Source organism: Bombina bombina, chromosome 5 (assembly GCF_027579735.1).
Source record: "Bombina bombina isolate aBomBom1 chromosome 5, aBomBom1.pri, whole genome shotgun sequence".
Classification (NCBI taxonomy): Eukaryota; Metazoa; Chordata; class Amphibia; order Anura; family Bombinatoridae; genus Bombina; species Bombina bombina.
In genome coordinates this window covers 525,964,348-526,036,436 of record NC_069503.1, presented here as the reverse complement: position 1 = coordinate 526,036,436, position 72,089 = coordinate 525,964,348, and positions in this window count along the sequence as shown.

Here is a 72,089-nt window from a genome sequence, read left to right as displayed (position 1 = left end):
AACTGCTCGTTAGCACCGCACAGCTCCTAATGCAAAACTCGTAATCTCGCCGTAAATTAATAATAATGATTGTTCTCTTGTTATAAGATTATCAAGAATGTCAAAAATGGTTTTAGAATAATAAACATGCATATATTGTGATCTTAATAGTGTAACCAATTTGCAGCTAGTTAGGCTGACTGTAGAGAAGACACTGAAAAAGTCCCAGAACATCAAAAACACACAACAGTTCTCAAAGATTTCAAATGTAAATACTTTGAGTCCAATTTAGTTGTTAGTTGGTGTGCCCAAACACCCATGATAGATAGGTGAACTTCCTTCTTACTATAAAATACCTCAATCAAAATGAGGTAAGTGCCGCACAGGTTAGGTAGAAAGCTCTCTAATTGGTCTGTGATCCGCTTTTCAGATGACTCTTGGCTCCAATTCCTTTCTCCTCTCCCCTTTCACGCTTGTTGTGATCTTTTGCTTGATGTTGCTCTTTAGTTAATTACTTCTTTCTGATAATATGAACAGAGCTTCAGCACGGGTGTCTGTGGAGTCTCGTGACGTCTGCTTAGCCCACTCACCGCTTCTCCAATGTGGATTGATTTCAGTTATTTTTTTCCAAGGGGTGTGCTTCCAAATTTTAAATTGCGCGTGCCAATAATTTTGTCCAGTCCATTTTGGGAGTTTTGTGTGGAATGTCTTAGATTTGGCTTTTTTTCCCTCCACTTTTTCGTATCATACCAATACAAACAAAAGAAATAGACATGAGAATGCCTAAACAATTGCAAATGCAACAATTTTCTGGGTGAAGTGCTGCATTATCCGACAGAAATGCAGGGATGCCAATATTTTTGGCCATGACTGTATATATATATACATACACATATTTAGACATATCTATGTATATATATATATATATATATATAGTATCTAGGGGGTACCAGACTATAGCGCTTGTAGAAAGGGAGTAACATAAAGGGGAGCACAGTTTTAAGGTGTAACAGAAATGTACTGATTTACAGCAGGGTATAAAAATACTTTGTTGTGGCTCACCTTTTTGTCTTTTAGTCTGAGAAGTCTGTGCAGTGTCTTTGCTTCTCCTCTGTAGAGTATGGTAGTATTTAGAAATCAAAGATGATTGGCTTCTGTGTGGTGCCAGTTGAGGTATTTCTTTTCAAGAAATAAAATCTCCTTGTTAGAAAGGGGTTGAGTAACAGGCTTCCCCTCTCAGGGGTGTGGTAGATGCCTTTTAATGAAATAAATAAATGAAGCAAATGCCAGTGATAAGTGCAAATAAAATCTCCTTTATTTTAGCACAAAAACAAACCGGTGTTTGTGCTGGTGAATTAAAAGTCTCTTGGTGTTGTTAGGTAAAAACTTTGTGCAGAAATTTGGGGGATTTAACTTCCCAAACAGGCTGTGATGGTTGTTGCCTTGATTATGCACAAACAGTGCAGAGGATTCCTTGAAGATTTTTGTCTCCAGATGGTGTAAAGATTAAGGTTTATGCAAGATTTGGGGGTATTTTCCTTCCCAAACAGGCTGTGATGGTTGCTGTACTGAATTTACATAAACAGTATAGAGGATTCCTTGAAAGACCTGTGGAGGTTACAAAACACCTCACTTCTTCTACAACCCTCACAGGAACCTTCAGGAATCGTTATTTTTCCTCAAAGTAAAAAACGGAACTTTTTACTTTTTGCAAGAAAAAAAAGAGAAACCAACAGGGATCATCAAGGAATCCTCTATACTGTTTATGTAAGTTCAGGACAACAACCATCACAGCCTGTTTGGGGAGGAAAATACCCCAAAATCTTGCATAAACCTTAATCTTTACACCATCTGGAGACAAAAATCTTCAAGGAATCCTCTGCACTGTTTGTGCATAATCAAGGCGACAACCATCACAGCCTGTTTGGGAAGTTAAATACCCCAAATTTCTGCACAAAGTTTTGTTTGCTGGAGATTTGGATGCATACCCATTGAGAAAGGTGCCAGAGGCGCACCGAAACGTTTGGGGGTAATTGTGTTATGGATATCGTCATTTGTGTGTAATAAATGAACTTTTTACTACAAGACCAGTGAGTGCAGCATTATTTTACTCTTGTGGAGTGAGAATTGGAATTTGTATTTACTTTGATTGCAGCACCACGGCAATTGGATTACGTTTGATGGAGTGCACCTTATTTTGAATCTGTATATATATATATATATATATATATATATATATATATATATATATATATATGTGTATACAAGAGTAGATACAGCGCCTATATATCCATTTAAAATATGGGTGGTATATGGGAATATGAATGAGAACTAGAGCTAATTATTAGAAAAATAATAGCAATTAAAAGAATATTAAAAAAAAGATAGATTTTTAGAATCAATTATACTTGAAGAATGATGAATAGATTATGAAACAGTGTTCATATGAGTCTTTAGACAATATATAGTCCGTAGTAAATCTTCATAAGCAGTTGATATCAGTAAATAGATGGTATGTAATACCCTTACCAGATATTACCTCAATCTGATGAGGTAAGTATGCCGCACTGGGGGTATATACAGATGGTAGAATCTTCTCCTTGTATTTAGATGTGGTGCCTCTTGGGTTTTCGTAAGCCTCCTGGAGTATGCAGGGATATGTTTCTGGTTGTAGATAAATCCCTTGTACTTCCTTTGTGTTGGTAGTTAGCCTCTTGGAGTACCTTTTCTGTCTTGGTATACAATTGCAAGTCTTTTATCACTGGATCATTCAAGTATATTTCACTCCAGTACTTTTCTTCACCACAAGATTTGTGTCATTGTGGTGAAGAAAAGTACTGGAGTGAAATATACTTGAATGATCCAGTGATAAAAGACTTGCAATTGTATACCAAGACAGAAAAGGTACTCCAAGAGGCTAACTACCAACACAAAGGAAGTACAAGGGATTTATCTACAACCAGAAACATATCCCTGCATACTCCAGGAGGCTTACGAAAACCCAAGAGGCACCACATCTAAATACAAGGAGAAGATTCTACCATCTGTATATACCCCCAGTGCGGCATACTTACCTCATCAGATTGAGGTAATATCTGGTAAGGGTATTACATACCATCTATTTACTGATATCAACTGCTTATGAAGATTTACTACGGACTATATATTGTCTAAAGACTCATATGAACACTGTTTCATAATCTATTCATCATTCTTCAAGTATAATTGATTCTAAAAATCTATCTTTTTTTTAATATTCTTTTAATTGCTATTATTTTTCTAATAATTAGCTCTAGTTCTCATTCATATTCCCATATACCACCCATATTTTAAATGGATATATAGGCGCTGTATCTACTCTTGTATACACATTTTTCACTTACTGACTGGGACTTCACATCTCAACCAGTACTTGTCTTATATAGCTGCCACTATACCATACACAATACAGACTAGCGCCAACTATAGAGTGCCACTTGTGTCTACCCAGTATACTGAGTGAACACATTTTACTTTCTTCTCTATATATATATATATATATATATATAAAACACATAGAAACACCCAGCACTCACCAGCTAGCTCACAGCTAAGATAAAATCACAACTGGAAAGGTTAGTCACCGCATCTGGCCAAATGGGAAAGCTCAGGCACCACGTCAAGGTCCTTTCCATCGCCTGAGTCCCTAACACAGGCACACCATCATGCGAGCTCACAGAGCCAAACAAACTGAGAACAAAGAAGGGGTGCACAGGTGGCTGTAATCACCCATAGAAAATACAAAACATGGAAGGGAACTGCACTCCAAGACCGGATCAGGTACACATCCTGTGACTCAGCAACATCCAGCCCTGGGTGCTAAATAGCACTCCAAAAAAGCTGTGATGTCACCAGAGCCACAGGCAGTTAATCCCAGTCCGGAATGGGTGCAAGAACCAAGGGAGATTACAAATAAAAAGTAATACAACACATAGAAACACCCAGCACTCACCAGCTAGCTCACAGCTAAGATAAAATCACAACTGGAAAGGTTAGTCACCGCATCTGGCCAAATGGGAAAGCTCAGGCACCACGTCAAGGTCCTTTCCATAGCCTGAGTCCCTAACACAGGCACACCATCATGGTAACATCACAGCTTTTTTGGAGTTCTATTTAGCACCCAGGGCTGGATGTTGCTGAGTCACAGGATGTGTACCTGATCTGGTCTTGGAGTGCAGTTCCCTTCCATGTTTTGTATTTTCTATGGGTGATTACAGCCACCTGTGCACCCCTTCTTTGTTCTCAGTTTGTTTGGCTCTGTGAGCTCGCATGATGGTGTGCCTGTGTTAGGGACTCAGACTATGGAAAGGACCTTGACGTGGTGCCTGAGCTTTCCCATTTGGCCAGATGCGGTGACTAACCTTCCCAGTTGTGATTTTATCTTAGCTGTGAGCTAGCTGGTGAGTGCTGGGTGTTTCTATGTGTTGTATTACTTTTTATTTGTAATCTCCCTTGGTTCTTGCACCCATTCCGGACTGGGATTAACTGCCTGTGGCTCTGGTGACATCACAGCTTTTTTGGAGTGCTATTTAGCACCCAGGGCTGGATGTTGCTGAGTCACAGGATGTGTACCTGATCCGGTCTTGGAGTGCAGTTCCCTTCCATGTTTTATATATATATATATATAATCAATGTGGATCCAGCACTCGCTTTAACAGGCAATCAACCTCTGGGGTGCACTCAAACCTAATTGGATACAGAATAACGAAACAAGGCACTCTCCGTTTTCAGCTTGACGTGAAGTTTACTAAGTGAAAGTTATCGGGTTTTCCCCTATCCACAGACTTACATAAAATCACAAACAGTCAAATATTTATGTGTTATCTGCACCATTGGAATCAGACTCAGTAGCGTCCCCATCGCGCAACTGCGCGTGAGACCGTACGGAAGCCCTGGTTGGACAAAACTAAATAAAAACAAAAGCAAAGTTAAAAAGGCTCGGCATTCTAACAGTGTACACACTGTCATCAAACAAACAAATTATGTTTCAACAAGGAGGCATGTTAAAAATGTCTAAAGCGATACATAATCTGTCTTACTATATGCTATGTTTGTTTAACTACCTTGCGCTAGGTGCCTAATTGATGTTACATATGTCTCCTGTCAAGTGGACATATAATCTTATATGATGACATCCTCATGATGCTCGATATAACCACTGAACACTACCAGAATAATATACTAACCATCTAGTTTCAGTGAGATTTATACTGCTACTTGTTGTAAAACTGATTGTATAGTGACAGTGTAACGTCATGGGGCATAGTCAGTTTAGTGAATGGGATGGTGTAACCTAGACCTTGCGTTGAAGGTTTATTAATCAATAGACCACCTGTTAGTTCGGTGTTAATGGGGAAAGGGGTCATCATGGAAATTGGTGAGGATGTTCCCATGGATTTATCTCGGATGTTATCCCAAACTTTAAAAAAGTGGGTGTATAAGGGTAAGAAGAGTTTTGCCATAGTTGGTCTATTTGAGTGTTTAATCCAGCACAGCGGGCCCATTGTTGGGGATTCTAGGAGATGTGAATTGATTGTTGTCCAAACTTTAATGCAAGGGTTTCTGTGCCAGTCCAACACTCTCTGAAGACCTATTGCTTTATAATATTTAGTGATGTGTGGTAGTCCTAATCTGCCTGAACCCAGAGGGGGATAAAGTGTGTTTCTATTGATGCTGGGTTTGATGCTGACCAAAATAAAAGAGTTTATCAAGGTTTGTAGGTGGTTCAGGCATGATGCCAGGAGGTGAATTGGTGCTGCTTGCATTATGTAAAGTATTTGGGGGAGGGTGGTCATCTTAATAGCTTGTATGCAGTCCTACCAGGACAATGGTTTGGTTTTCCATGTCGTGAGATCTCTAGATACCCTAAGTAAGAGGGGTGAGGAATTGTGTTTGAAGAGTTTCCTACTTGAAGGTGTTAAGAAGACCCCTAGGTATCTAATTTTATCTTGATTAAGTTTTTAAGAGCAATGTCTATTTAGGATGTCAAAGTCTTTTCTAGACATGGAAATATTGAGGATTTCATATTTCGTCTCTTTGATGGAGAAGTTAGAGTATGAGCCAAATCCTTCAAATTCCTCTAGTAGGAAAGGTAAAGAAGTGTGCGGAGAGGTAAGTGAGGCTCGTACGTCGTCTGCTTATACGGAGACTTTATACTTGTTTAATATCTTCTTTGTCTCTGAAACTGGTGAATTTAAGAATTAAGTCTCGGGGGAGGGGGGGCAGTATCTTTGGGCTTATGCCTCAGTGCAAAGTGGTATCTGTCTAGCAGGAAGTTAGTATCTTCTGTGTTGTCCAGTAGATAGTTGAATAGTTTCTGTAGGAAGGGGAGTAATTCAGTTGGATGGACAGATTCTGGTATACCCCTTATTCTGATATTTTGCCTCCTCCCTCTGTTGTCCAGGTCTTCTACCTGGTCCTGTAATTGTCTTCTTAGAGTAGAATTGTGGGAGGTTTGTCATTTTTGGAGGTTCATGAGCTTGTCTGTATGCTCTACATCCTCCTTAAGCTGAACAATTAAGTTCCCAATTTTGCTAATTTCTTTCCTGACTTCAGTAAGACTGGATTTTATCATAGTACTCACTTGAGTGATGAATGTGGAAAAGTCCTCTTTAGAGGGGAGGGTACGGAGGTCTGCTTTGGTGATAGGGGCCTCCTCCACCAGGTCTAGGTCTGGTTCATTGGTATCTGATTGAGGCCTGTCTGTAGTGTCCGTTTGGTCTGTTAAAGAGGGTCCCAGAGCTTAAAAAATGCGTGGAACTTTGGAGTTGGGGTGGCAGGGCCCTTGCAGGATTTTTCCCATCTTGGGTGTCTCCTTGATGTCATTTTGCACTGTTGTAAGAAGTGCACGTGGCGACATAGTCTGTCAGTGTGGCCTGTAAGGTTGTGTGATGGATGGAAGTTTCAAGCAGTGTGGTGAAGTTGCAGGGTATTCACGATATGGCTATAGTTCATTTATATGAGATCCCAGTATTTGAGAGATGCATTGTGTCCCTTTTAAGAGTGGTGTGTAGGTTATAAGTCATGTTGCTTTTTTCATATCAGACCCAGTGTTTATAAGGAAGTTATCTCATTTGAGTCCCATCTGTGGGTGCTTTGGTGGTGATAGCAGCCTTGTGAGGATTAAATAATATAATGTGCCTTTATGGGTGTAATAGTGCATTTCACTCACGTGTGTGCCTGCTCTTGTCCCTCACAGAGCTCTGATCATAGGATCTTTGTGGGTGATGTAGGTGACGGATCGCACTTTCTAGTGTGGCTCTGATGGTATCTGAACCATTGCCGTTTAATTGCTAGCTGTTGTGCCCCTTTATAGTATTGCAGCGATGCAGCCATGAGGTAGTCCTGAGTCATGTGGCGCAGTTGCGGTGCTGGTCCGTCACCGGTTGTTAACTTTGTGGGATCCCGGGTGGTATAGGAGTTGTGCGACGTAGGAGGTAAGTCACATTTCCCCTGTCCGGTGTGTAAAAAAGGCTTTTTAGCCAATCTCACTTCGAAGTCTTACAGACACGCGTCCATCTCGAGCACTGGCTAGCTCCGCCCTCCCCCCTTTCTGGGAGTGCTTTTGTAACGATGTATAGTTTTGCTAATTTTTAAATAACATTGTGCTTATTTTCAGACTCCTAACCAAGCCCAAATGTTTTAGATGTATACTGATGTATATAGATTTCAGATTGTTTCTGTTTGTATAATGGGTCTTTTCATATGCAGGGGAGGGTAGATGGTGTGTTCTCAGCCCCTTTCAGTTGGTTTCCCAGCCTAATCTCATCAACAGTGCTACATTTTTTGAAAAGTTTTATACTGGATTTTTATATCAATATACTGTATGTGCATATTATTCTTTATAGTAGTGTATATTACATGCAGTTAAATGAAAATTGGTGTATACTGTCCCTTTAAGCCTGCATGCATCTCATACCTTAGTTTTTCTCCCTCAGAAGGGTGGAAGGGAAAGAAAAATGGAGAGAGAGAAAAAATGGAGGGAGAGGAGAAAAGGGAGAGAGAAAGAAGGGAGAGAAAGAGAAAAGGGAGAGAGGGGAAAGAGAAAAGGGAGAGCCTCTATTAGACTCTCAGGGGCCAAATTATCAAGCTCAGAATGGAGCTTGATGCCCCTGTTTCTGGGAGAGCCTTTAGGCTTGGCGGAAACAGCAGTTATGAAGTAGGGGGTCTAAAGACCGCTCCTCCATAACATTTATGCCTGCTCTGAGGCTGCGGACATCAATCCACCCGAACCTATACAATCGGGCTGATTGACACCCCCTGCTAGCAGCCGATTGGCCCCGAATCTGCAGGGGGCGGCATTGCACAAGCAGTTCACAGCCGCCTTAGAGCGCACCAGGAGGGGGGCGCTGAGAGCGGTGCCGACTGCTGCCTATGATGATAAAAAAATGCATTTTTATTTTTTGGAAATTTGATCCACCATCATCTGTGCAGCGTGCCTGTTGCACCTAAACTGTTTAAGTGTTTAACACTGTTTATAATTTAGACCAATTCCATTTCCAACAGCCCAGTCCCGCTCCCTCCCATAGTGGGCTGGCCTAGCGTCCATGCACGCCGTGCGTGTGCTTGTGACCGACCATGTCTGTTAGATGAGATGTCAGAGCTCAGTGGAGTGGAAGACTGGTGACTAGGCGCGTGGAGGCGGAGCTCACTTCAATTGTGTCACTCACTCTGAGAGGGAGAAAGCAGCGGGATAACAGCCACGGCTGCCTGACGTCTCCACGTTACAGGCTCAGAGAGTCACACACTGTCTGGCTCCATGATCCATCTGAGCCACGTGAGGTGAGTGAGCCCGCTGCCTACCCTGCTGCCTGCTGCCCGCAGTCGCAGAGTCAGACCTCAGACGACCAGTCCAGGTGAAGTCGACCATCGACGAGGAGTGACTGTGAGGAGAGGACTGCAGGTAGGAAATTCTGGAATGGCTGTGGTCCTGGGGGTGGGCACTGTGGCACACTTGATTGATAGTGGGCCGTGGGGGTCTCTGAAGTGTGAGGGTCTGGCACTGTCTAATGTACTGATTTTAACTTTAACCAGAAAACCCATAATAAGCAGGAGCCAGGCCAGCCTCTAAATCTATGGATGGAATAATTGTATTTTAACATCCCTGCAGCTGGCCAGGCCTGTGTCCACACCATAGGGCAACATTTCTAATCCCATTTGGTATAAATTACTAGGCATATAGGACAGGTCAGTGTTCATATTCCAGGCACTTACAGGTAAGAAGACTCTAAAGTGGGGAATCAAACCAAAATGTGACAATTATTTTGAATAATCCATAATATAGAGCTTAAAGCCTGACAGCTCCTGAATTTGATTAAAACTAACGGGGGGGATAAAAACAGAAAAAAAAACCTAGACAAAAATACACAGATTCTTTTTCTACCAGTCTGCAATAGAAAAAAACTACCCCCTGGCTTGAATACACAATATATATATTATTCCCAGGTTGAGAAAGAAACATGTCCCTGGCTTTAAAGCCTAGTTTTTATCCCTTAGAGTGAAAATTATTCTTCCTGACATGGACATCCAGATCCAGTTTATATTCCCACCAGCTGGCAAGAAATAATAATTAAAAAAAAACACCCCCTTGGTTTGATTCCCCACTTTAGAGTCTTCTTACCTGTAAGAGCCTGGAATATGAACACTGACCTGTCCTATATGCCTAGTAATTTATACCAAATGGGATTAGAATCTTGCCCTATGGTGTGGACACAGGCCTGGCCAGCGGCAGGGACGTTAAAATACAATTATTCCATCCATAGATTTAGATAGGCTTACCATCATTTTTAGAGGTGAAACTGGGACCACCTGGTGCGGTGCCAGTGGGGGTGTGGTCAGGAGCGTGGTCAAGGGGGCGTGGCAATTACCGGTCCTTTTAAAGTAGTAGCTTTTATGTGTGTAATGTTTTGTGGATACTCTACCCATCCTCAGTCACACAAGTGAATCACACAGTTTAAATAGACCATAACACCGCCCCCTAGTGAAAAAGGCACCATTACATTGTCATGGCAAATAAATCCTTAATCTAAATCTCAGATGCTAAATAATGCCAAACATCAAGCATAATTATCACTTTCATAATTATCAATTTCACAATTTAATATCTGCAGTGTAATATGTGTTTTATGTGTCTAATTAAGGAACAGAGCAAAATACTGATAAGGCACAAATACAACATTGAATGAAAGTAAAAAAGAAACACGTACCTGCTAAAGCTGTTTAAGAGGCTACTCTATACCATAATGCAGGAAGATTACAGCCAAAATGCTATTCTGCATGAAGTAAAGCAAGATCCAGGCCAAATATCCTGCCTGCCTGTACTTCCTAGTAATACCCATATGATTCCCCTAAAGGTGTATCACCGGCTATGTCACCAGGGGTCGGGGGGGGGGGGGAGAAGGTGTTAAATTCTTAGAAAAATAAACCAAGTAGTACTACAAAATTAAAAAAACCCTATGCTGCTCACTCAGCCTGTATTACTAAATGTAAACTTTGAAGGACACAAATGTTAAGCTAAGCAGGGCTGTATGTAACAAAGTACCAGAATCCAACTATGCTGGAGAGCCGCAGTCCAGTCATTTTGAATGTGTCCGGGTTTCAGGTGGTCTGAAACCCGGACACATGATTTGAAACCTGGAGCTGGCAACCCTACTGGGACAGAATGAACAACTGGGTGGGACACTGGGACAGCGCCTCCAAACCGGGACAATCCCAGTAAAAGTGGGACTTCTGGTAAGCCTAGATTTAGAGGCTGGCCTGGCTCCTGCTTATTATGGGTTTTCTGGTTAAAGTTAAAATCAGTACATTAGACAGTGCCAGACCCTCACCCTTCAGATAATATACTTAAAAAATATACTTAATAAAATACCTGATTTCCTCTCTTATAACCCATAGAACAGCCATATCCCATAATAACTTATGCTTGCAGCTTGTTTGAGAGATTCACAATTTGTATTTAGGACGGAGAATAATCTATTGTTCATTTGCTTATGTATGTGTGTGTGTGTGTGGTATAGTATGTGTGTGTGTATGTATGTGTGCCTGTGTCATTGTGTGTGTATAAATATGTATGTGGTTGTGTGTGTATAAATGTGTGTGTCTGTCATTATGTATGTTTGTGTGTGTGTGTGCAAATATGTATGTGTATATGTGCGTATAAATGTATGTGTAAATATGTGTGTATGAATTTATAAATGTGTGTGCATGAGTGTGTAAATATGTATGTGTGTATAAATGTGTGTGCATGAGTATGTGTAAATATGTGTGTGTGTATGTATGTGCGTATGTATGTGTGTATATATATATATATATATATATTTATATATATATATATATATACTGTATATATATATATATATTGTATGAACATTTTGTTACCTGCTATGTCGTGCAGAGCCAACACTTTGGCACATTGATATGTAGAAATTAACTATTATATCCATTACACATTACTAGAACATTTTGTTAAGAATCAGTAATGGCAGGGTAAATCATATTTTTTTTTTTATTTTTTTTTTTTGATACGCTACATCATAAATCGGCCCCTCACACTCTCTCACACACATACACATTCTGACATACTCTCTCTTTCACAGACACTCCCTCTAACATACTGCCTTTCACACACACACACTCTCAGACACACACAGACTCTCTCACTCTGACACACAGTTTGTTTCACTCACAAACTCTTACACTCTCTCACAGACACACAAACAAGGCAAGTTATCAAGTTGAGAACCTTGTCTTCATCCAGTTAATACATGTGGCCCTAAGTGTCTTTTTTATAGTCCTTTGGACAAAAAAAAGGACCTTATAATCACAAAGTATGCATTACAGTAGGGAAAAGAGGAGGCCTCTTTTCAAAGGAGAGGTCACTTGCTGAGGTGGCTATATGCTGACCAAAGTGTTAACAGTGATCATGTGACAGAACTATAAGCAGAGTAATATCAGTATCTCCTATATTGCACCTCACACACATAAACCCCTGTGTCTGTTACCAGCTAAGTGTCATAAAAATCACAAAAACCTCCCAAAATTAATTCTATTTTGGGGCTATAGAGCTTTTTAAGAGACCTGTATTACCCTTTTACAATATTATTTAAATAAGGGGTTTAATGTCCTAATAGCTTATATAATTATCAATCTTCCCCCAAATTGAAAGCATATAACACTTTATACCAGGGGTCGCCAACCTTTCGGATCTCAGGGACCACTAAACTCACAATTTTGAATCCTGTGGACCACTAACATGATTTTTTTTTAAAAAGGTACAAACCTCTATAATGTATATAATATAATATATATATATATATATATATATATATATATATATATATATATATATATATATATATATATATATATACACACACACACATACACATACTGTACATAACTAGTATAACCATAGCCAAGCTTACATTATGTATATATTTACACATTTTTAAGAATTATTTTTTGGAATTAACTAACTGAATGAAAGAACTGAGAGAAAACTTCCAAATGACAGATAAAGGGTGAGTGCCAACTTTTGAGCTGGAAACAGAGAGGCAGAAAGTGGGAAAAAAAGAATTATGTTTAAAAGGACCACAAGACTTCCAAGTTACCTCCCTAGTAAGGTATTATTCAAAACTACTTATGATCATGGACAGACATTGCAGTCATAAACTAAGTTAATATCAGAAAGCTCTCAATATGGATGTGAGCTAACCACGACTGATGTTACTGGCAATTACTATAATACTGGTGGGATATGGCTGATCTGCTGGATGGCAATTACTGGAATTCAGGTGGAATGGCTTTGTGCGCGGGAAAATTATTAGAATGAAAAATAATTAATATTTAATTTTAAATAAAAGAAGATGGCGAGGAGGAAGACAGTGCTGTAAGTCCATCTGAAGGAATTAGGAAAAACTACTACGAAGAGACAGGTAAAGGGAAGAAAATAAATGAATTTTTTTTTTAAGATTTTCTTTTTTATATACTTTAATTCCACTATTTCAAGCCAAGACTATACCAACCACTGTTGGCTTTTAAAAAGGAAGCATCTTTCTCCGAGCAGTGCGTCGGGCAGGAGGAGTTAAAAAAACAACGTGCGTAGGGAGATTGTAATTTAACTTCTCCTCCATTGGTTGTAACTGATGTCCAGCCAGGCACTGTAGGGAGTTGCGGCGCGACGGGGTTGACACCATCACAGGATATTAATTCCTGCTTGATGGTGTCAAGGACCACCAACATCTTCTCCTGGACCACTGGTTGGCGACCGCTGCTTTATACTACAAACAGTTTTTCCTTAATTTTGGATCAAAATGACCTTTATTAAAGCTCATGTGTCTGCTATTTAAATTGCTTATTTAATTTTTTTATTTAATTTTCTTATTTTTTCAGACACAGAAGGCGAGATTACAAGTGGTGTGCTAACGTCAGTGCGCAATTTTAAATGATCACACCCACACTAACTTGTGGGCATATTACAAGTTGAAAGTAAACGCGACCACACGAGTGCAAACTACAGTATAAAGGTAAGCTGCATTAATTATACAGTGCAGCATATGTGTTACCAGTGTAAAGGTACTCTGCATTAATTATACAGTGCAGCATATGTGTTACCAGTGTATAGGTATTATACAGTGCACCATGTTTGAGCTTATTATCATATAGATGTCTGGTATACAGTGCATAGTTTTGTGTTTATTAGTGTATTAACATTTTACATTATAATACAGTGCAAAGTGTTGTGTTTATTAGTGTATAGACGCCTTGTATTATACTACTGTGTAGAGTGTTGTGTTTATTAGTGTGTAGATGCCTTACATTTTCATGCAGTGGGTGTTTTGTTTATTAGTGACTAGATACCTTCTATATCATACAGTACAGAGTGTTGTGTTTGTTAGTGAATTGGTGCCTTGTATTATCATACAGTGTAGACTAGTGCTGTGTTTATTAGTGTGTAGATGCCTTACATTATCATGCAGTGAGCGTTGTGTTTATTAGTGACTAGATACCTTCTATATCATACAGTACAGAGTGTTGTGTTTGTTAGTGAATTGGTGCCTTGTATTATCATACAGTGTAGACTAGTGTTGTGTTTATTAGTGTATAGATGCCTTGCATTATCATACAGTGTGTGTTGTGTTTATTAGTGTATAGATGCCTTGCATGATAATACAGTGCACAGTGTTGTGTTTATTACTGAATAGACACCTTGCATTATCATACAGTGCAGAGTGTTGTGTTTATTAGTGTATAGATGCCTTGTATTGTAATACAGGGCAGAGTTTGTGTTTATTAGTGAATGGATACCTTGCATTATAATACAGTGCAGTGTTGTGTTTATCATTATCACACAGTGCAGAGTGTTGTGTTTATTAGTGTATAAATGCCTTGCATTATCATATAGTGCAGAGTGTTATGTGTATTAATGAATAGATGTCTTGTATTATCATACAGTGCAGAGTGTTGTCTTTATTAGTGTATAGATGCCTTGCATTATCATACAGTACAGTGCTGTGTTTATTAGTGTATAGATGCCTTGCATTATCATACAGTGCAGAGTGTTGTGTTTATTAGTGTATAGATGCCTTGCATTATCATTTAGTGCAGTGTTGTGTTTATTAGTGTATAGATGCATATAGATAAATATGTGGGGGTGGATGTTTGAAAACAGGATGTAAGGGTGCGGAGACAGGAAGTGGAGTAGTAGTGAAAATGCTAGGAACAGTGTCAGAGGTTTAATGGCAATCCTCATAATAAATAATTTCATTACCAGTTCATAAAATGAATCCTAACTGCTTGCGAACATCTACAGGGTGTAAGGAGTGGTATCACTGACAAAACATGGCTCATAATTTACGGCGCATAGAACCATTTGTCTTCGATGATGACATCGCTAACAACTGGTTGAAATTCAAGAGGGAATGGGAAGTGTACAACAAAGCAGGACTATTGGACAAATAAAAAAAGGGCAAGCTTACACTATTTATCAATTTGCCCAGTTTAGATGCACTAGATAAATTTGAGTCATTTCACTTTCAAGTGGGCGAGGACAAAGAAGATTCTGTGTGTATGAAGACATTTGATGAAATATGCTTACATGAAAGGAACGTGATAATGGACAGACATGCATTTAGCACAATGGTTTAAAAACCTGACAAAAGAATTCAATCCTACATGGTCACATTGAGAATGCTGGCTAAAAGATATGATTTATGTGAGCTAACAGAGGAACTAATACGTGACAGAATTGTCTGTGACATCATCAATGATGCAGTTCGTGCTCAGTTATTCAGGGAAAAACACTTGACATTAGAATCAGCCATAAGAGTATACATGTTGTTTGAGCATTCTGAAAGGTGAACAAAGGGACTTAAAAGAGATGCAGAAGAGTTTGTGGCACAGCAGAAAAAAAGTCGATGCAGCAACTGTGATGGTGAGCACGCTACTGAGCTCAACAAATGCCCGGCTTTTAACAAGCATTCACCTAGATTAGTTTTGCGCTATATTGGGTGCGTAAAGAACGCAAAAAAATAGCGTTATCGCACTTTCCATAGCGCTGCCATTACAAGTTACTGAAAAACCTCCTTGTTCTGTGGGTTATGGTGCGATAAGCTCCATACTGCACAAAACCCAAAGCCTGACTTTACGTGCTCGTGCATGCATTCCCCCATAGAAATCAATGGGGAGAAAGTGTTAGATAAAAACTAACACCTGCGATCACGGAATGGCGATCCCTAGTCTCAATACCCCTAATCTGCCACCCCCTGACATCGAAGACACAAAAAAAGTTATTAACTCCAAAACCGCCACCTTCCGCATCGCTAACACCTAAATAAACCTTTTAACCCCTAAACCGCCGCCCCCACGTCACTAATACTATAATAAACCTATTAACCCCTAAACCTCCGGCCCCCCCATTGCAAATCTGTAAATTAAACTATTAACCCCTAAACCTAATTATCCCCTATACTTTAAATTAAATTTACAATATAACTATCTTAAAATAAATAAAAACTTACCTGTGAAATAAAAAATAAATAAGATTAAACTATAAATAAGCCTAACATAACCATTTTGAGAAAATAAAATAAACGAAAAATAAAAAACCCAAATTACAAAATTTAAAAAAACCTAACACTACGAAAAAATAAAAAAAATCTATTATTACAAAAAAACCCCCACTAAAATTACGAAAAATAAAAAAAACACTAAGATTACAAAAAATAATAACCGAAATTATCCAAAATAATAAAAATTAAACCTAATCTAATAGCCCTATAAAACAAAAAAGCCACCCCAAAATAAAAACACCCCTAACCTAACAATAAACTACCGATAGCCGTTAAAAGGGCCTTTTGTAGGGCATTGCCCTAAGTTAAACAGCTCTTTTACCTAAAACAATTGCAAAGTCACCCCTAAAAGTAAACCCCGCCCAAACAACCCCCAAAATAAAAAACCTAAGTCTAATAAAAACCTAAGCTACCTATTGCCCCTAAAGGGGCATTTGTATGGGCATTGCCCTTAAAAGGGCAATCAGCTCTTTTTCGCCCATAAAAATAAAAAATCCCTAATCTAAAAATAAACCCACCCAAAAAATAAAGTCTAACTTCGAAATTGGTACTCAGCCTTTTTGAAGTCCGGCGTTGAAGGTCTTCATTCATGCGGCTCCATCTTCATCCTTCGCAGGACCATCTTCTATCTTCTTCCCAGAGGTGTGGAGCGGTATTCCCTGATGTGCGGATCTGGAGCGGCGGTTCTCAACAGTCAATTTGAACAGTCAATAGGATTTAAGCAGCTCTCATCCTATTGGCTGATTTGAATATTTTAGCCAATAGGAATGCAACATTACCCAAATATAAAAGGGGTACCTTGCATTCAAGCTTCACTGTGCGGCGGACAATCGCATGAAGACGAGGCTCCGCGCTGGATGTAGTCGCTGTTGGTCCTGGTCAGCTCTGCGCTGCCACAGCTCCACGCCACCGGGATGAAGATAGAAGATGCCCCCGTGATGGATGAAGATGTTACCGCCTGGATGAAGATGGATGTCCGGACTTCAGGAACGGTGAATACATTTTCTGGGGTTAGTGTTAGGTTTTTTTTTTTTAGTTTTTTGGGTGTTTTTGTTTTTTAGATTAGGGCTTTTTTATTCTAATGGGCGCAAAAGAGCTGCTTGCCCTTTTAAGGGCAATGTCCATACAATTGCACCTTTAGGGGCAATGGGTAGCTTAGCTTTTATTTTTTATTTTTTTATTTTGGGGGGTTGGTTGGGTGGGGGGTTTACTTTTAGGGGGGACTTTGTAATTTTATTATGTAAAAGAGTTGTTTAACTTAGGGCAATGCCCTACAAATGGCCCTTTTAAGGGCTATTGGTAGTTTATTGATAGGTTAGGGGTGTTTTTATTTTTGGGTGGCTTTTTTGTTTTTATTGGGCTATTAGATTAGGTTTATTTTTTATTATTTTGGATAATTCCGTTTATTATATTTGTAATATTAGAATTTTTTTATTTTTAATAATGTGTTTTTTTTGTAATGTTATTTTTTAAAAAAAAAATTTTGTAGTTTTTTTTTAATTTTATAACTTAGTTTTTTTTAAATAGTAATGTTAGGTTAATTTATAGTTTAAGCTTAGGTTTATTTTATTTCACAGGTAAGTTTTTATTTATTTTAAGGTTGTTATATTGTAAATTAATTTAAAGTTAGGGGGTATTGGGTTTAGGGGTTAATAGTTTAATTTAGTATGTTGCAATGTGGGGGGCCGGTGGTTTAGGGGTTAATAGCTTTAGTTTAGTATTAGCGATGTGGGGGGCTGGCGGTTTAGGGGTTAATAGTTTTATTATAGTAGTAGCGATTTGGAGGGCCAGCGGTTTAGGGGTTAATAGGTTTATTTAGTTTTCGGCAATGTGGTGGGTCGCGGTTTAGGGGTTAATAGTTTTATTTAGTGTTGGCGATGTGGGTGGGTGGCGGATTAAGGATTAATAGGGTTATTATAGTATTTGCGATGCGGGGGGATGCCGGTTTAGGGGTTAATAGGTAGTCTATTAGTGTTAGTGTTTTGTTTTGCAAAATCCATAACTACTGGTCTCAGATCGCAGAATGGATCGTTGCGGTATAAGCTATAACGCTAGCATTTTAGCCGGACCGCACAACCTGTAATACAGCACTATGAAAATCACGCACTCAAAAATATTTTTTGAGTGCAGAATGGAGAGTTGCGTAAGGCTAAAATGCTAGCGGTATAGCTGTACTGATGCGACTTGTAATACGGGAGACTAATCTCACTGAATGTAACTTCTGCAACAAGTTGAATCATTTTGCAAAGAGCTGTAGATCCAAGCCTCAAAGTACAGGTGGGTGGATGATGCCATCTAGTGGAAATAGAACACAATACAAGCACAGAATAAATTAAATGAAAATTGAGGATCATCAAGATTTTTTCCATTGTGAAAGTATGGACCTAATTGCAAATAAAGAAGAAATATTCAAAACCCTTTCAACAACCTGTAATAAGCAGGTCAAGCTGAAAATAGACACTAAATGCAACATAATTTCCTTTTACACATTGCAGTGCATTGATCCCAATGCCCAAATAGACCAGTCAAATAATGTAACCACAAATACCTCCACACTAGAAAGCACATAGTAGCTGGTTCTTTGATATAGATAAAAATGTTAATTTATTGTATCAGTTGAAAATACAAAGATACAAACAAAAAAAGATACATAGATATTGAAATAGCTGCTAGCAGGAAACAAAGACTTCACTGCAGACGAGTTTCGTGCGACTGCACATTTGTTCACTGCCTACACTTCTACACTGACTCTTTTAGGCGGCAAGTTGTTATTCCACATAGTAGATAGAAATGTTAGAAGCCTGTTAGGTTTACCAGACAGTATGAAGTTAAATCTCACCCAACTCAGCCCAGAGGTACATTCAATGACAAGCTCCTGAAATAACTGATTATGAGGACCTGTTCTGCACTGACACTGTTGGTAAGCTTCTAGTCACATATCGTATGAATGATGGATGAATCGTTGCATCCTTCAGTGTGTGCCCCCAGAAGGATTCCGCTAGTCATGAAAAAAACAAAGTGGCTCAAGAGCTGGAAATGATGACCAGATTGGGCATCATTCTACCAGTGGAGGAGGCTACACCATGGTTGCTGCAATTAAGAAGTATGATATGGTACACACATGCATTGACCCTGTGCACCTTAATAAGCCTCTCCTGAGGCCTCATCAGCCATTAAAGACTTTGGAGCAAGTGATAGATGATATGCCACGGGTAAAGGTCTTTAGCATTTTAGATGCAAAATGTGGATTCTGGCAAATAACTCTGGATTAGAAATGATCAAAACTCACAACCTTCATGACCCCATTTGGAAGGTACAGGTTATTACGAATGCCATATGGGATTTTGACTGGAAGTGAAGTTTTCCAGAGATGCATGGAACAGCTCTTTGCTGAAAAGCCATGTGAAATAGTTGTGGAAAACATCCTGATTTGAGGCTCTTCTGTTGAGGAATAGGACAAATGGCTTAAATGCGTACTAGACCCGACTAAATGTTGCTTCAGGGTCTCCTAGGTGCCATATGTAGGCTATCTTCTCAAAGATAAAGGTGCCAAGCCTGACCCAGACAAAACTAGGACAAAGTGGACTACAAAGGTTTCTGGGCATGGCCAATTATCTCTCAAAGTTTATACACCGCTACAGTGAGATAACGACTCCCCTCTGTCAGCTCCTGCTCCAAGATGCTGATTGGTGTTGAACAACATGCTGCTGCTGTAGATACACTAAAAGCACATCTGACAAGTCCACCTGTCTTACAGTATTTTGGATGTACACAAACTGGTGATATTGTCTGTGATGCTTTACAGCATGGTCTTGGTGTAGTATTACTTCAAGATTGCAGGCCTGTGTCATTGTCATGCCTGTACCTTTAAGAATAATTTGCACATGTCTATCTCCTTAGCCTATTTAAACCTGCACCTCATTGAGTTAATTGCTTGGAAATACTGGTTACTAGTTCCTGAGCCTGTCTTTGTTTCAGCACATTGCCAAGGAATTAGTGGAGTATTCATCTAATAACTTCGTTATTTCAACTACTCCTCTTACTTGTTTTGCCTCAAACCTGATCCACCAACTGTTTCTGAAGTAACACTGAAGGTGGTTGTCTGTATGCTAATAGTCACTGTTCTCCCGACCGGATTCCGGTATCAGCTGTTCCCTGCACTGACTCTCGTAAGCAGCCTTGTTCTGGTCACAGCACTTACCCGCAAGCAGACGCTTGTATTCCAGACCGGATTCCGGTATCAGCTGTTCCCTGCATTGACTCACATAAGCAGCCTAATCTGGTGACAGCACTTAACCGCAAGCAGACGCTGGAGGATTTCCCTGCTAACACATCAAATTCCTTGAAGTGCAACAAATTCACAGCCTTATAGCGATGTAAGTACGGATCTTACTACTAATATTAACCGCTTGAGTTGCATATCTCATTGGGCGCATAAATTAACAACTGTTACATATTTTTGCAGCTCTTGTGTATATCGTTCGATCTATTACTCAAACCATTTACCTGCATTTTTTGCCAAAGTAAGTTTCAATATATATCTATATCCAATATATTGTAGCAATTGTTACTTTTAACAAATTGTGGCCTAGGTGGGTAATTAATTTGTCACACATATAAACAACCTGTCCATATTTGTTAATATATAAAAGCTGGCTGATAAATTCTGTTTATTCAAACAATAATAATCAGTATTTGTTTTCAGCAACACACTATAATTAAGATGATAAATATTCTAGAACTAATATCTCTTCCTTTTTCTGCAAAAATAGATCCACTATATATGAAGCCATTACAGATTTCCAAGCCTTAAAATGGATCCTGCAGATTTTGCCTCACATGTACACAATTTGTCTCAGAGGGTTGATCAGTTAGGTCAAGGGTTAAGAGAGTTGCAGATACAAAATGAAACCCTTAGAACAGTTATAAAAGGCTCTATCTCAGTAAAACTACTAGCGCTGAATCACATAATGAACCATTTGTCAGTCCACCTGAAAAGTTTTTTGGGGATAGATCCCAATTCCGTAGTTTTACTAACTCATGTTACCTGTTGTTTGATTTAAAACCTAAATCCTATACCACAGAGAAACAGAAGGTTCTCACAGTCATTTCGTATTTAAGAACTGAACCTAGAGCTTGGGCAAATTCTTTCTATGAGACAAACGATCCCATTCTCAATTCTTTAGACTCATTTTTCGCTGCCATGGCTCACCTTTATGATGACCCTCAAAAACAACTCACAGCAGAAAATAATCTGCGTGCACTAAAACAACACAAAATACCTGTTGAGGACTATAAAGCCGATTTTAAAAGATGGGCTATGGATAGTGAATGGAATAACATATCCTTAAAGAACCAATATAGGTTAGGTTTATCCGAATCTATAAAAGATGAGCTTGCTCGCACTGAGATGCCTGACTCCCTAGAAAATCTTATGACTCTCACCATATCAATAGATAGGAGATTAAGGGAGAGGAGAAGAGAAAGGGGATATTTAGACTCATCTAGGCCCAGACAATACAACACTGCTCCACTAAGCACCATCAAACCATCGGAGGAGCCAATGAAGGTTGGATTCGTCCGGGGCCCCTTAATTCCAGAAGAAAAAGCAAGGAGGCGCTTACATAATTTATGTCTCTATTGTGGCTCAAAGGGACATGAAATAAAAGACTGTACCACCTTGGCTAAAACCAAAAAAGGTAATCCTGTACAGCACTATTTGTCAATGAATTCATACAAACCCGATTCTCACTTTTGCTGTCTTTCTGTTCTCTTACAGTGGGAACACCATCAGACTAAAGTCAATGCCATTATAGACTCTGGTGTTTATTGATACCACTATTGTCACTACAAATAAAATACCCACTGTAGAAAAACTTACTCCAGTTGTTTTGCGAGTTTTTGATGGCATATCTTCATCACACGGTCCCATCACTACACATACAGTCCCTTTACAGGTAACAACACAAGATGGCCATAGTGAAGTTTTGTCGTTTGATGTTACCTCCTCCCCATTATTTCTGGTTGTTCTTTGGTTAAAGTGGTTACAGCTTCACCAACCTTTAGTACATTGGACAGACCTGTCCATCACTTTTAATTCTCCTTATTGCAAGGGTAATTGTCTTACCCAAGTGGTAGCTCAAGTTGCCGAACATGAGATACCTAAAAACTATTCACACTACAAAGATGTATTTAGTAAAAAGCAGGCAGAGACACTTCCTCCACATAGATCTTACGATTGTCCTATTGAGTTATTACCTGGTTCACCCATACCAGTAGGACATATTTTTTCCACTATCACAGCCCGAATTAAAAGATCTTAAAGAATATCTTGACGAAAAGCTTAGGAAGGGCTTTATAACCCCGGCATCTTTTTTGTTAGGAACAAGGATGGAACCTTAAGGCCTATCATAGACTGTAGAGCCCTTAACAAAGTAACTAAGAAAAATAGATAACCCCTACCACTCATACCAGAGTTGATAGAAAGATTGTCAACAGCAAATGTTTACACCAAGTTAGATCTTAGGGGTGCCTATAATTTGGTGAGGATTTGTAGGGGAGATGAATGGCTCACGGCCTTTCGAACCCGATACGGTCTATTTGAGTATAGGGTTATGCCGTTTGGGCTCTGTAATGCCCCTGCAACCTTTCAGTTCTTTGGGAATGACATATTCCATGATTTGTTAGATGTGTTTATGATCATATACCTGGATGACATTTTAATATACTCAGACAATCTCGAAACTCACATTCAACATGTCAAAACAGTGTTAGATAGACTAAGAAAACATCAATTATTTGCAAAACATGAGAAGTGTATATTCCACACCACTGAGCTATCCTTTTTGGGATATAGAATCACTCCTCAGGGTATTCAAATGGAAGACAATAAGGTATCTGTAATTACGAACTGGCCAGTGCCCACCTCCAAAAAATTAGTTCAAAAATTTCTTGGATTCTCAAATTTCTACCGCAAATTCATTGAAGGTGTTTCCTCTATTGTAAGGCCTCTTACTAAACTGACAGGAAAAAACACCAGATTCCTCTTGACTCAAGAAGCACAGGCAGCATTTGAAATCTTAAAACAGAAATTCACATCCGCATCCTATCTTATATTTTCCAGACCATAACCTCCAATTTATCCTGGAAGTGGATGCCAGTGAATATGCAGTGGGAGCCATATTGTCACAAAGGAAATCTCATGACCAACCTATGCACCCGGTCGCATTCTTCTCTAGGGTTATGTCTCCTTCGGAACTGAACTATCCCATTGGGGAAAAGGAACTTCTGGCCATTAAGACTTCGTTAGAACACTGGAGACATTTATTGGAAGGTACAAATCAACCAATTCTCATATATACTGACCATAAAAATCTGGAATATTTACAAACCAACCGTACTCTCTCCGCCAGACAAGTCCGTTGGAGCCTTTACTTCACAAGGTTCTCTTATGTCATTATTCATCGTCCAGGTTCATGTAAGGCAAAGCTGACACCCTTCCTCACTTACCTGCTGCACCTATACTTCCTATCATCCCAACCACTGTCATTCCTAGAGAACAGATAGTGGCCATGAATACCACTACTCACGAAAACCTAAAAATAGCACAACAAAATGATGTTGTTCTACCCAGGAAACTCTTGAGAAAAGGTGTGGATGATAGATATTACCATAACAACTTGCTCTATGTACCTCCATCAGCACAGGAGATGATTTTACATATGGTACACAATACAGTCCTAACTGGGCACCCTGGTATAAAGAGAACATTGGATTTACTTCATCGTTCGTTCTGGTGGCCACATATGTCCCACTCAGTTGCTAACTACATAAGTTCTTGTCCAACTTGTATACAAACCAAACCACAAGTCAATACCAGACAGACCATGGTCCGAGGTTGCCATGGATTTTATTGTGGATCTACCCAAGTCGTCAAATTACACAACGATACTTGTAGTAATTGACCGCCTCACTTTAGACTGACTAATGCGTCCTTGACCGCCCAACTATTTCTCACTAACATAGTGAAATTGCATGGATTACCTAAGGGTATTCTCACTGACAGGGGTAGCCAGTTCACCTCCAAATTTTGGAAGGAGCTCTGTTCAAGTTTGAAAATAACCCAAAGACTCAGTACGGCTTATCATGCTCAGTCAAACGGGCAGACGGAAAGGGCGAATCAATGCCTCGAACAATATCTCAGAGCTTATTGTTTGCATCAACAACATCAGTGGGCTGATTATCTTCCTTACGCTGAATTTGCATACAACAATGCAACCAATGCATCAACCAAACACTCAACTTTTTTTGCCAATTATGGTTATAACCCATCTTTCCACCCAATACCGGATTATACGTCTGGTTCACCCATGGTTGAGGATCTTACACATAAGTTGTCCCAAATTCAGCAATACTTGAAGACTAACATCGCAGAAGCCCAAAATACTCAAAAACATTACTATGACCTCAGACACCGTAAGCCCCCTATTTATCAAATTGGGGACAAGGTGTGGTTGTCCACCAAATATATACGTCTGCATGCTCCCTGCAAGAAGTTGACATCACTATATATTGGTCCTTATTCTGTCACTAAGGTGGTGAATGAAAATGTGGTTACATTGGATTTACCGCAAGATTTACAAATTCACCCTATGTTTCACGTATCCCTACTGAAACCATTCCTACATGTCAGAGGTGATCCTATTCCTTTAACCCATTCAGTGGTCTCTGACCAATTGGACTATGAGGTGGCTGACATTTTAGACTCTCAATGGCGGGGACGTGTTTTGGAATACCTGGTTTGTTGGAAGGGATATTCTTCGGACGAGAATTCTTGGGAACCCTCTAAGAACCTCTCCGCAGATCGTCTCGTCTCGGCTTTCCATGGCCGCCATCCTGATAGACCCAGGCCTTGAAACCCTATGGGTTTCCTTTTGTGTGGGGGTACTGTCATGTCTGTACCTTTAAGAATAATTTGCGCATGCCTTTCTCTTTAGCCTATTTAAACCTGCACCTCATTGAGTTAATTGCTTGGAAATACTGGTTACTAGTTCCTGAGCCTGTCTTTGTTTCAGCAAGTTGCCAAGGAATTTGTGGAGTATTGATCTAATAACTTCGTTATTTCAACTACTCCTCTTACTTGTTTTGCCTCAACCCTGATCCACCAACTGTTTTTGAAGTAACACTGAAGGTGGTTGTCTGTACGCTAATAGTCGCTGTTCTCCCGACCGGATTCCGGTATCAGCTGTTCCCTGCACTGACTCTCGTAAGCAGCCTCGTTCTGGTCACAGCACTTACCCGCAAGCAGACGCTTGTATTCCAGACCGGATTCCGGTATCAACTGTTCCCTGCATTGACTCACATAAGCAGCCTCATTCTGGTGACAGCACTTAACCGCAAGCAGACTCTGGAGGATTTCCCTGCTAACACATCGAACTCCTTGAAGTGGAACAAATTAACAGCCTTATAGCGATGTAAGTACCGGTCTTACTACAAATATTAACCGCTTGAGTTGCATATCTCATTGGGCGCATAAATTAACAACTGTTACATATTTTTGCAGCTCTTGTGTATATCATTCAATCTATTACTCAAACCATTTACCTGCATATTTTGCCAAAGTAAGTTTCAATATATATCTATATCTAATATATTGTAGCAATTGTTACTTTTAACAAATTGTGGCCTAGGTGGGTAATTAATTTGTCACACATATAAACGACCTATCCATGTTTGTTAATATATAAAAGCTGGCTGATAAATTCTGTTTATTCAAACAATAATAATCAGTATTTGTTTTCAGCAACACACTATAATTAAGATGATAAATATTCTAGAACTAATATCTCTTCCTTTTTCTGCAAAAATAGATCCACTATAAAAGAAGCCATTACAGTCATTCGCATCAAGAGATTTTACTGAAACTGAAGCACGCTATGCACAAATTGAGAAAAAAGATCTTTAGACTAGTTTTTGCTTGTACAAATTTCCATGATTATATCTATGGCTTTATCAAAAAGAACAAGAAAAGCAGAGCACAGCATATGTGCACATAAAAAATAAATGTATTGAAACATGAAGTAAAAAAAAATAAAACTTATACTTGCAAGTACAAAAAGCTTGATATATTTCAGCTTGCGCCGTCCTCAGAAGCCTAACCATATAACACACACCTGCATCTTTATAAAGATATTGAATGTCCCTGATTGGCTCCCACAACCATCTCCCATTAACTCTTTAGTTTCCACAACATAATTTTTTTTTTTTTAATATATCTTTATTATATATCACAAAAAAGTTTTTACATTAGATATACATTAAAATTCATAATTACATAATATATATCAGTTTTACAGATATACCCTACCAGTTATACAGATAAACCATACATTTGTGTCTTAAAATTAGTAATCGATTCCTGCTGTGTTGATAATAATACTGTTGTCAATCATATTTTATTACATAATTGGTCAGCTATATCCCATTATATATTATATTCTGGGTTTCTACCCCCATAGATTTAATATACATTTCCCATTTATTCCTAAATATTTTCTTTCTCCTATTAGTGTCATTTAATACATCATATTTCTCTATTATTAACTGATTCCATATTGCTTTATTAAACATAGAAATAGAAGGTTTCTTTTTTTCAATCCAAAGTTTAGCGATTATCTTTCTTGCTATCAATATGACTATTATGATAAAAGGTTTATAATTAGAGCTTTTCAATTTAAGTATTTGTAATAGAAGAACTGCTTTTTTATCTAAGCAGAACTGGATTTTAAGTATCTTTGATATCTAAAATGATATCTGGGACCAATATTGATACATTTTTGGACATTCCCAAAAATAATGAGACAAATTGGGAAAGCCATATGAGCATTTTGGGCAAATTGGATTTACTTCTTTTGTCCATTTGCTCCTCTTTGTTATTGTGACATAATCATCATGAAGAATTCTATATTGTGATTCCCTTAATTCACTTGTCAGTGTAATTTGTTTGACAGTATTGATACTATAATATAGCTGTTCTTTAGTAGTTACTAGATCCGTTACCTGTTTCCATTTATCGATAATCTTTATAGCATTAACCTCATCAATTTTATCAATACATTTTTTATATATATATTAGTGATCTTGTAGCTACCTTTTATATATTTTTCACATATTTCTGTGATAGTATTTTCCTTAATCACATTTGGTGAAACCCTAATTACCGTTTTGAGATAAGATTTAATCTGTAAATAATATCGATAGTTTTTGATTTTGACTTGGAATTTATCAGACAACTCTTGAATGGAGTATACATCTTTACTATTCTCACTATATAGATCTCCTATTTTATGGATCCCAAGAATATTCCAATTTCGGAATGGATAGTTATTTCCCATTGGAAATTTAGGATTCCCGGTAATTGGTATATATTGTGAGTATTTATAATTTACTCCAAGGTATCTATTAATAATCTTCCATGTTGCTAGACAGTTCCGATACACCATATGTGTCTTGATATTTTTAGGGATTTCATGGGTCTCTGCATGGCATAGATAGGATATTGATAAAGGCAAGATCAATTTTTTTTCCACTTTAATATTGGTATACTTTTCTTTACCTGTAAGCAATTCAATATTATATCTTTCCAGTGCCACCCAATTATAAAATTTTATATTTGGCATGCTCCATCCTAATTTGCTAGCTGACATTTGCAATTTGGAAATACTAATCCTTCCAGATGAAGTTCCTGATTGCAGTATTTAATATTTTAAGATCTTTCTTATGAATTCTTAATGGCAGCATGTGAATAGGATATAACAGTCTAGGAAGAATGGACATTTTTATTACATGGACTCTACCTGTCAGATTCAAATTAAGTTGTTGCCATATTCTGAGATCTTTAACTATCTTTTTGATTAGGGGTAGAAAATACATAGCGTATATTTTATTGGGATTATTAGATATTTTTATTCCCAGATATGTCATACTTTCCTCCACTTCTTCAAAAATATATATTTTTTTCCATTGATTTTTTATAAAGCCATAATATATGAGATTTATTCATATTGATCTTAAACCTTGAAATCTTTCCAAATAAAAGACTACTTTCTATAATTTTTTCTATATATAGTTCTGGTTCAGATACAAAAAGCAGCAGATCATCTGTGAACAATGCCATCTTCAAACATGTATTTCCTCATTGAATACCTAATGTATTTTTTTTTATAAGGTGTATAAGCGGCTCTAGTGCTAAATGAAAAAGAAGTGGGGAAAGGTGACACCCCTGTCGTGTACCTCAATTTAGTTGGATTGAGGTGGATGTATGGCCATTTATGCAGAGATATGCATCTGTTGGGGTATAAACTGCTTTAATATATTTAAGAAATCTACCCCTAATATTTAGTCTCTCCAAAGTATAAAACAGATGATTCCATTCAATCCTATCGAAGGCCTTCTCAGCATCAAGGGATAGTAAGAAGGCCTCCGATAGGATAGTATTTTTGGACTACAGGTAGGATGTTTCTAATATGTTTAACTGATGATCTTCCCGTCATAAATCCCACCTGTTCTTCAGAAATAATATGTGGTAATAACTTATTAAGCATATTTGCTAAAATTTTCATTAGTATTTTGTAATCAACATTAGTTAAAGATATTGGTCTATATGACAGTTGTACTAATTGGTCTTTTCCTGGTTTCGGTATAACTACCATGTTCACAATCTTATATGTAGGTGATATAGCCTCTTCCCCCTCATAAATTGCTTGAAATACCTTGCTTAGAGAATCTATCATTTTCAATATCATTGCCTTATAGTACTCTGCCGGTAATCCATCTGGACCAGATGCTTTAGATAAAAGTAATTTTTGTATAACCTTCTGTATCTCCTCTGTTTCTATTCTATTATTGAGTATTTTAGCCTGTTCCTCAGTAATTTGTGGTAACTTAATTTGATTCCATAATGCTTGATGATTTTTGGTATTGGTTTCCTGGGATTCATATAACTTATGGTAATATTCCTTAAAACATTTAATGATGTTATCCGTATCTTGGTAGGTGTAATTTTGATCTTTTATTGCATAAATATAGGTTTGTGACTTTCCCTCTTTGAGAATATTAGCCAACATTCTGCCTGATCTATTGCCCCATCTATAGTATCTGGCAGATCTTTTTTTAAGCTATTCCTGTGATTTATTGAGTAGGATTAGATCTCTTTGTTTTTTAGCATTGAAATATATATTTCTATTATGCATTGATGGTTCCTTCCTATACTGTGCATATGTTATTTCTACCTGATTATTGATCCTAATCTTTTCCCGTTTCTTTTTTTTACTATATTTCAGATAGGATATCATCTCTGCCTTCATCACATCTTTGGAGGCTTCCCTATATATTTGCTCTTTGTCTTTATACTCATTATTATTGGCCTCAAAACCTTCCCATTTTTCCTCTAGGAATTTAGTCCACTGTTCTGATTGATACATATACTAAGGATACTGTATACAAAATGATTTACATTTTCATATTGCTTCCGATCTTTCAGTACTATTAAGACTTGGGTGTGATCGCATACACCAAACTGCAATATTTTTATTTCTTCAATGAAGTTGTTTAAATCACAAGATGTGAGGCAGAAATCGATTTTTGACATAACATTACTTGAGCGTGATATATGAGTAAAATCAAGACTAACTGGATTTTTTTTACACCATATATCCTCTAATCCCTAAATTATTACACAATTTTATTATCTTTTTTTCATATTTATATCGGGATTTATCTTTTCTTGTTGTTTTCCTATCAACTAATGGGCTAGGAGTTATGTTAAAATCCCCTAGCATTATAACCTTATATTTAATATTTTTCTGCAATGACAATAGAATATTTTTAGATACAAAAATGATCTATCTATGTGATGTTATCACTAAAACCCTATGTTCTGGCAATTCAGAAAACTAAAGACAATCTGGTTCTTGATTTTTGCTGGATAGTATGTTCTATGATATTCAGTAAGCCATTTAATTGATTACATATTATGTACTTTACTAGTTACTAAATTCAAATTTCCATCATTGTGATAAAATTATCCTCATAAGCATGTTATATAGACATGCTGTCAACTTATAAAATATTTTTTCATTTACACATGTGAGCCCACAACATCTCAATGTTTTATAGAAAAAATGTATAGCTAGAGAACAATATGTAACTACAACTGCATTAAGATACCAACATATGTCAAAGTTGAAATCTTACTTTGATTCCATTTGTCATATCATACTCATCTATCCTAGCTTAATTATTAGTTGTCCCTTTAAAGGAACATACTAAAGTGCCACATTAATTTAGGGATGACAAGACAAAACCATATTTTATTAAGGACCAAAAATGATTAGGTGTATTATCAACACCATACATTGAGGATATCAGCCTCTGTGTTGAAGCCCAAATGTATCCTACTTTGAAGTGTAAACATCCAGAAAGCCTTTCTTCTGGAGAGGAGGACATCAATGTTACCTCCCCTTAAAGGTCTCTTTATACTCTCTATCACCTGCCATTTGAATATATGAACCTGACATCATGTAATTCTATGAAATGTGCTGCTAATGCTGAGCACGGGGTAGAGGTGGAAATGTCATTAAGGTGTTCCTTTATGCGGACCCTTACCTCTCTGGTGGTCATACCCACATACTGTTTATTACAATACATACAATTTATCAATTATATTACATAGCAAGTTCTGCAATTGGTGCAGCTTATGAGATCATATACTTTTTGTGTAACTTTGGATTGGATATTCTTAGTCACCATAGCATGACCACAAGCCTTGCAACTGGATGTGCCACATTTATAGTGGCCCTTACATTCCAGCCAGCTGCCCATCTTTGTATTTTCGTTCTGACCATGCTTGGTGACAAAAGACTCCCCAAAGTTCTATCTCATTTTGAAACAAAATTACATCCCAGTTTAATCAGATCTTGCAAATAATCATCTGCTTGTAATATTGGTAAATTCCGTCTTATGATGCCAACTATACTGTCATACTGATTACTGTAAGTCATGATGAAAGTTAGTTTATTTCATGTATCCATTTTATTCAGTCTAGAGTCTGTCAACAAATTCCTTCTGTCCATTCCACTGACCTGTTTATTGGCTCTATCAATTACATTTAGTTCATACCCTCTATACCTTTATACCCTCTATACCTTTATACCTATCTATTAGCCTCTTTTTCAGACGGTCACTTTCTTGAATAAAGGTCTCATCATGTGAACAGTTCCTTCTCAACCTAATGTATTCACCTTTTATTAAACCAAAGCCAGTATGTTTTAGGGGAGGGGGACACTTGGTGTGAAGTAAGGTATATGCCTGGAGCGGTTTTCTAAAGATCTCACTTGTAATGCTTCCAGTAACAACCTCTCCCTTCAGAATCAGGTCTAGATATGCTATTTCCATGGAATGGCAAGCAAAAGTAAAATTTAGACCCGCTATATTTGTATTTAACAATTCAACAAAATTGACAACCTCCTGGGTCATACCATTCCATACAAACAGCAAATAACTGATATACCTTTGATAGAATCCGATATTACTAGAAAAGGGATTCCTATCTCCATAGATGTGGGACAGCTCCCACCAAGCCATAAACAAATTGGCATATAATGGGGCAAATTTCACCCCCATCGCCATCCCACGTCTCTGGGGATAGTATTTACCATCAAACAAGAAATAGTTATGATTCAACAGGAAGGTAATCACCCTTATCAGATAATCTTTGAAATTATCCTTCAAATTTGTGTATTTATCCAGAAAAATTCTTATAGCTCTGATCCCTAAATTATTGGGAATAGCAGAATATAAGCCTACAACATCAAATGTGACCCACACATTTTCTTCCTTCCAGGGCACATTTTCCAAAAGGCATAACAAATGCTTTGTGTCTCTTATGGCTGCCCAGTGACAGTGGAGACAGATCATCAGCAACTCATAACTATACTGCAAAAACCTCTGCATACAGCATTGGTGTGTATCAAGCAAGTGATAATCAAGCTTCAACATTACCACCTAAATGTGGTTTTTAAATAAGGCTGTGAACTGTATGCTGCAGATGCTCTTTCATGTGCACACCTTCCACCACAGACAATACTAGGGTTATTGAGGATTATGACATGCTAACTCTGGACAGGGTTTTGTTGTACAAGGATTGAAGAACTTAAGCAAAACACACAGGCAGATGTTACCTGTGCACGTCTTTGGGATATCATTCTCAAGGGGTGGCCTGGCTCATCTAAAGATGTCTGACATGATATTCAGCCATTTTACGTTTTGGGGGAAGAGTTGAGAGTGGATGATGGATTAATTCTGCTCAGTCACTAAGCGAAGGGCACATGAAACCATGTTTTGGCCTACTATGCACAGTGACATTGACAGGGAAATTTCCAGATGTGCTCCGTGTAATGCTCTAAAACAATACCAGGTGAGAGAACCCTTACAACTTCACCAGGTACCTGACAGACCATGGTCCATCACTGCAGCTGATATATTTGAGCGTATTGCTCTCTGCATTCAGCTATGTCTGTCGGATATGATCCGCTGATTGGATCATGTCGGACAGACACATAATAAATAGGCCCCATTCTCTCTCTTTCACAGAAACTCCCCCTAACATACTCCCTGTCACACACACACACACTCTCAGACACACACAGACTTTCTCCCTCACAAACTCTTACACTCTCTCACAGACACACAAACACTCTTCTACCCTATCTCTCATACACTGTTTCTCTTATACTCTCTCTCTCTCTCTCTCTCTCTCTCTCTCTCTCTCTCTCAAAGGCACTACCTTTTTCCCTCACGGATTCACAAACTCGTACACCCTCTGACACACACATCCCAGGAATAGCTGTTTGTATAGGGATGTTTCCTTCATTTTCATTTTTATTTCATATTTTTGTCATTTTTAGCAAGGGCTTACAAGGTTTATTCGGGTAAAATAGCAAATTACATTCACAAAACATCCCCCCAGGTGGCATACAACAACAGTTTAGTTTAATATATAACAAATAACAAGTTTAAGAGAATATCTGTATAAACATGAATGACATCCTGACTTGAACATTGGGGTAGACTACCCTAGTCCACAGTGACCGTGGGATTATTCTGCCCATACTTCAAGTCACTACTCTAACTAGTGCTAATCCTGATATCGGGCAGTAAGTTTCACCACTCTTCCACTTGATGTCATTCTACATGAACTGTCCGATGATACAGAAGAAGGTGATTGAGAGTCTGCTGGAGGCAAAGATCTTGCTGAGGGGAAGGCACCCCTCTTAAAACAGGGGATCCCACCGGCGGTGGTACTGAGGCATCCAGTTCCAAACTCTCAGGTACAGGCTGAAGATGTTTTCGATTTCAACGTGTGACTGTCCCTCCATCATTAAGGACTACATAAGACCTTGGTTCTGGAGAGCGTCCAATTACCTTAGCAGGCGTCTTCCATTTCTTCTCATCATCCAGTTTAATTCTGACACTTTGCCCCACATTCAGCTCCTGGAATTGCCTCACAGAATGTCTCCTACGACAGGAGTCCTGTCGTAGAAGAATCGATAGCCCCTTTTTGCATCTTCATCCCTCCTAAGGACCTCGTCCCGAGGAATAGAGCTAGTTGGCTTGAAGACCCCCACAGAGGGTAAGGTGGTGTGAATCTGGCATCCTAGCATCAGCTGTGCCGGGCTAAAAAATGTGGCTTGAATGGGAGTTGCCCTATAGGACAAGAGGGCCAGGTACAGCTCAGATTGCTTCAAAATGAACTTTGTTGTTTGAACTGCCCTTTCAGCCATTCCATTGGCCTGCGTGTAATGTGGACTTGACATAGAATGGACAAAATCATATTCCCTGCTGAAAGAACTGAACTGCGTGGAAACAAACTGCATTCCGTTATCACTCACTAACTCCATTGGTATGCCCCACCGGGTGAACAAGCTCTTGAGACAAGTGAAAATGGCTTGACTTGTGATCTCATTCAAGGGTGCAATCTCCAAATACCTGGAATAGTAGTCAATCACGACTAGGTACTTTTTCCTGTGCAGTTCGCACAAATCAGCAGCTATTTTCTGCCACGGGCCTGCAGGCAGGAGAGTAGGAATCAGGGGCTCCCTTCTCTGAGTAGGCCAGCGTTCCCGGCAAAAGGAACATTTTGACACATGGCTTGCAATGTCGGAACTGATCCCAGGCCACCATACTGCCGTAGCTGCCCTTTCTCTGCACTTTGTAATGCCCAAGTGACCATCATAAATCCTGTTTAACATCTCCTGCTGCATGCTAACAGGAATAATAATGCAGTCCTGGAACAGCACTAACCCATCCAGCTCCGTGAGCTGCGACCTTTCTGACTGGTAAGAACTTAAAGACATCCAGGCTGCCCGACTCTCGGGCCAACCTTCTTTTATGTACTTTATAACTTCTTGAAGGTCTGTATCTAAATATGTCTCTTTTCTTATTTGTTCTAGCTTCCCTGAAGACATGGATTTGGAGGCCAGAACTAAATCTACATACACCTTCACATCGTATTCCATTGAAGATTCTTTAGCAGCAGCCAGCGGGAGCCTGGAAAGTGTATCTGCCACAACCAGTTGTTTCCCCGGCACATGCACTGCCTGAACGTTGAACCTGAGCAGCCTCATTAGAAGTCTCTGGCATCTTAGGGGTGTTTTGTCAATATCATAAGAGTTGATTAGAGGGATTAGTGGTTTATGGTCAGTCTCTAGACTAAGTTTCTCTAAGCCCACTAGGTAATGCTGAAAGCGCTCACAGGCCCAAACTGCAGCCAGACACTCTTTCTCAATTTGGGCGTATTTCGACTCAGCAGCCGTCAGTGTACGGGAACAGTAGGCGATGGGCTGTTTGTTGTCATTCAACTGCAGGAGGGCGGCTCCTAACCCATAACCACTAACCACAGTCTTTTTTGAAGGGTCATAGAACCCCAATACTGGGGCAGACCCCAGCAAGGACTTGACCTGCACAAATGATTCTTCCTTTGAACTTCCCCAGACCCAGGCATCTTTCTTTAGCCTGGGTCTGTGATAGGGTGTAGTATTGTGGATAAATCTGGAAGGAACCTGCCCACATAATTTACAAGGCACAATATTTGTCTCAGCTCATGTACATCAGAAGGACTTTTCATCTGTTCAATAGCACAGATTTTTTCGGTGTCCGGTTTGATGCCAACCCCATTGATGATATGCCCAAAGTAACATAACTCAGCTTTCCTAAAATGGCATTTCTCCTTATTTAACTTCAGCCCAGACTCTCTAATGGTCTGCAGCACACAGCTCAATCGCTGATCATGTTCTTTCAATGTAGACCCATACACCAAGATGTCGTACATGACGACTGCCTTGCCCATGTGGTCTCTTAGGAGAGAACTCATTTCTCTTTGAAAGATTTCAGGAGCAGAGGATATCCCAAAGGGGAGTCTACAGAAGCAAAACCGACCTACTGATGTAATGAAGGTAGTCAGTTTGCAGCACTTTGGATCTAGAGGTATCTGACAGAAGCCGCTGGAAGCATCCAGTGTAGAGAAGAACTTCGCCCCAGCCAATTTCGGAGCTATGTCTTCAAGTGTCGGCAACACATATCTCTCTCTCTTCACCGCCTCATTCAGCCTTTTCAAGTCTACGCAGATGCGTACATTCCCGTTTTTCTTTGCAACAGGCACAATGGGGGCACACCAGTCGGTTGCTTCAACAACCTCTTCAATAACTCCCATATTCTTCATATGCAGAAGTTCCTTCTCCACTTGAGGCATTAGCAGGAACGGAATTCTACGGGGAGTGGTAATGCTGTATGGGACTGCGTCACTTTTAAGTGATATTCAAACTGGGTTGCAATTCAGTAGGCCCAATTCACCAAACATATCTTCTGAAATCTCATTCACTCTGGCTACTAGCCCCAACCCACAGGCTGCTTTTCTGCTCAATAAATTGATAACACACTGACCTCTAATCACATGCACCCACATGGTGAATTTCCTCTGCTTGTATTCACAGCTGGCAAGAAATTTCCCCGCACAATCAATGTGGCCACCAGGACTATGGACTTTTCTTGTAACTTTCACCAGCTGAGGCTGTCAAGGCAGTTTTATGAATGCTGCAAGGGACATAACAGTGATGTCTGCTACTTTGTCAACCTTAAAGGCAACTTTGGCTCCCATTACAGTAAGAGTAACCCACCAATCTTCCCCTGAACCAGGCCGTTCAACAACAGACCCTACAAAGGACATTTCTTGACCCTCCAGGTCGCTATCCACCTGCATCTCCTTAATAAATTCAGTTTTACACACCACTTCAAAATGGCCCATTCGCTTCTGGGCCTATCTGTTACCCTTGGTCTACCGCTCACACAGTGCCTTTCACTAGCAGCTCTCCTGAACTGGTGCACTTCATCCACAATACTCTCAGACCTCAGATCAGCACTTTGCTTTTTCACCAGTTCACTCTGGTGGGCCATCCTAATAGCCCCATCCAATGTTAAATCAGCCTCTAACTGTAGCTTCAGTGAGACTTCAGCGTCTGCAATTCCTATGACTATTCTGTCTCTGATTTGCTCCTCTTTAGCAACAACAAACTCACAGAATTCAGCTAGTTCGCACAGATTCTCCTACATGCTGGGCACGTTTGTAAAAACAAACCCTCTCATAAATCACATTTCTTTTGGGCACAAAGTGGGCACGGAGTTTGTTCATAACTATGTCAAAGTCAAATTCTTCCCCTTCCTGGAAAGCAAAGGCATTGAACAATGGCTCCACATCTTACCCATAGAGTATAAAAGAGAATTAACTTGTACTTCACCACTCTCCTTGTCCAGCTTGGAAGCAATCCTGAAGCATTGAAACCGCTGACGCCATGTGGGCCAAGCTGCAGACTGAGAGAAATCAAAAGGCTCAGGTGGCATAAACGTCAACAACGTCATCAATCAGGAAACAGAAGCGCAGGCAAGAACTTCTGACACCATGTCATGAGATGCAGGACACAGCATTGAAGGTACAACACTATTTTATTGCAGAGCATGGAAGTATACACCTGGTACATTACATCTCACTCAGTAACTGCGACATAGACAATAACGGACCTAAACCCCGCCCCCATCCGGTGACATCACTTCCCACTCTCATCACACTTATGACTGGGTGAAACTCCAAAAAGACACAAATAAACCAACTCTAAAAACAATGTGCAGCGGTTGAGCCTCCCTTTCAAACGACCACACTGCAATATGAAGAGGGAATGTGCCAGGAGAGATGCTAACTGCATGTTCAAATCAGTATGACTGTGACCGGTATCAGCATGCTAGCCTCCCTAAAGGTTTTCCCAAAATAGAGCATAAAAGTGAGCGGTATGTGTCAGTCCTTCACTCACGCTGTTCCCGGCTGTATCCAAGTTCGTCCGTGGTGATCATGTGATCAGCTGTAAAGATTTGCGGTTCTGGTACGAAGGAGAGACACACAGCTCCTATCCTCCAAATGCCTCTCATGGCAGTTGCTGCTCAATATATTCACATGACCACCTTCCATCCAATGACATCCTTCACAAACCTTGAGATCCTGATGTCACCGGTTTCAATCTATGCACTAAGCAGTTAAGCACACAGGCAAGGTAAGGCTTCTGCAACGGAGTGGAATCCCTGATATCCACAGAAGTATTCAGAAAATAAAGAGTTTAAAGATAGCCTTCAAGAGTAAAGTAAAAAATGTCACTTATTAAATAAACATAAATGGAATATTTAATAAAGTGACATTTTTTTACTTTACACTTGGAGGCTATCTTGGAACTCTTTATTTTCTTATTTCTTTTCTTGTATAGTGGCATATTACTACTTCTTCACAACATTCAACATTAAAAGAGGGGCATCCTTTGGAGATTGTGTGTACATGCACACACACACACACTAGATAGACACACACACACAACACACACTATAGTGTGTTGCACATATAGATAGCTATGTGGGTGGATGTTTGAAAACAGGAGGTAATAGGGCAGAGACAGAAAGCGGAGTAATAGTGAAAATGCTAGGAGCAATGTTAGAGGTTTAATGGCAATCATAACAATAAATCATTTAATTACCAGTTCTTAAAATTACTCTTAACTGCTTGTGAACATTTACAGGATCCCTTGCAGGGCAGATTCACACATGGGAGCCTATTTCCCTCAATGTAAGAAGCAGAGGTTGTTAGACAGCTGCTTCCTACCCTCTCTGCCATCTCTGAGTTGGCAGAGAGAAATTACCACAAACGTGCTCACTAGGGATGATTGAGAGGCCAATGGCAAGAGGTATGGAGGGGGTTTACATGCTCACTTGAGTGTTTAATAGAACATACAGGCAGAGGAGAAACCGGGTCTGTTGCACTTGCCCCTATGCCGCAAAGCCGTGCGGGCAAGTTATAAAGTTGAGAACCTTGTCCTCATCCAGTTAAAAAATGTGGCCCTAAGTGTCTTTTTATAGTCCTTTGGACTAAAAAAAGGACCTTAGCATCACAAAATATGCATTAGAATAGGGAAAGGAGGAAGAAACGCCTCTCTTTCAAAGGAGGGGTCACTTGCTGAGGTGGCTATATGCTGACCATAGTGTTAACAGTGATCATGTAACAAAAGTATAAGCATATGGAGCAATATCAGTATCTCCTATATTGCACCTCACACAAATAAACAATATTTAGACCCATTATTTAAATGCAGTAATTCAGCTCTTTCAGATGAGTGGTCCTGTGTCCTACAGAGCTTTTTAAGAGACCTTTATTATCCTCTGTCTCTGTCTCTCCTTCCTTGTGTGTCTCTCTCCCTCCCTCCCTCCCTCCCTCTGTGTCTCTGTCTCTCCTTCTGTGTGTGTCTCTCTCCCTCCCTCCCTCCCTCCCTCTGTGTCTCTGTCTCTCCTTCGGTGTGTGTCTCTCTCCCTCCCTCCCTCCCTCCCTCGGTGTCTTTGTCTCTCCTTCTGTGTGTGTCTCTCTCCTTCCCTCTGTGTCTCTGTCTCTCCTTTGGTGTGTGTCTCCCTCCCTCCCTCTGTGTCTTTGTCTCTCCTTCTGTGTGTGTCTCTCTCCCTCCCTCCCTCCCTCCCTCTGTGTCTGTCAGGTAGTATTGCCTAGTCACATGCACTCTTTCATCACACACCACTCGTATATTACTGATATTATGTGTCTATTCTGTCTGTGCTTCCCAGGTGCTTCCTGATGATTTCTGGCACCAAGACACATGACCTATATACTATGTACATCCTTGTGAACTATCACAAATGTTCAGTTTCATTTCTTACAAATATGTTATGCAAATAATATTTTTGTTGCGTACCGGATGCCTGCGTGTATCCACTATTATATAAGTTACTTCTGTACCCATAATAAACGAGCACTTGCTAATGACACAGCTTGCCTGAGGTGTTATTTTCTGAGTGTTCCCGGAGCCCCGAAGATTCCTGTTTTTGCCAAGACTCAGCATCCAAGAATTGTCCCGGGAAATTCCCTATTCCTAACAGTCTGGTGTCAGAAGTGGGATGGACCAGGAGCCCCCAAAGGGGTAAGTAATTTTGTCTATAAATTGTGACATAATTTCGTGCCCCGGAGGGAGCCCATAAGGGTCCATCCACTTATTATAGGGATTAGTCTATGGTAGACCCCGGGTGGGAAAAGAATCTGTGGTAGACCTCCGGAGTAAAGTGTAATTTGACCCCCTGAAGTCTTGGCAAAACCAGTATCTTACCACTGCTATTTGTGTTATATGTCTTGTGTGTCTTATTGCTGCTATTCTATTATAAGGACACAAGGACTCAGGTGCAAGACGCCCCACTTACCGTGCTGAAGGGAAACCTAATGATAAGTGCCTAGGTGATAGCAAGTGGTATCTGTGTCCTATGTTCACTATCGCATGAGCTATCGGAGACAACGGGTAACTTTGGGTGTCACATTTGTCCTATCTATCAGTTTTATCGACTACAATTAACCCTGTATGCTACAGCTTTTGTTAGTGATTGCCAGTGACATAGTTACAATTTGTCTCCGATAGAAGCTTAATCCTGTTGATTGTGTGTGTGAGAAAACAAACATAACTTGGCCAGGGGACCATGGGGACTAGTCAGTCTAAGAAACAAATTCCAGGTGAGACATGTAAAGAATATGTGGCCCGTCAGGAGGATGTGGGTTGGATTATGGTAGACCCTTTTGTGGATAATCTTGCCGGGTTGACAGAATCCCTTGACCCTCATAATGCCTTTCCCAGGGACGGAGATAATTGTACATTTCATAAAAATATGATAAAGGGCTTATGTTAGGGGATGAGGAAATGTTTTCCTGGTACACGGGAGATCCCAAATGGGACATGAAATACATGAGTACAGTGGGGAAATATTGGTTAAAATATTGCGACGGATATAAATCCGTTGACAGTAAAAACAAGGGACTTGGCAAACATAAGCCCCCTACACACCCAATTCCTTCACCCCATAAGCCCCCACCACCACCATACTACCCCAGTATAACAAAAACCAGGGATGAAGATATAGTCCTAGCCTACACCGCAACTAGACCCCCACCCGTGAATCCTACTAATAACATCCCAACGTCCCCTCCATCCCAACCTGACCCCCTAACCCAATGGACCCCCCGACCACCCCAAAGTGACCTTGAAGGTTTGGCGACGGAGGCTCTCGGAGTGGCGGCTGGGTAATTTTTAGGATGGGGGTGCACAAGACCCTGCCCCTATTAGAAAGCCATGCCCCTTTGAAAAAACACACCCCTTTTTTAAAAAACCACGCCCATTTTAACAAGCCACACCCATTTTAAAAGCCACACCCCCTTTGTGCAAGTCACGCCCATCAAATGGCCCCACCCATTTGAACCAGCAGTGTTTTTGGTCATCGTCTTCTTGAAATATCCAGACCCGGCCTGGTAACTTCAACTGAAGTTTGTGACTGATTCCTCAACATTAATATCAAGTATCTGCTGATATTGAGTGGAATCCATGAGACCCTCAACAATATTCCCAGTAGTACAGGTCTTTGAAGGTGGTCTGTGGGCTGTTTTTGACCGTTCTTATCATCCTTTGCCTATCCGATATTTTACTTGGCCTGCCACTTTTGGCCTTAACAAGAAATGTGCCTGTGGTCTTCCATATCCTCACCATGCTGACTATGTTCTTCACAGTGGACACTGACATCTTAAATCTATGCAATAGCTTTTTGTAGCCTTCCTCTAAACCATGATGTTGAACAATCTTTGTTTTTAGGTCATTTGAGAGTTGTTTTGTTGCCCCCATGTTGCCACTCTTCAGAGGAGAGTCATAGAGAACAACTTGCAATTGGCCACCTTAAAACCTTTTCTCATGATTGGATATACCTGTCTATGAAGTTTAAGGCTTAATGGGGTCACCAAACCAATTTTGTCTTCCAATTAATCAGTGCTAGGTAGTTACAGGTATTCAAATCAACAAAATAACAAGGGTGCACAAATGTATGCACCTGTCTAATTTTGTTTTGATGCATATTGCACATTTTCTGTTAATCCAATAAACCTAATTTCACTACTGAATTTTTACTGTGTCCTTCATTTATTTGATAGATCAAAATGAAATTACTGATCCAAACAGCCAATTATTTATAACTGAAAATCATGGAAATTGTCAGAGGTGCCTAAACTTTTGCATACAACTGTATATGATTTCATGCACTCAAACTGTATTAAAGTAATGTACTCAGATATGAAATATATTTTTATGAAATGTAACATCAATTATATATAAATACTATACTCCAATACAGCTCACAGGCAGGATATCTAAAAAATATACAAAGGGAACATTTGTTAAAGTTTAAGCTTCAAAAGATTCTTTACTTCATCGCTTAATGAGATTAGATCTCTACAAACAAGATGACCATATATATAACTTTTAGGACTGTAGGTAAGTAGCTGTGAAGCTGTTATAAAATATATAATTTTTTTACAAGTGCTGAGACTCTCTGCAAACTGCTAATAATTCTAAACTAAAATAGTGTTTTAACTAGTATAATTACAGCAGGCAGCAGCCGTGACAGCCGTCAACATGCAAGGTGAACTACAGTCTAAAACTAGTAGGCAAGTAGTTTTGCGGTTGTTCTAAAATATATAACTTGTAGGACTGTAGGTAAGTAGCTGTGAAGCTGTTATAAAATATATAATTCTTTTAAAAACTCTGAGACTCTCTGCAAACTGCTAATAATTCTAAACTAAAATAGTGTTTTAAGTAGTATAATTACAGCAGGCAGCAGCCGTGACAGCCGTCAACGGGCAAGGTGAACTACAGTCTAAAACTAGTAGGCAAGTAGATTTGTGGTTGTTCTAAAATATATAACTTTTAGGACTGTAGGTAAGTAGCTGTGAAGCTGTTATAAAATATATAATTTTTTTTACAAGTGCTGAGACTCTCTGCAAAATGCTAATAATTCTAAACTAAAATAGTGTTTTAACAAGTTAATTACAGCAGGTAGCAGCCGTGACTTTTATAACTTGTAGGTAAGTAGCTGTGAAGCTGTTATAAAATATATAATTGTTTTAAAAACTCTGAGACTCTCTGCAAACTGCTAATAATTCTAAACTAAAATAGTGTGTTAACTAGTTAATTACAGCAGGTAGCAGCAGTGACTTTTATAACTTGTAGGTAAGTAGCTGTGAAGCTGTTATAAAATATATAATTGTTTTAAAAACTCTGAGACTCTCTGCAAACTGCAAATAATTCTAAACTAAAATAGTGTTTTAACTAGTTAATTACAGCAGGTAGCAGCCGTGACACGACAGCCGTCAATGATCAAGGTCAACTACTGTCTAAAACTAGTAGGCAAAGGCAATAAGGCTTAGGCAAGTAGTTTTGCGGGTGTTATGAAATATATAACTTGTAGGAGTCTAATGAATGATTGATTCTAATAACTTTAAGTATCTGGCCTGCTGCTAATTCACTACACTGACAGACTGACTCAATCTGACTAAATAACTTTTGGTTCAAACTAAGTAAACTTGAGGGGACAGGGCCCCAGGCAAGAACTAAGAAGCCTCTCACTGTCTCACAAATAAATTATGTCCACCGTCCAGCAGGAGGGGAGCTGTTTTTTTAACAAAAAATTCTGCCCAAAAAGCTAAGCAGCCCAAGTGAGTGACAGTTCCTCCGGCCCCACTAACTTTCCCTCTCTAGGGCTGGGCTCTAACAGGCAGCAGAGAGACACAGCAGAATAAGTAAGTCAGTGCTGGCTGTGTAACTGTAATTCAATAAGAGGCTAACAGCAGTTACAGCACAGCACAATAGCACACAGGTCAGTTAGTATTGGTTTTTTTCGTTGGTTGTTTAATTAATAAACAAGTTCGCTCAGACACAGACAGGCTCTCAGTTCACTGACTCCTCTCCGCTCAACAGCAAACTCAAGACTGAATTTTTCACGCCGTTGATGCGGGGAGGAGCCGGTGATGACGTCACCGGCATCATGGTGCGAGCAGGCGCAGCCTATCCGAGGGCACACAGGCAACTTGGCTAGAACGCCTGTTTGATGCGGGGGAGGAGCCGGTGATGCAGGGATACCTGCAGCCAATCAGAGCGCAGCTGAACTTGGCTCCTTGAAGTTGTCCCTCCCCACTCGCACACTTCAGCTTGTGCGAACAGGGATCTGAATGCAAGCAGTTTAAGCCTGGCCCACATGCCTGCAGTGAAATAGACTTCACTGACAGGCAGGGTATAGGGCTCTATCGCACGTGCGATTGCCTTAAAGAGACACACCAGGAACCAAAATTTTTTTACTTTAATAAAAAAAAAAGCATCAGATTTTTTTTTCCGGGGGTTAGAAATAAAATATAATTTTTCTAATAGGGGGCTATTGGAAAAATTATATTTTATTCAGCAAAATTTTTTTTTTCCTCTGCATCTGACAGGGGGGCACGTGCTCATGTGCACAAATGGAGGAGCCTCCACTGTCCGTAGTGACATCTAGTGGTCGACTTGTTAAGCCCATTAGGAAATATAGTGACTCCAACTATGACTCTACCCCCGTTCTTAGTTAACCCGGACCCTCAAGGCCAGTCGATCCTACAGTCATGGGTCACCCAACTGTAACTATGCCCTACCTAATTGCGGGCAACCAAATGATTATTAAACCGCTTACGGCCAGAGAGTTAACTGACGTTACTAAGGACTGCCCCGACCATTTAAAACAGCCTGCCGCCTGTATTCGTCACCTTAAGCGACATTTACAGGGAGCCATGAATACACAGACGGACGTAAGAATGATAATCGACAAATTGTAAGATTATCATGAAAATGATGAATGGGAATGGTCTAATGTTAATACAATTGCCCAAAATGACGCCAGTACTTTGGTTTGCACATATAGTTTAGCAAACCCCATTACTAGAGCGACCATGTGGACCGAATTAGAGCGTGAAATGCTACGTTGTAGTAAGAGCCGTCAGTCGATGAGTGCAGTATTAGCATGTAAACAGAAACCCGGTGAACCCATTTTAGATTTCGTTAAACGCTTTTCTAAATGTTGGGCTGAAGAGGGGGGATTTGTAGACCTGACTGCAGATATGGCTGTTCTAAAAAATCAGACCATGTTCTGACAGTCTGTTAGTAAAACAGCTCGTCCCTGACTGGCCCTCAATGTCCCCTAAGGACTTACTAAAGGCTATTGAATCCCGTCACGCCACAGGGTGTTTTGACAAAGGCACAAAAGGTGCCTTTGCCCAATTCAATGGCCCGCCACACAACCGGCAAAGAGGTCCCCGAAATAATCAACTTAGACGGGATACATGTTTTAACTGTGGTGAAACCGGCCACTGGAAAAACGAATGCCCCCACCCGCCCCGTAGAGGCTGGGATAACTCCCAACCCAAAGACAACCCCCAACCACATACCCTACCCAGACGAGACAATCAACCTCCCCAACACAGAATACAATGGCCATATGGAGGCCTGGAGGATGGCACCCTGATTCTACCCAAGGTTACATCGCACTATTATCACGAACCCTATGTCACATTGAATATTGAAGGTTTTGAACTGTCATTTCTTGTTGACACTGGGGCTACCTGTTCCACGATAATGGGTGACTTATATGATGGACCCTTGCAGGAGTCACGTCCCTCCATGGGTATTACCGGTGTGCCCATTCCCACATATCATTTCTAATCACAGTCCAACTCCCAGATCACCCCAATACTTTTTTCCATTCCTTTCATATCATCCGGGGGTGCCCATCTAACCTCCTAGGCCGCAATCTCATGGGGAAACTGGGAATTCTTATGTCCATCTCTCGATCAGGGAGTATGACCATAGATTTTGATCCTGATAACTGTCCCCCTCCTAGTGACCCCATTGATCACCTCATATCCCTCCTCCCCGCCTCTGAGAGTATCCTTGCCTGCATTCCCCCTACCCTGTGGTCCACTGGTCCATATGACACCAGGACCATTGGTTGTACCCCATACCGGGCATCAATACGTGATGATTGCCCCCCTGTTTACATCAAACAGTACCCTATCAGTGACGACAAACTAGACGGCATAGACCCCATGATTGACACATTCCTAGAGAAGGGCATCCTCAAGCACACCATCTCTCCATACAACACACCCATTAACCCCCTGCCTAAGCCAGCAGGTGGTTACTATTTCATTCAAGACTTAAGGACAATAAACTAGATCATAATCCCTCTCCTTCCCTTAGTCCCAGATGTGACCGCGCTACTCACGGCGATTCCCCACAATGCCGAATTCTTCTCTACCATAGATTTGGCCAATGCCTTCTTTTCAATACCCGTAGATGCGGACACCCTACAGTTGTTCACCTTCGTGTATAAATAGGCCCAGCCCCTGTGGATCCATCCTATTGCAATATGTCGATGACCTATTGTTGTGTAGCACTTCATACGAGTCAGGGGAACAGGACCTAGTGTACCTTTTGTTGTTCCTCGCCCAAGAAGGGCTCAAGGTGTCCAAGCAGAAACTGCAAATCTGCCAGATACAAGTTGAGTACTTAGGCTTTGTCCCGTCCAAAGGCAAATGAGAACTCAGTGCAAAAAGAGTAAAAGCCATCTCGAGCCTGCCCAAGTCTGCAACTCCCAAAGAAATGCTGACCTTTCTTTGGATGATAAACTACTGTCGACAGTAGATACCAGACTGTTCCCACTACGACTCAATCCTCCACTCTGTTTGCCACAATGACTCTGCACCCATAATTCATTGGACAGAGACTCTGACCTATGCATACAATGAACTTGCCAGGTCCATTACTACATCCCCTGCAATCAGACTCCCTGACTACACCAAACCTTTCCATCTGTATGCAAGGGAAAATTGTAAAACCATGGCGGCCGTCTGTGCCCAAGAGCATGGTAGTAATTCCTTCCGCCCCATAGCCTTCCTTACTAAAAAACTCCCCATCCCTGTGCAAGGTATGCCCTCATGCCTGCGATCCCTCGCTGCGTGTGCCATGGCCATTGAGATGTGTGAACCTATCACCCTGGGACACCCCCTCACCCTCCATACTTCCCATCAGGTCCTGCATCTCCTTAACAACCTCCAGACACAACATATGACAGCCCAACGACTTAGTGGGTACGAGATACTGCTTACCAGTACCTTTGAACTCACCATAAAGTACTGTGCAACTAACTCAGGCCCGGCTTCCATCCTCAAGGCCCTGTTATCCACAGACGTACCACAATCTGATATCCCCCTACATGACTGCATCACACACATTCATTCCAACACAACCCCCCATCCCGACCTTCGGGACACCCCCCACCCAGGAGACCCTGACATTTTTGTAGCCGGGTCCTGTAGCCGTCCAGACGACCACACGTATCTTTCAGGGTATGCAGTGGTCCAACTCCCCGACATTACCCTTGAATCCGGCCCTGTAATGCATAACTCTGCCCAGGCAGCTGAACTGATCACTCTCACTCGTGCCTGTGAACTTTTTGCTGATGCCTCCGTAAATATCTATACCGACTCCAGATATGCCTTTGGGGTGGTACATGATTTCGGCATGATTTTGAAACAAAGAGGTTTCAAGTCCGCCGACGGTAAGGCTATCAGCCACACCACCCTCATCACGGCCCTATTACAAGCCATTCTACTCCCAAAGGCAATAGCCGTCATACACTGCCGCACACACACTAACCTTAACAATCCTGTTGCTAGATTTAATGCACTAGCTGACACAGTAGCCAAACAAGCAGCCCGAGCATCCCCATTACAAGACCATGTTTATCCCGTCCTCATCGCATCATACCTGGTCGACGACGTACTCACTTCCTCCCCCCAGCAATTCGCCACCACTTCCGATATCAAATATTGGGTCTCCCAGAAACTCGAAATAAACCCCCAAGGGATTTATTCAAAAGAGGGGAAGCGTGGGACGATCATTGGTATTCGTGAAGCTAGTGCACCCATTTTTATTTCCCAAGCCCATTGTGCCAGCCACATAAGCATCCACAACACCTTGGCTTTGATCAAGCCTTACTTCTGCATACAAAACCTACAGTTACATGTGCAATCCTACATAGGCCGTTGCATCACCTGCCTCCAAACCAAACACAACAACAAGCACACAAAACATGACCACCTAACACCACCAGCCGCCCCCTTCACCCACCTATAGGTAGACTTCACACATATCCATAAAACAGGATCCAAACAATTCTACCTATTGGTCATAGTTGACCAATTCTCCCGCTGGCCCGAAGCCTTGCCTACTACTAGGGAAGACGCAAAAACAGTTGTTAAACACCTTTGTACTGACATCATTCCCCGATTTGGTTGCCCCCTGTAGATTAACTCAGACAATGGCCCTGCCTTTGTTAGCAAGATATTGCAGGAATTGGTACTACACCTACAGATTAAATGGAAGTTTCACATAACATACCATCCCCAGAGTTCAGGGGTGGTAGAAAGAACGAATCGGACCATTAAGGAAAAACTCCTTAAGGCCACGGGAGGTAACTGGGTTAAATGGCAATATCACCGACCTGCAGTGCTAGCTGAGGTACGGATGTCCCCAAATAAATCCACTCAGTTATCCCCTTTTGAGATTCTAATGGGTCAGCCGTTCCCCACCCCCTGGGCCAAGACCCCACACATAGTCACTGGTGACAGACTTAATTAGAGAACAATATGTACATGAACTGATCTCTGTTTTGAATGGCAACTATGGTAATGTGGCTTCTCGTTTTCCTCTCCCCTCACAGGAACCAACCCACAGTTTCAAGGTCGGATATACAGTATGCATCAGACAGCTGAATAAATTGAAGAAAGGAAGATTTCCATACGGCCCTCCCACCGAAGTCGTGGCCATCACACTAACTGCTGTACTCACAGCCCAAGAGCCCATCTGGGTACACGCATCTAGGATAAAGCTGTGTCCAAAGAGGGGTGAAGTTGGTCGCCTAGTAACACCTATATCTTCCAGAGCAGTGGAACCAGTGTCATGATTGTCCTCACAGACCCCAGTACCCCATGCCGGGTTTATGCTGCCCCGGTTGCCCTATGTGCCCTGTTTATTGTACCAGCCTGGATTTTTGGCACATGCCAGGATCCACCCTCTGAACATGGCCTTCTGGCCCCCCTATGCATAGCCCTGCCCGGATCAAACTCCCCAAACTCAACAACCCCGTCAGCTCCACCTGCCCCCGCACTCCGCATGACCAGGAGGTCATCCTCTATCAAGATGACCACGCACCCTACCACAAACTCACAAGTGGCCATCACACAAAACAAGCAAAAAAGCCTTACCTTACCACCTTTTGGTATAATTATTCCAATACCCATGTCGCCACCTTCTCCTTTGACTTTTGTAACATTGTTTCATGCCCCTCTGTACCGTGGTAATGTAACCTGTACCAAGACACTCTCTCCCGATCTATCTATATTTGTGTAGAGGACAATTATGGGGGAAAGGACTGTGGTTATTGGGAATCGGTGGGATGGAATACAGGGTCAGCCCCTGACTGTGGATATAAGCCCAAAAGTGCATTATACAGGAAGGATAAAAATGGCAAATCTTGAATTAATAGGATGACCCTCTTTAAGTCAGGATCCAGCCTTAATACAGGTAGAACTGGACAAAGTATGAGATTAACCTTGACCATTGAAAACCCCAGCCCAACCGATAGTGGCTCATATATCCTTTCTGCCTGGATACGTGCTGGTGCAGTCAATGGGAGGGGAAGGTTTTTTCTTAAAGATATAAAAAGAAATTCCTGAGGAGTAAAAACCTAAGAGGATGCGCTTGGAACACAGGTTATCAAAGTAGGACCTAACACTTTATGATTGGGTTTGTACCCGTATGCATAAATAAATATAAACAGCACAGTGTTTGGTATGTGTGAAAGATTAATAATAATGACGAACATAAATTGTGAGTAAAACAAGTGCTCAGGACAATTTGTGCATAATATTAGTGATACATTGAAATAATTAGATATCACAGATAAACAATGATATTTGTGGCGATGAGTAAAATATATAAAAAAGTACTTATCAATGTCCCAAAAAATGCTGTGATGTAAAAAATAAGTGTCCAATAATAATATGTGAACGTTGATGTGTTCAGGTGTTTGGCGTGCTCCTCTTGTGTCCCGCGGTGCGATGGGTCAGGGTGTCTAGAATGGAAGATAAACAAGGGGCGCCAACATAGTGTGAATCGTTAAAACAACAAATATAAAAGTGATTTGCAAAAAACTACTCACAAGGAAAGTGGCACCTTAAATGAATAAGGTGCGATAAAGCAGGCTGACATTCAAATTCCAGCAGTCAGTACGCTGGAGGTCTCACCCAGAGGACCTGTGGAATCCAGATAGGCGTCTAGAAAGTAGCACCCATGTTTTTTAGGGCCAATGGCCGGACCAGGTGAGCTGCAAGCTGATAGGTGTTCTCCTGCTGCACTCACGCCACCGAGACTTTTCTCCAAAACTGACAGTGTCAGTGTATGAAAGGTTCCGTGGTAAAAGTCCTGTTTCAAAAACAAGTGGATCGTGGAAAGAAGCAAAAATACCGGGTCATGGTATAAAACAAACAGTATTTATTTTGCAACGCGTTTCTCAGTCTATTCCAGACCGTTTCATCAGGCAAGATGAAACGGTCTGGAATAGACTGAGAAACGCGTTGCAAAATAAAAAGATACCTTAGAGTCACAAAGTATGCATTACAGTAGGGAAAGAAGGCGGCCTTTTTTCAAAGGAGGGGTCAGTTACTCAGGTGAGATTACAAGTGGTGTGCTAACGTTAGTGCGCAATTTAAAATGATCACACCCGCACTAACTTGCGTGCATACTACAGGTTGAAAGTAAACGTGGCCACACATCACAAACTACAGTGTAAAGGTAAGCTGCATTAATTATACAGTGCAGCCAATGTGTTATCAGTGTATAGGTATAATACAGTGCACCATGCTTGTGCTTATTATCATATAGATTTCTGGTATACAGTGCATAGTGTTGTGTTTATTAGTATATAGATGCCTTGCATTATTATACAGTACAGAGTGTTGTGTTTATTAATATATAGATGCCTTGCATTATTATACAGTACAGAGTGTTATGTTTATTAGTGTATAGATGTTTTGCATTATCATATAGTACAGAGCATTCTGTTTTTTAGTAGATAGATGCCTTTGTTGTCATATAGTGCAGATTGTTGTGTTTGTTTATTAGTGCCATGCATTTAGTACAAAGTGTTGTATTATTGTTAGGGATGGGCGAATGTATTTATTTTTTTAATTTGAATGTTAGAACAAATGTTATTGTAGAAATTCGATTTACATAATCGAATGTTGATAAGAACAAACATTCTAAAAAATTCTATAATCGAATGTTATTTTCAGTTTTCGAATGCCACTTTCGAATCCTAATGTCACTTTTCAAATTTGAATGTTCACAATAGATCAAATATACACATTCGAAAACCGAGTGTGTATATTCAATTTATTACATTCAAATTTGAATATTACATTTATAAAACACAGTTGTAGATTAGAAATACTATTTCGATTTAGAATTCGAATATTGCTTTTATAAAACACAGTTGTAGACTAGAAATACTATTTCGAATTTGAATATTACATTTATAAAACACAGTTGTAGACTAGAAATACTATTTTGAATTTGAACATTACATTTTGAAATTGAATGTGATAAAATACATAACTAGACATTTTATTATTCCAACGAATATTTCCGGATGTTAGTAAACAATTAGAAAATAGAATGTTAGAATGTGATATAAACATTCTAAATTCGATTTGAACAAACAAATGTATCAAAATTCATTTAAATTTCGAATTTTTAGAAACATTCTCCCATCCTTAAATAACAACTTGCCAGTACTCCACTGCAAGTTAATGTTATCTATTGTAGAGCTTGAAAATGTATATTTATGGTAATATTTATCAAGATAAATTAGCAGCTCCTAAATACTTACAGTTCAGAGATAAAACACCTCAAACGCAAATGTTTTTGATTATTATCAGGCCCTGGTCTAAAGCAACTGGTTGCCCAAGATCAGAGTGCAGGATTGAACAAGAGAGCTCTTCTCCAGTCTTAAATTTCTATTGATAAGTATATGCAGGAATGGGTAAATGTTACCTACCTGCTATGTTAATCAGGTATTTTTCACAGTCATGTGTTAGTTACGCAAAAAAAGATTTTTCAGGGTTAGATGTGATGATGATTGAGGTGAATACTTAAAGGGTCATAATACCCAAATGTTTAAACACTTGAAAGTGATGCAGCATAGCTGTAAAAATCTGACTAGAAAATATCACCTGAACATCTCTATGTAAAAAAGAAAGATATTTTACCTAAAAAGTTCCTCAGTAGCCACATCCCATTGTAAAGGATTTCTAAGCAGCATATTAGTATGTCTGTCCTGGGACAGCTGAAAGGATGAGCCTCGTGCACTCTCATATTATTTCACCAATCAGGTAAAGGAAGCTTACTATGAAATCTCATGAGAGTTAAGTCAAATCTCATGAGATCACAGTAAGAGTTCATGACCTCAGCACTGCTGATGCTGATTGGCTGCAGTTCATTTCTTCATTTTTTTTTTTTTTTTTTACCTGCAGCTGGGATCAGCTGAGTATAACTTTTTACACAGAACTTACTCTGCTGAGCTGAGGAGAATGTGAGGTAAATATCAGGTGATATTTTCCTGTCAGCTTTTTACAGTTATACTGCATCAGTTTCAAGTGATTTAGCATATGAGTATTATGTCCCTTTAAAAAAGAGTAGATCCTAATTTTCTTTATGTACAGAGACCTTATGGGAAGAATCCATGCAAAATTGAAAATGGCAGAGAAGAGTGCAACCTCATTATGCTATTGTTTTCAAAAACAATTATGTTAAAGGGATACTAAACCCAATTTTTTTCTTTCATGGTTCAGATAGAGCATGTCATTTTAAGCAACCTTCTATTTTACTCCTATTATCAATTTTTTTTTCATTATCTTGCTATCTTTATTTAAAAAGCAGGAATGTGATGCATAGAGTAGGCCCATTTTTAGCTGAGAACCTGGGTTATGCTTGCTTTTTTGTGAGTAAATGTAAGCCTCCAATAAGCAAGCGCTATCCATGGTGCTGAACCTAAAATGGGCTGGCTGCTAAGATTTACATTCCTGTTTTAAAATAAATATAGCTAGAAAACAAAGAAAAATTGATAATAGGAGTAAATTAGAAAGTTGCTTAAAATGTCATGCTCTATCTGAATCATGAAAGAAAAAATTTGGGTTCAGTGTCCCTTTAAGGTCTGGTGCTTAAATTCTCTATCCCTACCTCAAAATGACTTTGAATACCCTACCATGCACTCTGGAGGGTGGTGATTTCAGCAGGCAAGAGTGCATTTGGCATAGGGATGTTGCATTTAAATATATTGCACATGCAATAGGTTAGTCAGGGGTATTTTAAAGTCACCTGTTTGTTAAGGAAATTAAGATGTTTCAGGGCTAGATGCAACTATGATTTTGGCGATTATTTCAAGAAAAGTGGATACCTCTTTATATATAATATTAACAGAATCTGTGAAGGAATGAATATGGCAAATAAGACTGCAACTTCATTATTTTATTGTTTTTAATATATTTGTGTTAAGGTCTGGAGTTTAAAAAACTACCATGAGTTCTCCTTACAGGCCTAAAAATTACTCTACTGTGCACTCTCTCCTGTTGCAGGGGGTGGGAGGTTGGTGACTATAGTAGGGGAGATTGCAATTGGTACAGGGTTGATGCAGTTCTTGTAAATGCAAAAGGTGAGGTAGGTATTTTTCCTCAAGTTAGTGATGAATAGTGAACAGTTATACAGTATGTGCCGTGGATGAGAATACTGTTTAGTCTTTGGATATGGAAGTGGTTCCAAAAAGAGTGGGAGCCTCATATTTTCTTGACTGCACTAAACATTCTGGGACAATGAACAATGCAGCCATGGGGGTCGATTTATCAAGCAGCGGATGCTACAATCTACCACTCAAAGTTTCAGGTCCGCCTGAAACTTAAGAAGCAACAGTCGTAGGACCGCTGCTTCTTAACTCATCCACCACCGCTGAGGTGGCAGACAGCAATCATCCCGATCGGATATGATCGGGATGATTGACACCCCCTGCGAATGTGCAGGGGGCGGTATTGCACAAACATTTCACCAAAAGTGCTTGTGCAATGATAAATGCTACAGCATGTAGATGATTCTAAAAAGTTTTTCTGTATCTTTAAAACATCCTATTTTTTTCCTGGAGGTAAGAAAGTATTCACTATTAACCCCTTAATGACCAGTGCTGTTTAGCCCTTAAAGGGACAGTATACACCAATTGCATTTAACTGCATGTAAAAGACACTACTATAAAGAATATTATGCACAGATACTGATCTAAAATTCCAGTATAAAACTGTTTAAAAACTTACTTAGAAGCTCCCAGTTTAACACTGTTAAAAAGATTAGTTGGAACACCCACTGCAAGTGCAAAAAAAAGCAGACACTTGCCCCTCCCCCTTCCTCTGCATATGAAAAGACTCTTTACACAAACAGAAGCAAGCTGGAGTAGGTATACTATACATCAGTATTCTCCTAAAACTTTGGGGCTTGGTTAGGAGTCTGAAAATTAGCGCAATGTTATTAAAAAATAAGCAAAACTATACATTTTAAAAAACAAACAACAACCTGTATGGGCTATATAAATGGATCATCTACAAACATTTATGCAAACAAAAATCTAGTGTAAAATGTCCCTTTAAGGATCCTTTTCTGCCGCTTCTGCCTCAAACTCCCTAACAGTGGCAAGATAACGCTATTTCTGTATGCCACACAAGTTAGGCAGTGCAGAAACAGCAGTGCAGAGAAACTGATGTAGCTGGACACACTCTGTGTCCCTCTCTGCATCAAATAGCAGTGGTGCTGATCATTGGTGGTGTGGGAGGGTAAGGAGGGAGGTGGGTGGGAGGCCCATCACTGGAGGGGGGGAACAGGTTGGAGGGGGTTGAACCGCAACACTGCAGAAGCACTGAGACCAGGAGAAAAGGGGAAAATGTGGATAAGAGGCAAGAGAAAGTCTCAAGGAAAGGATCGCTTGGAGGGGAGAGGTGGGGAAGGTTAGTAGGGGCAGCTACACTACAGAAATGTAAAAACAATTAAAAATAAAAATACATACATTTATATAAACTGGTTACCATTACCTAAGATGGCGGACATTAGTTACAGGGGGGAAGGTTAGAGAGCTGTGTGGGAGGGATCAGGAAAAAAGGGAGGCTAAGGGGTATCCTATACTGCAGAAAATATTTTTGTTTTTATAAATTACTTATAAAAAAACAAAGCAGTAAAACTTAGGGAGGGAAGAGAGCTCTAGGGATCAGAGGTGGGAGGTGTCAGATGAGAGGGTAATCTCTATGCTAACCTTAACTTAACCTTAGTGGATGCAAGAGAAGCTTTAATATCCATTTGTGCTATGACTGCCCTAGCATTATATAAATGATTTCAGTGAGAACCCCAAGGTTTGTGAAAAAGTTAACAATTTATTTAATATGATTGCATTTTGCAACGAAACAGTGTCATGAAATATACCAAAATGAGCCTAGATCAATCATTTGGGTAATCTACTAAATTTTTTTATATAGTTTTGATTGGTAAATAAAAAAAATAAGGCTCTATTTCTGATTAAATGAAGTGATAGCAAAAAAAGCTAAAAATTATCTGCACTTTTGGGCAAGTAAAGAGTGAATCATCATTCTTTTTGTGCTTTAAAATTGAGTATGTTGTGGAATGCGTCTTAGTCTTTTTGTTACTTAGGATGGTGCAATTGACAAAGATTCTGAAAAGTTCTTAAATACATTCAACATATCTATAATTCTATTTTACTTTATAAAGAAGTATATATATTTTTGAGGTATTGTGTACCATGCCGACATGAGTGTGTCACACAACGTCTGGAGATTCGACGGAGGTGTAGGCCTGCAGCAAATAGCCCTATCCAGCTCATCCCAAAGATGTTCAATAGGCTTGAGATCCGGGGACTGAGTTGGCCACTGCAGCAAAGAATAATCATTGTCATGTTCCAGGAACTATACCATAGTGATGTGGGCTTTGTGCAACGTTGCATTATCCTGCTGGAAGTAACCATCTGCCTGAGGATAAACTGTCAACATGAACGAATGCACTTACTCAGCAAAGATGTTTTTGTTTGCTGTGTCATTCATATGTGAATCTAGGGGTGTCAATGGACCCAACGTGTGCCAGGAAAACATTCCCCACACCATAACACCGTCCCCACCAGCTTGCACAGTTTTCATCAGACATGATGGGTCCATGGATCCAAGTTTTTTTAACCAAATTCGGAGCCTGCCATAAACATCACACACTCGGAAGTTCGGCTCATCAAACCAAGCAACCTTTTTTCAGTCTTCGATGGTCCAGTGCTGGTGTTGTTGTGCCCTAAGAAGGCATGCCCTCTTGTTGTTCTCTGATAACAATGGCACCCGACTTGGCCGCCATCTGTTGTAGCCCATTCATGGCAAGGTGCGCCTAGTGGTGTGTTGCAATATGTTTTTCTCCACACCAATGTAATATTCTAATGTGATTCGCAAAATTGTGGCCTGTCTGTTTGCTTGCAAAAATCTAGCCATCCTCCTCTGAAATTTCTCATCAACGAGTGTTTTTCTTCCACAGGACTGCTACTGGATGTTTTTTGTTCATTGTCCTATTCTTGATTCACCCTTAAAACTGTGGTATGGAAAAGTTCAGGAGTACTGCAGTTTCAGATACGTTTCGTCCAGCACATCTTGCACTATCATACAACGTTCAAAGTCCATTAGATCACTACTCTTCCCCATTCTCCCTGCGGTTTGTACACTTAACTGATAGTACGAAGGTTGTGGTGCTGTATTTATACCAAAACTGTGTCTGCAAGACGTGCAACGTAGTGGAAAGAAATATGTGTGTGCAAAGAGGGGCTGTACCTAATAAAGTGGCTGCACAATATATATATATATATAGCCCTTGAAAAATCCAGTCGTCTGGGACGACTTGGGAATTTGCTGGGAATTTTTTTTAATAATGTTTGTGATATATATATATTTTAAATGTTTATTTACCGCGTGTTTTAAACATTGTGCAGGCTTCTTATAGAGAGGGGTGGAACTTTTTTTGGTGGGGCTTGTGTAGCGGCACTGAGTGTCGTGGGTTAAAAGGCAACACAAAAGTATTTAGCAGTATCTGCAGACATTTCCATAGTTCACAGGCACCGCATCTACCTCTGGTCCTTCTTGGGGTGCAAGGCAGAGAGAGAGGAGAACTGGCCCAGAGGTAGATGCGGTGCCTGTGAATTTTGGAACTGAAATTACTGCAATGTTTGTGCAGGGTGTGGGGGTCTATTGTCAGACCAACCACCTGTGAGAAAATGAAAAATCAACATGAGATATCACAGCAGTATTTCCAGGAGACGGTTGTTTGCCTTACTTGCACAGGCAAAGTCTGGGAATCTGCTATGTGCAGCTGTCTTCAGGTGACAGATGTCTTCCAGTTCAGTACTGGTAAGTGAATAAGGTAAGTGAATACTTCAGAGGCTCATTAGAATATGACAATGCTATTTTATTAAAAGGACAACGTGTGTATTTGGTTAAGATCTTTATTTGGGAACTGTCTGAGAGTGTCCTTTTGGCTTGAAAATGGATCTCTGTGTTTTTTTTTTTTTAAATTAATTTGCAATTCCCATGTTTAGATGCTGTTCTATTATCTCATTATTTTTGAGGACTGGAATGGGCTAAGGCTTAAGATTTGCTACTGTTTCACACATTTAACCTATTTCTAGTTGGCAGACAGTTATATTATATATGGGATGTGTTACTGTTTTGGTTATCTACACAGAGTACTTCCCTCCTTTGTTGTGCATTATCTTATTAGTCAGAAAAGAAAAATGTTTATTTATTAGATGCGCATGATCATCCCTTGTCATCCTGCACATATATTCTGCAGTGCAAATGATGACCATGTGTCATCATGCTGGGGGTCTCCTTTCTAAACTGGATCATGGAGACCCCCCAGGACTGCAGCTGTCTCCTACACTACTGCGGCCTCTTCTGGATATGCACTGAGACCTCACAATGGGCCCACGTGGTAGTGCAGCGTAAGCTGCTTATGTGCCCTGGCTGAGTTGGCAGAGAAAAATCACCTGTGGGATAAGCTCGAGGCAGACAGTAAGTACTAACTTTAATACCTTTACACCAAAGGACAATCCTATTATCACAATAAGTAGATCACTCCTCTGGGAACATCCAATTTTTTCCTTTTCCCCTCTTTTTCAACAGGGTACCCTGAACATTTTAACCTTATTTGGTCGGCCGACCTTCGCTCTGTATTTACTGTAACAAATTAAATTTTTTTTATTAATGAGCCTATGACTAGAAACATTTAGACCATTTGTTTTAACATATTAAATATAATTTATTTGAATCAGTACTTTTAGCTGTCTGTCTTAAATACTCTTAGGCATTAATACATGGATACAATCAGTTTTCTTCATGGCATAATTTAGCAAAAAGACTTCATTTTTAGTTTAAATAAGTATTGGAAGTATTATTTTTCCTTTCTAAAAGACATACTCATATAGGTTTAAGCATCCATTTGTGCTTTTTCTCCTACCACTTCTCTTTTCTGTCCACCACAAATTGATATTTTAAGGGGGAATATCATAGGAGATTTAGCTTACCTTTAAAATTAGCAGCGCAAGAAAGATTTACCCAATTGCTTGTACTAGAGAAAAATCACCACAAACTTGCTCGCTAGGGGTGATTGAGAGGCCAATGGAGTGAAGGAAGGGACAGTTTACACGCTCATTTGAGTGTGTAATAGTACATACAGGCAGCGGATGAATACTGCCTGTATGGCGCAAAGCTGTACTGACAAGTTCTCAAGAGGAGAACCTTGTAATCACGCAGTTTAATACATGTGGCCCTAACTGTTTTTTTTATAGTCCTTTGGGCTAAAAAGGGACCTTAGAAGCACAAAATATGCACTAGAATAGGGAAAGAGGGAGGAGAGGCCTCTTTTCAAAGGAGGGGTCAGTTGCTGAGGAGGCTATATGCTGACCACTGTGTTAACAGTGATCATGTGACAGAACTATTAGCATATGGAGCAATATCAGTGTCATGAGATGCAGGACACATGCAGGACACAGCAAAGATGGTACAACTCTATTTTGTTACCGAGCATGGAAATATACATCTAGTATGGTTGATCTCACTAACTAACTGCGACACAGACAAACGGACCTAAGCCACGCCCCCAATCTAGTGACATCACTTCCTGCTCTCATCACATCTTCCCCCTTTTCAAAGGACAAAGCATACATTTGAATATAACAAATAACAAGGTATACATATCGGGCCGGAAGTTTCACCACTCTTCCGCTTGATGTAACTCTACATGAACTGTCCTCTGATACAGAAGAAGGTGATTGAGAGTCCGCTGGAGGCAAAGACATATCCCCACTGTGATCTTGCTGAGGGGAAGGCACCCCTTTTAAAACAGGGGATCCCACCGGCGGTGGTACTGAGGCATCCAGTTCCAAACTCTCAGGTTCAGGCTGAATATGTTTTCGGTTACGGCGTGTAACTGTCCCTCCATCAGTAAGGACTACATAAGACCTTGGTTCTGGAGAGTGTCCAATTACCGTAGCAGGCGTCTTCCATTTCTTCTCATCATCCAGTTTAATTCTGACACTTTGCCCCGCATTCAGCTCCTGCAAGGGCCTCACAGAATGTCTTCTGTCGTCGAAGAATCGATAGCCCCTTTTTGCCTCTTCATCCCTCCTAAGGACTTCGTCCCAAGGAATAGAGCCAGTTGGCTGGAAGACACCCACAGAGGGTAAAGTGGTGCGAATCTGGTGTCCTAGCATCAGCTGTGCCGGGCTAAACCCCCTGGCTTGAATGGGCGTCACCCTATAGGACAAGAGGGCTAGGTACAGCTCAGATTGCTTTAAAATGAATTTTGTTGCTTGAACTGCCCTTTCAGCCATTCCGTTGGCCTGCGGGTAATGTGGACTTGACGTGGAATGTATAAAATCATATTCCCTGCTGAAAGAACTGAACTCTGTAGAAGCGAACTGCATTCCGTTATCACTCACCAGCTCCATTGGAATGCCCCACCGGGCGAACAAGCTATTAAGACGAATGATAACGGCTTGACTTGTGATTTCATTCAAAGGTGCAATTTAAAAATACCTGGAATAGTAGTCAATCACAACTAGGAACTTTGTCCCGTGCAGTTCACACAAATCAGCAGCTATTTTCTGCCATGGGCCTGCAGGAGGTGGAGTAGAAATCAAAGGCTCCCTTCTCTGAGTAGGCCGGCGTTCCCGGCAAAAGGCACATTTAGACACATGATTTGCAATGTTGGAGCTGATCCCAGGCCACCATACAGCCGTAGCTGCCCTTTATCTGCACTTTGTAATGCCTAAGTGGCCATCATGAATCCTGTTTAATATCTCCTGTCTCATGCTGACAGGAATAACGATGAGGTCCTGGAACAGCACCAACCCCTCCAGCTCCGTGAGCTGCGACCTCTCTGACTGGTAAGAACTTATAGACATCCAGGCTGCCCGACTCTCGGGCCAACCTTCTTTTATGTACTTTATAACTTCTTGAAGGTCTGTATCTAAATATGTCTCTTTCTTTATTTCTTCTAGTTTCCTTGAAGAAATGGACTTTGAGGCCAGAACTGAATCTACATACACTTTTACATCCGATTCGGTTGAAGACTCTTCGGCAGCAGCCAGCGGGAGCCTGGATAGTGTATCTGCCACAACCAGTTGTTTCCCTGGCACATGCACTGCTTGAACGTTGAACCTGAGCAGCCTCATTAGAAGTCTCTGGCATGTTAAGGGTGTTTTGTCGATATCGTAGGAGTTGATTAGAGGGACTAGGGGTTTATGGTCAGTCTCCAGACTAAATTTCTCTAAACCCACTAGGTAACGCTGAAAGCGCTCACAGGCCCACACTGCAGCCAGGCACTCTTTCTCAATTTGAGCGTATTTTGACTCAGCAGCCGTCAGTGTGCGGGAACAGTAGGCGATGGGCTGTAGTTTATTTTCATTTAACTGCAGGAGGGCGGCCCCTAACTGCTCGCATCAACACTAACCACAGTCTTTTTGAAAGGGTCGTAGAACCCCAGCACTGGGCAGACCCCAGCAGAGACTTGGCCTGCATAAAAGATTCTTCCTGTGAAGGTCCCCAGACCCAGGCAACATCTTTCTTTAGCAACTCTGTGATAGGGTGTAGTACTGTGTATAAATATGGAAGGAACCTGCCCGCATAATTTACAAGGCCCAATATTTGTCTCAGCTCATGTACATCGGAAGGACTTTTCATCTGTTCAATAGCACAAATTTTCTCGGGGTCTGGCTTGATGCCATCCCCATTGATGATATGTCCAAAGTAACATAACTCAGCTTTTCTAAAATGGCATTTTTCTTTATTTAGCTTCAGCCCAGACTCTCTGATAGTCTGCAACACGCAGCTCAATCGCTGATCGTGTTCCTCCAAATTAGACACATACACTAAGATGTTGTCCATGACGACTGCCGTGCCCACGTGGTCTCTTAGGAGAGAACTAATTTCCCTTTGAAAGATTTCCGGAGCAGAGGATATCCCGAATGGGAGTCTGCAGAAGCAAAACAGTTTGCGGCACTTTGGATCTAGATGAATCTGCCAGAAGCCGCTAGAAGCGTCCAATGTAGAGAACTTCACCCCAGCCAATTTCGGAGCTATGTCTTCCAGTGTCAGACGCACAAATCTCTCTCTCTTCACTGCCTCATTCAAACCTTTTCAAGTCTACACAGATGCGCACCTTCCCGTTTTTCTTTGCAACAGGTACAATGGTGGGACACCAGTCAGTTGCTTCAACAACCTTTTCAATAACCCCCATATTCTTCATATGCATAAGCTCCTTCTCCACTTGAGGCATGAGCGGGAACGGAATTCTACAGGGAGTAGTAATGCTGTATGGGACTGCGTCACCTTTAAGTGATATATACGGATTGGCTTGCAATTCAGTAGGCCCAATTCACCAAACATATCTTCAGAAATCTCATTCACTCTGGCTACTAGGCCCAAATCACAGGCTGCTTTTCTGCTCAATAAATTGTTAGTACACTGACCTCGAATCACATGCACCCACATGGTGAATTTCCTTTGCTTGTACACGCAACTGGCAAGAAATTTCCCCACACAATCAATGCGGCCACCAGGACTATGGACTTTTGTAGTAACCTTTGCCAGCTGGGGCTGTCGAGGCAGTTTTATGAATGCTGCAAGGGACATTACAGTGATATCTGCTCCTGTGTCAATCTTAAAGGCAACTTTGGCTCCCATTACAGTAAAAGTAACCTTCCAATCATCTTCTGAACCCGGCCGTTCAACAACAGACCCTACAAAGGACACTTCTTGACCCTCCTGGTCGCTATCCACTTGCATCTCCTTAATATATTCAGTTTTACACACCACTTCAAAATGTCCCATCCTGTTACATTTTCTACATCTTTTGTCTTTAGCAGGGCATATGACACTCTGATCATGGGCACGGTTGCACCGTGTGCATCGGGCATGCTACGCCCATCCACTTCTAGGTCTATCTGTTATCTTAGGTCTACCGCTCACACTGCGCCTTTCACTAGCAGCTCTCCTGAACTGCTGCACTTCATCCACAATACTCTCAGACCTCAGATCAGCACTTTGCTTTTTCACCAGTTCACTCTGGCTGGCCATCCTAATAGCCCCATCTAATGTTAAATCAGATTCTAACTGTAGCTTCAGTGAAACTTCAGCATCTGCAATTCCAATAACTTTTCTGTCTCTGATTTTCTCTTCTTTAGCAACACCAAACTCAAAGAATTCAGCTAGTTCATACAGGCTGCGCACAAATGACTCCACAAATTCTCCCACACGCTGATCACGTTTGTGAAAACAAGCTCTCTCATGAATCAAATTTCTTTTGGGCACAAAGTGGGCACTGAGTTTATCCCAAACTATTTCAAAGTTAAATTCTTCCCCTTTTTGGAAAGTAAAAGCATTGAACACTGGCTCCACATCTTTCCCCATAGAGTTTAAAAGAGAATTAACTTGTACTTCACCACTCTCCTTGTCCAGCTTGGAAGCAATCCTGAAGCGCTGAAACCGCTGATGCCATGTGGGCCAAGCTGCAGGCTGAGAGAAGTCAAAAGGCTCAGGTGGTGTAAACTTTGACATCGTCATCGATCAGGAAACAGAAGCGTAGGCAAGAACTTCTGACACCATGTCATGAGATGCAGGACACATGCAGGACACAGCAAAGATGGTACAACTCTATTTTATTACCGAGCATGGAACTATACATCTAGTATGGTTGATCTCACTAACTAACTGTGACACAGACAAACGGACATAAGCCCCGCCCCAATCTAGTGATATCACTTCTTGCTCTCATCACAATCAGTATCTCCTATATTGCAACTCACACACATAAACAATTTTAGGCTCCTTATTTAAATGCAGCAATCCATCTCTTTCAGATGAGTGGTCCTGCATCCTAGAGAGCTTTTTAAGAGACCTTTATTACCCTCTCACCATAATAATGTCCTAACAGTTTATATAATTAATTACCCCCCCCCCCAAAAAAAAATTGTATGCTTATAACACTTTATACTACAAACTCCCCAAAAGTCCCCTTTTTACATCAAATCATTTGTCTGCTATTTAAATTAATTGTTTCTCTTATTTTTTTTTTAAGACACAGAGGGCTAGATTACAAGTGGTGTGTAATTGTTATCATGCCTGAGTGCGCTATACAAGTTGAAAGTAAAAGCGACCGCATGAGTGCAAACTACGAGCTGCATTAATTATACAGTGCAGCATATATGTTATCAGTGTATAGGTACTCTGCATTAATTATACAGTGCAATATATATGTTATCTATTGTAGAGCTTGAAAAATGTATACTTATGGGAATATTTATCAAGATGAATTAGCGGCTCTTGAGAACTTACAGTTTAAGCTTGCAACTGCAACCACAAATGTAAGAAGCTGTCTATCTCTTCTTATCCTAGGTGGCATAGATTAAACGCCTCAAATACACGTTTGGGATGATTAACAGACCCTGGTCTAAAGCAACTGGTTGCCAAGTTTTGCCAAGTGGCGATTAAAGGTGGACATGTGTTAGATTTATATGTGACAATGATTGTGGTGAATATTTCATAAAGAATACATAATTTGTTTCTTTAGAAATTAAAAAAATGGTAAATATTTTTTATTTATGTATAAGTAGAAGCAGGAATGTGGAAATGTGACATAGAGGTTTTCAATGTATTATATGTGCGATAAGTTAATCAGGTATTTTTCACAGTTATGTGTTTGTTACATTTTTTTTTTCAAGTTTACATGCGACAATGATTGAGATAAATATTTCAGAAAGAGTGAATACTTATTTTCTTTATGTACAGATACCTTATGGGCAGAATCCATGCAAAACTGAAAATGGCAGAGAAGACTGTGACCTCATTATTCTATTGCTTTAAAAAAATTGTGTTAAGGTATTTTGCTTAAATTCTCCATCCCTATCACAAAATGACTCTGAATACCCTACCATGCAGTCTATAGGTGGTGACTGCAGCACGCAAGAGTGCATTTGGCATAGGGGTGTTGCAGTTGAATGTATTGAAAGTGCAAAAGGATAATCAGGTGTATTTCAAAGTTTATTAAGGAAAAGAAGATGTTTCAGGGCTAGATACAACAATGATTGTGGTGACCTTATTATTTTATTGCTTTTAATATATTTGTATCTGGAGCTTATAAACCTTCTATGAATTCTCCTTACCTTTTTCAAAATTACTCAGAATACCCTACCATGCACTCTCCCCTGCTGCAGGGGGGAGCAAGGGTGGTGACTGCAGCAGGGGAGAATGCAATTGGTATAGGGTTGTTGCAGTTCTTGTAACTGTAAAAAGTGAGGTAGATGTTTTTCCTTACTTTAAAGACAAACAGTGAACAGATATATGTGCCATGGATGAGCGTGATGGTAAATACTGTGGATACTGTCTGGATATGGAAGTGGTTTAAAAAATAGTGGAAGCTTCATATTTCCTTGTCTGCTTCAGATATTCATGGATGAGTTTCTGCAGCAGTAAAAATATCAAACAAGAATGTGGCCTCACGCTACTTTTGAATAATTGAAAAAGTTAATCTGTATCTATTAGACATTTGATCAGTGGAGTATTTAGGTTTCGTGCTGCTCTAGAAACAAAAAATATGCTCCCCATCCCCCACCCCAGATATTAGGCCTTTTTTTTAGTCATAATATATGTTTTGGACAGGGTATAACAAGAATATTTTTTTTCATGGCATTTAAATTGAACGCAAACCAGGGTTTGCAAAACAATATCATACACTCAGGTTGGTTGAAATAAGCCTGCATGCATCTCATACCTACCCCTTATACCCATTACACTATCAACTCCTAAAAAACAAAGTACCCTTAAGACAAACCACATAAAAAAGATATACTAAAATAAATAAGTACACCTAAAAAACAAAAATCCCCCTATAAACCCTATACTAAAAATCCCCTTTGAAAAAAGGCTATCCTATCCTTAAAAAAAACAAAGTAACCCTAAAAAATTAACTACTATGAAAAACAAAAATGCATCTTAAAAAAATCCTCTCCTATAAAAACAAAATACCCCTAAAACCAAAAATCCGTCTCTAAAAACTACACTGAAAAACAAATTACCCTTAAAAAAACCTCTATCCTCAAGCTAAGTTAACTCTGATCCCAAAACCAGACAAACCTAGTTCCCACATCCCAAATTACAGGCCCATTTCGCTACTGAACACAGACATTAAAATTTATGCAAAGATCCTAGCAAACAGACTAAATAAAATCATCCCCCAAATTATTCATCAGGACCAGGTCGGTTTTGTCCCCTACCGCGAAGCGAAAGACAACACAGTCCACAACATACACCTAATGTGGTATGATAGATCCCAAAAAATACCTTCGTTGTGGCTCTCAACTGACGCGGAGAAGGCATTCGACCGTGTCAGATGGCCTTTCCTGAGAGCCACTCTAGAGGCCTTTGGACTTGGAGACAAGACTGTACATAGGATTTTTGCTTTATATAATCAACCAAATGCCTGACTTTCCCTTAATGGAACCCTGTCTGGCCCGTTCCAGATATCAAACGGGACTAGACAGGGATGCCCTCTGTCACCCTTACTGTTTACGTGTGTTATAGAAGCCCTAGCGACTAAAATTAGAATGAACTCGAACATCCGGGGGCTGAATATAGGGGGGGAGGAGTACAAGTTATCACTCTTTGCTGATGACATTCTCTTCTCCTTGACGAACCCGGTTGGCTCGATCCCACCCCTCCTCCACGAATTAGAACTATTTAACAAACTATCAAATTTTAAAATAAACCAAATCAAGTCTGAAATGCTGGGGGTAGCTATGGACCCCCAGCTGAGAGATCTGATCACCAGTAGCTGTCCCTTCAGCTGGTGTAAGGGATCTTTGCGATACCTGGGAATCTACCTTGCAGACAACCAGGAATCATTATTTACCTGCAACTATAAGCATATTAAGAAAACTCTAATAAGAGATCTGTCATCATGGACTAGGAATAATCTATCCTGGCTGGGCAGAATAAACTCTATTAAAATGAATGCCTTTCCTCGCCTATTGTACATAATGCAGACCCTCCCTATACCCCTACCTAGCAATTACACCACACAGATTCAAAGATTGCTTGGCTCTTTTATTTGGAAAAGACGCCCCCCCAGAATTAATAAACTGACTATGTCACGTTCCACACCGCAGGGTGGTCTAGGTGTCCCCGATGTTGATTCTTACCGCAAGTCAATATTCCTACAGAGAATTCTTGACTGGAGAATCCACGGGGATCACAAGAGATGGATTCACTTGAAGGGAAAATTGAACCCAGACGTTCACCTCCCATCCATATGCTGGAAATCAGGGTTTAATGCAGTATACAATCGGATTGGCAACCCTTTCACTAAGGAGACAATCAGAATATGGGACCAAAATTCTAAGACGAACCCTTATCTATCCTCATGCCCTGGCCCTCTAACATCCATTATTCATAATGATGAGTTTTCTTTACTGTCCATTTTGAGGAACCAGACAACAGATACCCCGATGGGAGAGACCCACATTGCTCAACTGATTTTCAATGAACAAATGGGTAGCCAGAGTCCGCTAGTTGAGAGGGGATAAGACTGGGCGACTAACTGGTTCTCATATAGAAGGGCTCATCATTACATTACAACACATAAGCACTATGGCAATATGTCCAGACCGCTGACAAACATTGAGAAGTTGTTCTCTTCTTCCCCGCCAGTAAGACATAGCCTCTCTTTGATATATAGTATTATTACCCAACCGCCCCCGGGCAATATGCCAAGATCCATTGAATTTTGGGAGAGGGAGTTGGGGATAATCATTACACCACACGTGGCGACCAATATCTTTTTAAATACAAAATCCAGCTCCTCCTCTGCCTCCCTACGAGAATTGAACTACAAAATATTACACCGCTGGTACCTGACACCCAGGAGATTACATAGACTATTCCCTAGTACCAGCAACTGTTGCTGGAGATGTGGGCACGTAGGCAGCGGGATGGGGCATATGTGGTGGTGGTGTAATCAGCTGCAGACGCTGTGGAGGACCATAATAGCAGAAATAGAAAAAATATTTTCCAGACTACGCTCCCCTTGGACCCTTTAGTCTGGCTACTTAACAAATCGGTAAAGTTACCACAATTACATTTTAGACCTCTGTTGAGGATTATGATTAACGGGGTTAAAACATTAGTGGCACAAAATTGGAAATCATTTGAGCTCCCATCAGTTGGGCTGTGGCGTAGGAAGGTCACGGAGTTGATTGAGATGGAGGAGTATGGTTCCTATACCCCAAATAAGAGGGAAACTTTTATTGAACTCTAATACACGTGGGAACACTATATAGAGAATACTTCGAGATAGATTATGTACCCCTTGACTATGACTTTATCACAGACTGAATGTAGCTTGTTCTGGCTCCTGGTAGACATTACCATATTAGTTTTTCATAATTCTTAAAGGTTTTATTCTTTTAGGCTATAGAGTGTGGCATCTTCTGTATTATGTTTAGGCAACAAGACCTATTTGTTTTGTTATGTTTGTTTTCTACATATGGAATTGATCACCAGAAACCACCAGAGATATGTCTTCATTTGTTTCACAGGCCTGTTCAATCAGAGATGATAATGACTGCATGCAATATTGTTTGAATTTTTGTTTGACCTTTTTACTATAATGCACTGTGTTGTATGACTACTGTGGATTCCCAATAAAAAGAATTAAAAAACCCCCCCCAAAAAAAAACCCCTCTATCCTATCGCCATGCAGCGATCTTGAAAGGTCGCACTTCCACAAACTCCTGATGAGCTGTCTATAATCTCCCAATAATAGACACTATTTTACAGTATGTACATCAGAATTGAACATTATATTAATAATTCAAAACGTGTGGATCCCATCACACCTTCAGTTGCATATGATTGGGTGCTGGGGATCGGACGATAAGGGCCTAAGCAACAGCTTACTATGAGGCTGTGACTTCCCTGGTTTCCCAGGTTACACCATCTCAACTGGACTTTATCACAATAAATACTATCCAACAACATCAACAGCACTATAGATTTCTGTATTAAAAACCCTAGAGCTGCTATCAATGCTACTGGAGATTGCATATATGTGGGAAGAGAATATCATGCAGGACCTGATTGCCAAAGCACCAATGCAGGACCTGATTGCCAAAGCCTTTATGCTACAAAACATTCAGAACCCCAAATGCAACTCCTGATCCTTCAGAAACAAATCCTATACCTAATACCGATACCAATGCAGGTGTGGATTTGCACTGGGAACAACCTAAATATTGGCAAATACAAGAGGCCTTCCCTGTTATATCTCATGATAATCCGCACAACAAAGTAAATGATCCCTACACCCCACTTATACATCTACATACCTATGTCTCTACTAACCTGCCTTTTCTGGGTCCTGCTTCTACTGGACAATTGGGAGTCTTGAGGACAGTGGAGTCAAACTTGATGCACACAAACCTTCAATATGTGCATGTAAAAGCCCCTGGACCATTCCGGCCATCCAGACCATGCACTCCTGGATAAGGAGAACCATTGAAGATCAGGCTATCCCTTACAAGCATTGCCAACTCACTGCTCTCAGTACTGAACTTGATCCCAAGCAGAGACTTTCTAGGCTTCTAGAAAAGCATAGGTTTTAAATTTACAAAGTGCCACACATCTTTGCTCAGTCGGTTATCTATCAAAGATTGCACCTGGCAGATCCCAAAGAGTATACCCTACCCCTTTTGTTGTGGACATATCTCTAAGTCTAGAATAGGTTCATTTGTAATCACTTCATGCTGTCATATGCAGCTTAAATTTTACTTAATGTAAATTAATCTAGTTCTATGGTATTTGTTTATTCTCTTATAGACCGAATTCCTCTTTGAATATGATGCCATAGTTATATTTAAAAATATGTCATACTTCTGTTGTAATGTGTTTTACCTTGTTAATTTTACAACACACCTTAAGAATATGTTACCACTCCAAATTACGCTTAACACTAATAAGGGATATATAATCTTACTTGTGTATAATATTGTTATTGTATAAGACATTTAACAAGTAAACTAGTTCCTGTGCTACTCTTAGGATAATCACATTGCATTTAGGGCAAAATATAATTTGTTTTCTTTCTTTCTTTTGCCCTTCTTCTTTATATATAGCATAGTATATATGCGTGTATGTATGTATGTACAGTATATATATATATATATATATATATATATATATATATATATATATATATAAAATTAAATCAGATAATAAGCACTCACTGGATTTAAGCACAGCACACTTTTATTAGGCAGTGACGTTTCGGGGCAATGACCCCTTCTTCAGGCGTCTGAAGAAGGGGTGAATGCCCCGAAACGTCATTGCCTAATAAAAGTGTGCTGTGCTTAAATCCAGTGAGTGCTTATTATCTGATTTAATTGAATATTACTTTAAGCACCCTGGTCTGTAGTTATGGTTGGCAAGTGAGAGTGCACTACCTGGGTTCATTATATATATATATATATATATATATATATATATATATATATATATATATATATATATATAAAGTGTGCCATTATCTTATAACACAGGAATCTACCTACTTATTTTTTTTTACCAGATTCATAAAGTTTCATTGGGCCTATCCCTGCATTTTATTACTTGATTACCAGAATGCTATTCCTATGTGATCTATTGAGATATGACTTGTTTGATTCTCTCTAGTTAGCCACTTGCAAAGTTTATCTAGTTTTGTTATTTTAACAAATCAGCTTAATTCCATCTTAAGTCCACTAGATGGCCACATTGATCAAGTAAATAAAGCAGGGACACATTGCTCTTAAACATATAGCTATAAAGTGTGTCAGACTTACTACCCTACCCATACGGTTTTATATGCCATGTCAGTTAGCGCTACAGTGTTTACTGTTATATATAATTAAGGCCTCACTTATTTTCTTAGTAGGTTCTATATGCACAGTGTATTACATTTTTATACACTTACAAACTGTCCAGTTCTGACTTTCATATTTTAATTTTATTGAATCACTTTTAAAACAAAATTTGATATTTTTTAAGAAGTGAATTTAAATGATCTGCTCATAAGTGATTTAGACTTTATATAACCCTTATATCTTTTAATATACATCACTATAAGGGGCCCAGAATAAGTCTCATTTAACAATTTAAGGCTAGAATACAATTGAAGCACTAATTTATTGCACGCCCGCAAATGGGCAAATTTGCCTGTTTGGGGCGTGCAATAAATAACAAACCATTACAAGTGGAAGGTTAGTGCTACTGCGAGCTCGCGGTAGAAATTAGCGCTTATAAAATTAACCAGAGATCAAATGTGCCCTAAATGCCCCCAAAATCAAGTATACTATACTTTAATAAAAATAAAGATAGTGGCATCTTTATTTTTAAATAAAATAAGGGCAAAAAGCAGTTATGAGGGTATAAAGTTAGTGGCTGTGGGGTGTTAGAAAAAACACGGCACTGAAAAGTGCTTTTACATTGCGGTCTATGTGTTCCCTGTAAATATATATGTATGTGCTTATATACATATATTTTTATCTGTTAATATGTGTATATACATATATTAACACATAAATAAATATTGTATTACAAAATGGAGTGCAAATATTGTTTTAGCGAAATCAATATTTTGTGCTCCACTTATAATCTGGACCTTAGTAGAATAAAAACATTTTTAAAAACGAGGACTGTTCCAATTCATGTTTATATTGCAATGAAGAAATGTTGTAATATTCTTTTACATTACTGTTTGTATAGCTTATTGTATGTCCTCAGTAAAACTAAAATAAAAAAATTACCCTGAAATGAACAAATATCCACTTTTAAAAAAAACTATCTTAAAAAAATTAAACAAAGCCCCAAAAAACAAACATTCCCATAAAAAACTATCCTAAAAAGACAAATTACCGCCAAATATACAAAAATCCCCTAAACTACTAAAAAATCAAGTAACCCTAAAGCGCTATCCTAAAAAAACTAATTAGTACTAAAAAGCAAAAATGCCCCCTAAAAAAGTACCCTGTAATACCAACAACCTGCATTAAATTCCTATGGTTAAACCCCCCCAAAAAAACAAAAAACTAAATCCCCTTAAAAAAAAGATCCTTAAAAAAAAGTACCGCCAAAAATTCCCCTAAAAAAAATTATTCTAAAAAAATTAAGTACCCCTAAAAACAAAAAATCCCTCATAAAGGAAAAGAAGATGTATCAGAACTAGATGCAACAATGATTTTGGCGAATATTTCAAGAAGAGTAGATACTCTTTTGTATGAAAACTGAGTTGGAAAAATTTATTTCAAAAATCCAATCAGCCAATAGGAATGCTAGTGACGCCATTTTGAAAAGGCTCTCTTGCATTGAAGATTCAGTGTACGGCGGTGACCATATAAAGAGGACGCTCCGTGCCGGATGTCTTCAAGGATGGAGCCGCTCTGCCGGGATGAAGATAGAAGACGCCGCCGGGATGAAGATAGAAGATGCCGCCTAGATGAAGATAGAAGACGCTGCCTGGATGGATGAAGACCTCGCCACCTGGATGAAGACTTCTCGCTGCCTGGATGTCTGGACTTCAGAAACTGTAAGTGGATCGTCGGGGGTTAGTGTTAGTTTTTTTTAAACTTTTTTTCTTTGTTTTTTTTACAGGTAAAAGAGCTGATTTCTTTAGGGCATTGCCCTACAAAAGGCCCTTTTAAGGGCTATTGGTAGTTTATTGTAGGCTAGCGTTTTTTTAGTTTGGGGGGCTATTAGATTAGGTG